Below are 67,169 nucleotides of genomic sequence, written 5' to 3'. Positions count from 1 at the left end.
GGGCAATTTAGATTAACCAGTTAACCTATTAGTGCATGTGTTTGGATGGCACAAGGAACAAATGATTACATTTTGGTGGTGATCGGGGGGGGGGAGCACTGATCTGCCTTGGTGGAGGTCTGCGTTCTCCGAGTGCTTTTCTAGTTCATTATAGTTTAGTTTAATTTAGTTTTGACTTTTTTTTTCTGTAATTCAGTTAGTTTTAATTCATTTTTAGAGCAGGTTTGCTAGTTTTTATTAGTTTTTGTTTATTTTCCAAATCCTTAGTTTTAGTTTAGTTTTAGTTTTTTCATATCTTTTATCTTCTTCGCCGTCAAATTCAAATAAATCCCAGACAGGACTCTGCTGCTTTCTCCCACCTTCAGTCTCCATGTTTCCAGGTAGAGTGGGGACCAGAAGACAACTCTAAACCACTAGTGACGAGAAGTGACGGACCGTTAAATATCATATGGTGCCAGCAGCTAAAATTGCTTGAAGGAAATAAATCAATTTAATATCAATCCGACATTGACCAAGACGAAAACTAAGGGAATTTTATCCATAATTTTTATATGTTTTAGTTAGTTTTGTAAACACACAATACAGTTTCAGGTAGTTATAGTTTTTTTTTTTTTAATTATAGTTTTTATTTATTTCAGTTAACGAAAATGTTTTTTCAATTCTAGTTTTCATCATTTTGTTAGTTTTCGTTAACGATAACCTTGGTGCAAGTGCAAGGGCCAAGGGGGAGGGGGAGGGGGAGGGGGAGGGGCCAAGGTGTGAATTTGGATTAGGCCAGAGTGTGTTTCTTTTCTGGTTCTTTCACTACTGTTGTAACCGACTCAGTATAGTTTCCACAATTTCATTATGACCTTCAGACGGTTCATTACACTGTAGTTAGAAGTTACTTAGAATCAGCTTCACTATTAGACATACTCATTTCTACTTACATTAATTACATCTCAGACACATATCAGTACAAATTATTACAAATAATGTGAAGACTATATTAAAACATGTACATATCTTGATGCTTTTGTTCCACTGTTTCCAAAACAACAGTAATACTGGTCCGGTTAAAGCCATTCTGACCGTATTTTAAATCAGTGAATAGACACATAAATTAATATATAAAACCTCTCAACAAAGCATAAAAGATTGGAACATTAAGTCCTATGGCCCTCACTTGTCCGTCTTGGGACTCTGAGCCAAACTCCGAATGCATCATTAATTGCCACCTAAAGCTTTTTCATTTTTGCTTTGCTGTAACTGCACCACATGCAGGCTGCATAAAGTGGAGTCCAGTAGAGACGCCAGAAATTTATGTACGAGCAGATTTTGCTTATGCACACATTTTGCAACAGTGGCGCTACTCATTGAATGAATGAATGAAATGTTTATCTCAAACATGTAGCACAATGCAAATAAAGACATAACTTTATTGAACTTCCAAAACGTTAAAAATGGAGTAAACTGAAGTAAAAACTTATACATTCCCACCTCAAAGTCAACTCATTACCAGCACACAAACGTATTTATATTAACACGCATATATGTGGATTACTGCTGTCAAACAATTAATATTTTGATTCAGATTAATCACAGGGTGGTTGCGGATTAATTTCAAGTAATCACAATTCAATGTCATTCATTTTTAATCTATATTAATCGCGTTTCATTTTGCATGATTAAACAGACTCAAGAAAGAAGAGAATATTTATGCACTTAATGTGTTTGTCCAAGCTAGGGGGTGTGTTAGCTGAAGTGCTAGCAGAATCCCAGACTGATGCATGCTTTGCATTAATATGGTATTTAATACAGTGGCCCTGAAGGGCAAACCACAACAACAAATTGCAAAGCACACAAGAAAAAGAAAGGCACATGAGAAAAAAAACACACACTAGAAAAAGAAAATCATGCATACAAGAAAGGAAGGTACAGTAACTGCTGGGACCAGGATCTGGATGCTGACTGGACTGTGTTTCTGACGGGTGGGAAAACCGGTCACAGTCCAGTCCTGGTCACGGCAGGTACCTACCTTTTGTTGTTGTGGTTTGTCCTTCAGGGCCACCGTAATTTTAAACTGGAAGTGCTTCGGTGAAAAGAAAACTCCTTCCTGCAGAATGTGTATAATACGTTGTATCAGTCAGCTGTTTCTATCTTGGTTTTTCTGTCCTCATATTTCCATCCAGAGGGCCAGCGTCCTGTTTAATGTCTTCCATCTTTGTGGGTTGGTTCTGCTCCCTGTCATTATCGGATCAGCTGACCATGTGTTCATGCGCGACACAAACTCTACTTGGACAAACTGACCCAAATGCAGTAGCAGAGATGTTCACAGTCATTCTGCAGATGGGTTAATTGCGTTAAAATTTTTAATCAGATTAATCAAGATGATGAATTAATCCACATTAACGCATTAATTTTGACAGCCCTAATGTTTATTTCAATCAATATAATAATTATCCTATATATAATTCTACGTAATAATCGTCCACATATGTGCGAAGTATAAACCAATATAAAGACAATATACAATCTGCTATAATTTATATACATGCTTTTTAAAAATAATTTGTACTATATATGACTATCTCAGTTATGGTTTTTATAGAATCCACTACATTTTAGCTGTAATACAAGTTTTTTTTTTTTATAGTTTACATTATACCTTAATTATGTTTTTTTTTTTTTAATAGAGTCCATATTTTAGCTATAATTCAAGCTTTTAAAAAAAAAAATTTGATACTATATTTGACTATCTTGATGTTTTTTATAGAATCCACTACATTTTAGCTCTAATATAAGGTTTTTTATATATAATGCATGCATGACTATCTTAATCATGTTTTTCATAGAATCCACTACATTTTAGTTATAATACAAGCTTTTTTTTTTTTTTAATTATATTATATCTTAATTTAGTTTTTTTTTTTTTAATAGAATCCACATTTTAGCTATAATACAAACTTTACAAAAAAAATTAAAAAAAATTATATCCTTTTTTTTAATAGAATCTGCATTTTAGCTATAATTCAAGCTTTAAAAAAATCATTCATACCATGACAATCTTGATGTTTTGTATAGAATCCACTACATTTTAGCTCTAATATAAGGTTTTTTTTTATATATATATAATGCATACATGACTATCTCAATCATATTTTTTATAGAATCCACTACATTTTAGCTATAATACAAGCTTCTTTTTTTTTTTTTTAAATTATATTATATCTTAATTTTGTTTTTTCTTTTAATAGAATCCACATTTTAGCTATAATACAAGCTTTGAAAAAAAAAATTATCTTATTTTTTTTTAATAGAACCCACATTTTAGCTATAATTCAAGCTTTAAAAAAATCATTCATACCATGACAATATTGATACTTTTTGAGAGAATCCACAACATTTTAGCTATAACACAGGCTTTTTTAAAAATGATTCATACATGACTATCTCAATCATATTTTTATAGAATCCACTACATTTTAGCTATAATACAAGCTTTTTTTTTTTTTTTTTTTAATTATATTATATCTTAATTTTGTTGTTGTTTTTTTTAATAGAATCCACTACATTTTAGCTATAATACAAGCTTTAAAAAAAAAAAAAAAAAATTATATCTTAATTTTTTTTTAATGGAATCCACATTTTAGCTATAATTCAAGCTTTTAAAAAAATCATTCATACCATGACAATCTTGATGTTTTTTATAGAATCCACAACATTTTAGCTATAACACAGGCTTTTTTAAATAATTCATACATGACTATCTCAATCATGTTCTTATAGAATCCACTACATTTTAGCTATAATACAAGCTTTTTTTTTTTTTTTTAAATTATATTATATCTTAATTTTGTTTTTTTTAATAGAATCCACTACATTTTAGCTATAATACAAGCTTTAAAAAAAAAAAAAAAAAAAATTATATCTTAATTTTGTTTTTAATGGAATCCACATTTTAGCTATAATTCAAGCTTTTAAAAAAAATCATTCATACCATGACAATCTTGATGTTTTTTTATAGAATCCACAACATTTAAGCTATAACATAGGCTTTTTTAAATAATTCATACATGACTATCTCAATCATGTTTTTTATAGAATCCACTACATTTTAACTATAACATCTATACTACATTACATTGTTGTTCTCACCATGATTATTTCTGACAATGTGACCCAAATATTTGACTTTGGAGCTCTTGACCTGCTTTATAAAATGAGGTTAAGTTGATCTTCTTCTGTCTGTGATGTTAGTAATCATGACAACACTCCTTTTAGAGTTATTGACAGAGAGCTGAAGTCGAAAAGACACTGGAGACAAATGAACAGATCAGTTATTGACAGCGGGAGCTCAGACAACAGTAACGGCTCAATTCAGGAGATACAACTGTAGATGTGAAGGCACTTGTTATTACCCAGAGCTTCAGGACAGACAGGAGCGAAAACACTCCTCTGAGGTGGAGTGGATGTCGCAAACCGTCCACAACTGTTCGGATTGTGCTAAGAAAAACCAGGACAAGGTCACAACAACAACTGGGCAATGATCTCCTGTTCTCACTATAACAATGCAATATTTATTCAATATTTATCTAAACTTAAATGCATTATTTTATATAGACTTGTGTTCATAGATATACACACTGTTTTCATACAGTAAATGAACTGTTTTCATACATATACACACTGTTTTCATAAATATACTGTTTTCATAGATATACATACTGTTTTCATAAATATACTGTTTTCATAGATATACATACTGTTTTCATAAATATACTGTTTTCATAGATATACATACTGTTTTCATAAATATACTGTTTTCATAGATATACATACTGTTTTCATAAATATACTGTTTTCATGTATATACATACTGTTTTCATAGATATACATACTGTTTTCATAGATATACATACTGTTTTCATAAATATACATACTGTTTTCATAGATATACTGTTTTCATACTGTTTCCATAAATATACTGTTTTCATACAGTTTTCATGGATATAAATACGATTTCATAGATATACATACTGTTTTCATAGATGTACGAACTGTTTTCTTAGATGTACATGCTGTTTTTATAGATATACATACTGTTGATATTGTTGATGTTGTGTCTATTCTATTCTATTCTATTCTGTTCAGCCACAGACACCACTTGGTAAGGATAACAGTTTGCTGAATTATCTACATGTTGTCCTGACCCTGACTTGTCCTACAGCCTCATATCTAAAGTTTTTAATATCTTCCTGCACATCATATCATAATACGCGCGGCAGAAAGTCATCAGCGGCATCAGATGGATAATAAGACAGTCCTCCACTAAGTACCCATCCTGACAGTCTTTCACCTGAGATTTTTATTTGAGCTTTTAATGTCTTTATTATAGTTGAAGTATAGAGAGATAGGAAATAGAAAGGAGAGAGTGTGGGGATGACATGTAACAAATGGCCTCGGGGTAGAATTGAACCCGGGCTGATGCGATACGATCTGAGCCTATGTTTCTCTACAAGGTGGAAACCCCCCAAAAAATCCATTAACATTTTAGAAAAACTATCCATCAACAAACTGAAGAGGACAGGTGACAGGATTCCAGCTCATCAGACCCCGTTGGTCATGAGGTGGAGATGTGCTCCTGTTTTTAGGATTCAGTTGTTGTTGTTTTTTTAACTTTTGCCCTTTCCACACTTCGGCACATATTTTTCCTTGTGTTTGAGTATTTCAGCCTCACATTAAAGCCAAACTAGACAATATTTTTACCTTGAATGGAAGCCCTCTGTCCTGGGGTGCTATAAGGGGGGTAAAAATGACAAATTCATATTTAATCATTCATTTATTTTTATTTTGTTGTTTTTAATTGTGTGGCTTTTTGTTTTTTTTTTAAATCTATTCTTGTATTTTATTCTTTTATTTGGGTTTTATTTATTCTTCTGTATAGCACTGTTTTCTTTTTTGTATAGTTTCTATGTCTGTTTTGTATTTTATTCTTCTGTTTTGGTTTTAGTTATTCTTCTGTACAGCACTTTGGTCCGCTGCGGTTGTTTTAAAGTGCTTTACAAATGAAGTTGGATTGGACTGGATTGGATTGGAATTCATGGGGTCCAATGTTTGCGGGGGGCCCATAGAGCAGTGCAGGGGGCCCAGTGGATGTACAAGTTGTTAACCTGTTTAACCCTGACCATATTTTCAGGGGAAAAACACCTAAACAGACATACCCAAAGTAAATGAAGAATTACTTCACGATAATAAGGTTCATATGGATGTTCTTGGTGTCTATGGACATTTACAGACCTCACAGAATCTGTTCCCATTGTCTAAAATATTGTATCTATTACTATGCCTCAGTAAACTGGAACAAACTAAAAGAGAAATTGGAATTTTTTATCCTCGCTTGTTTTTTTTCAGCTGGATTGACGATGACATGCATAAATTAATTGTTCGTGTTGGAGATTTTTAATAGCGTATATTTCACCCCACAAAGATTAAAAATCATGTTTGAACATTAAAGTTTGCACTAAAATACACTTTTGATGTACTTTTATTAACATTAGGGTCTAAACTTTGAGCAAAAGTTGAAAAAAACAGTCATTGTCCTGATTTATTATATTTTTATAGTAGATGAATATTAATATAATTTTTTCGGCCCGTGGGCAGGCTGATAGGGCTAAAGGGGTTAAAATTTTGTGTAAGACCCGCTGTAGAAGAGAGGTGTAGAAGTTGGGAGGCGAACGGTGAAAGGATGTTAAGTTTCAGTTTCGTTGTCACACCAGCGTAAGTGCTGTTATTCATGGACAGCACCCCCATGTACATACCCCCCCTAGCACCCCTAGGGCCAAATATGCCACTTGTAACCTCTCAGTGCCGTCCATGGAACCTAGATCTCGTCTCGGTGGTCAAAGTTCGCTGCTCTTTAGCTCTGGGGCTAACGTTAGCCCCAGAGCTAAAGAGCAGCGTGAAGTGAAAACAAATGCCCGAAACTTCAATGTCCAGCTAAAGTTTCCCATTACGCTCCACTCCGGTAGTGTATTTCCAGTAGCATGTTTCCACATCCACTACGGAGCCTCTGAACGTCCAAGTGGGTCATATCTGATGACCATGAAAAGATGACAAACTGCATTTAACACCAATTATTTACATGTATTGATAGGATTAGTGGATCGACAGGTATTAAACAGTTTAGATCAGTAGAGGACTTTGGACTCCGGTGGATGTTTGGGTCTTTATGGGTTAATTTAATGATCTGAAATCCAGAAGAAAATAATAACAAATACTAAATTTAGAGTCTACAGGAGTGTTTTTGTCTTGTTATGGCTTCTGACACCTTTTACTAATAATCTAACACATTAATAACCACCATGTTTCTTCAACTTTTCCTCAAAATCCAGCTTCAAATGTCACCATTGGACATTCATTGTGATAATTATTGACAACTTTGATCATGATAACATTTTTAGCCATATCACCCACTTCTTTTTGCAAACCTCCAACTCTTCCTTCTCTCGCGTCAATAAAAGGTCTGAATTTTTCTTCCCCTGCTGCAACACCCTTGGGTTACTAAAGCCTCCAAATCCACAGCACAAGAAGAAGTCAAAACATACTGAGGACATGACCTCAGTTTCAATGCAGCCCTGAGTGCACATATTAAAATACAAAGACAACCTACAGCATGACCGTGAGCAAACACTGATACATATATATATATATATATATATATATATATATATATATATATGTGTGTATATATATATATATATATATATATATATATATATGTGTATATATATATATATATGTATATATATATATGTGTATATATATATATATATATATATATATATATATGTGTATATATATATATATATATATATATATATATATGTGTATATATATATATATATATATATATATATATATATGTGTATATATATATATATATATGTGTATATACACATATATATATATATATATATATATATATATATATATATACACATATATATATATATATATATATATATATATATATATATATGTGTATATATATATATATATATATATATATATATATATATATATACACACATATATATATATATGTATATGTGTATATATATATATATATATATATATATACACATATATATATATGTGTATATATATATATATATATATATATATATATATATGTGGGATGGCAGTGATGCAACGACACATCCTGCAACGACTTGGTCAAAAATATGGGTCATTTTTTTCTATTCATCAATAATAGTCATTTTTATAGCATGGGAAAAGTATCATAGCATCTTAAAAATGTTTCCCATTTACTGTTTTTATAGAAAATATAAGCAAATACTAGACTATTCATGAAGTACTACACATTATTTCTGCAGAATAATGTAGGAGACAAAGTGAAAAATACAATTAGGCACCACAGACATGCTAGTCTGCACAAGAGGGATATTTTTAGAGTATTGCAGTGATTTTTCATCACGGATTGAGTGGCACCTCTGCCTACCAATTTGCCATGAACTTTCAAGTGGTTATGCACCTAAAATATTTTATTTATTTACTTATTTACCTCTAAATTGCTTTTTTTCAAAAAACTGCATGATGGCAGTACGCTCCAAAAGTGGGCCCCTCACTCCGTGCCTGTGTCAGGTTGAAAAAGGAAATCATTAATATAGCATTAGAAGCCGGCTGTGAACTCATAACTGCCCTGGGCACACATCAGCATACATGCAGCACTGTTCTCTGCCGCTACACCTTCCCCGAGGTTGAAATGTCATCCTTCAATGTCATTACATTTCTGCCCCCATTAACTATTGATTATCTCCACTTCAGCATTTCAGGCCCTGCTGTGGAAATGGCCCACATGGCTCACTACCCATACGTTACAGATCAGGCAGAAGTGGCCGCCTTCTGCTTTTCACTCTGAAGTCAGACTCACAGAAGGGGCAGGGGTAAAAAGGGACAGGGCTGCGGGGACAAAAAAGCAACAAAAAAATGACTACGCCGTCCCCTTACCTGCCCATTAGCTGCACGCCTGAGCGGGCAACTGGAGGTTAACTTGTACTTTTTGGGTGCCCGTGAGATTTTTTTTGCCCGGTATGTGTTGAATATTTACTGTGAGGTTAGTTCGAGTTTGCTTCTGTTTTTCTGTAGAGTGCAGGTGGAAAGTTTGTTTGGGCAGGAGCTTTATGCCCTTTGCCATCGACAAACTGCATCCGTAATGCCGAGCACCGGGCTGTGCTCAGCTGCCGAAGCCTCTGTTTGTCTGGATGCTGAGGAGCGTTAATAGTGGGTGTTACTGTCGTCTATATTCCACTATCACAGCTGTTTAATGTTTCATATAAGCCGACTGGGAGGGTATTTGGAGATGCAGAGGGTCTAAGGTGTGTCCATACAGATTAGACCAGAATAGAGGAACACACAGACTTAAAATGCCTTAAAAACAATCATAAATCTAAAATCAATTCCATTTGTTTCCATGTGATAAAGCTAAATAATGATCAATGAGATGCTTTAGGTCACAGGTGTCAAACATGCGGCCCGGGGCCCGCCAAAGGGTCCAGTCTAGCCCTTCGGATGAATTTGTGAAATGCAAAAATTACACTAAGATATTAACAATCCTTTTAGTTCAGGTTCCACATTCAGACTAATTCAATCTGAAGTGGGCAGGACCAGTAAAATACGATCATAATAACATAGAAATAATGACAACTCCAAATTTTTCTCTTTGTAAATGTAAATATTTTCATGTATTTACACTAAAACAAAGTGTAATTTCGCAAAAAAATGTGAATAATCTGAACAAATTTGAACAGTAAGTACAATTTTAACAAGATTCTGTCTGTTATTACATGTTTTGTATGTTTGTAGATCCACTGTGACCTGTAAGTTATAATGTACATGTGGAAATGATAAACTGAGGCAGAATATTGTTAAAATTACACTTATTTTTGTCAGTTTGTTCATGTTATTCACATCTTTTGAAAGGATAATTTGTAGATGTAAACCTTCTCATAATGTAAATTTACTTTTTTCGCTCGAAAACATAGAGAAAAGTTTGGAGTTGACATTATTTATATATTATTATGTTATTATTTTACTGGTCCGGCCCACTGCAGATCAAATTTAGCTGAATGTGGAACTGAACTAAAAAGGGTCTGACAGCCCAGCTTTAGTTCTAAGAATAATTTCCCCTTTAATTAAGTATTTGGATTCTTCAACGACGCATCTTTTCATCGGTCCATGAGGCCGTTAAGATCAGCTCAGTGAGTTAGGAAATCAGTCAACTACAAAATCAATCAATCAATTTATTACAAAATTTTTACAAACAGTCAAAATTGACAATTCATTTACAAGATACATTTTGTAATAGGACATCCCATAAGCAGTCCTCAGCTTATAAATGGGGGTCCTTAAACATGTGATAAGAGACACAATTTCCATTATAATCTTTAATAAATTAAATCAGGGGTGTCAAACTCATTTTAGTTCAGGGGCCACATTAAGCCAAATTTGATCTGAAGTGGGCTGAACCAGTGAAATAACAACATAATAAAATATAAATAATGTCAATTCCAAACTTTCTTGTATGTTTTAGAGCGAATAAAGTAAAATTATGCAATGACAATGTTTGCATCTACAAACTATCCTTTAAAACAATGTGAATAACATGAACAAACTAAAATTCTTAAGAAAACTAAGCGCAATTTCAACAATATTATGTCTCAGTTTATCATTTACACATGAAAATTACAACTTACAGATTACAGTGGATCAACAAACACACAAAACATTTAATAAAGAGGCAGAATATTGGTAAACTTACACTTCAGATATTTCAAATTTTTCATATTTGTTCAGGTTACTTGTGTTTTTTTTTGTGAAATGATTGTTTGTTTTAGTGTAAATACAGTAAAATTACATAAAAATGTTTACATTTAGAAGAGAAACATTTGGAGTTGTGAGTATTTATAGGTTATTATGATAGTATTTTACTGATGTGACCCACTTGAGATTAAATTGGTCTGTATGTGGAACCTGAACTAAAATGATTAACCCTTTCATGTACACTGGTCACTACAGTGGACAGCTATTCTACAGCTGTTCTCCTGTATATTCATGTAGTTCTTTTTTTTTTTTTTTACACATATCTTTATTAAAGTTTTAAGACACTACATATCTTTTCTGACATGAATTGGTAACATTATGTAGATCTCTCCTGAGCATAAACCCCCAGAATCACAAGCCCTCTCCATAGTTTTCACACAATTTATCAGTAAATACATGTTTCTGTGCGTCAAAAATTAAATGTGTGATGTCCAGCTGAGTGGACATTTTTGCAACTTCATGAAAAATAGGTACTTTTTTATTTTTATATATTTTTTATTTTTATTTTTTAAATTCTTTTTATTTAATTATTATTATTTATTTATTTTTTCTCAGAAGAAAATTTTCAATCGCATTGTTTTTTTCATGCCTGAAGAGGAATAAAAACACTTGGGAAGAAATTTTGATTAAGGTTCTCATAATTTGTGCATGAAAGGGTTAATATCTTCTGTGCAATTTTTACATTTCACAAATTAATCCCACGGGCCGGACTGGACCCTTTGGCGGGCCGGATTTGGCCCCCGGGCCACATGTTTGACACCTGTGAATTAAAACGTTCTAAATAACTTCAAACATATTTTAAACTATAAAATATTTACCTGTCTATCCTTAGACGTGATGAAAAAGACAATTTACATTATAATCTTTAATAAAGTCAGATGTTCTAAATAACTACTAACATATTTTAGAATATTAACCCATTTATCTAACGATGTTCCATTTCATTTCCTTTCCTGAGTCCTATTGTAGTCAGCATATTCCAATATTCTCAGATAATTTAACAGACATGGGGCTTTATCCACATAAATAAAGAGTTTCCATGATTTGTATATCAGCCATGTGGGTGAGTATAACAGCCGACCAAAACCAGAAAAAGTGTCAGCCTGTCTTTGAAAGAGGATGGAAAGAAGAATCTAAACTTTTTTGTAGAATTCAACTGATACTCAGTAGAAAATACTGATTAATCCAATGTATTCGGATTCTGATTTAGGGCAGGGATGTCGAGCTCATTTTAGTTCATCAATAAAAGGTCTGAGTTTTTGGATGACGGCGTTTCCATGGTAACTACAAAGCCTCTGAACATCCAAATGGGTCGTATCTGATGGCCGTGAAAAGACGACAAACTGTATTTTACACCAATTATTTACATGTATTGATTGAATTAGTGGATCAATAGGTATAAAACAGTTTAGATCAGGAGATGCTTTTTGTTGCCAATGGCTGTTTGGGTCTTTAAGGGTTAATTTTCCTCCTCACATTCTAATATAAGCACTTTCTCATTGTTTTGTCTTCAACACAGGCTCGTTCCTTTGTTTTCCTACATTTGAGGAGGATGGTGATGGTGAAACTATATTGATTTTACCGCCTCAATAGGTAGGTTCGTGAAGGTCTTCATCCTTATATGAGCTCAAGTGCAAGGAAATAGGGAGCATCCGAAAAGTAAAACAAAAAAACCCATTTTTATCTGACCTTGGTGGAAAACATCCTGTAGTTAAGGAAATATAGTTAAGAAGAGAATTCATAAGGATATAGGAAAAGTCTCTGATGTCAAACTCATTTCTTCCAGGGGGTGCATTCAGCCCAGGTGGATCTCAAGTGGCTCAGACCAGTAAAATAATAACATCATAACCTATAAATAATGACATACTGACTTTTTCTCTTTGTTTTAGTGCAATAAAAAAACATTAACCCTTTCATGTATGAATTATTAGAACCTTAATCAAGATTTTTTTTTTTTTCCTGTGCTTTTATTCCTCTTTAGGCATGAAAAAAAACAATAAGATTGAATTTTTTTTTTTTTATGAACCTCTTTTTCATGGAGTTACAAAAATGTACACTCAGCTGGACACCATGTGTTTAATTTTTGAAGCAAAGAAACATGTATTTACTGTTATACTGTGTGAAAACTATGAAATAAATGTTTTTTAAATGTTGCTAATCTCACGTTTTCTCACATTTTAACATACTATAATAGTAGTTATTACTCACTCAAATAATACGCAAAAAACAACAAAACACAACAACTTAAAAAAAACAACTGTTAATTACAGTCTAATAACAATTAGCAATTGAGTTACACTCAAATATGTTGCTGCAGATCAGGTTTATCAAGAACAGGAATGTTACAGTAAGCAGTGTATTATGGGATGGTGCATAAGTGTCCACTGTGTTGGTTGATATGCAAGTAAAACAAAATCCATGAATATACAGGGTGACACAAAAAAACGGGAACTTTTTAACAATCCAATAAAACCAAGAGTGATGGAAGAAAAATATTTTATTCATAGTAGTTGAAACCTTAAAACATGCCATTTAAGAAACAATGATGGAATTTTCTTTTTTTTTTTTAAATTACAGGGTGACCCAAAAAAACGGGAATTTTTGAAGTGTGTATTGGCAGACATGAGCAGTGGCAGCACTGCGAGACAGTGACCTTGAGCAAGTAAACACCCCCCCATTTTAGTAACCATTGGCGGCTGTGCGAGAATTGTTCGGTAACCGTGTGATCTCAAGATTCGGTAACGTTCCCTGGCCCCCTAGATCGCCAGATTTGTCAGTTTGTGATTTTTTCTTGTGGGGCTAACTCAAGAGTAAAGTGTACACGACTTGACCAAGAACTCTGGATGAGTTAAAACAGAGAATTCAGGATGAAATTCACAGTATCCCAGCTGAGATGTTGCAGCGGTCAGTGAGGAATCTCAACAGCAGATTTCAAGAATGCATTCGTACAGGAGGACGCCATCTACAGGAAGGAATTTTTAAAAAATGAAAATTCCATCATTGTTTCTTAAATGACATGGTTTAAGGTTTCAATTACTATGAATAAAGTATTTTTCTTCCATCACTCTTGGTTTTATTGGAATGTTAAAAAGTTCCTGTTTTTTTGTGTCACCCTGTACAAGAGAACAGCTGTAGAATAACTGTCCACTGCAGTGACCAGTATGCATGAAAGGGTTAAATTATGAAAATATTTACATTTACAAACTATCCTTCAACAAAAAACATGTGAATAACCTGAAAAAAATGAAATTTGTGCAATACCATACCAACTTTATTTATAAAGCACTTGAAGAACTTTACAGCTGGCCAAAGTGCCGTACACGAATCATAAAACAAGGAAATAACTAAGTAAATAAGTCAGTAAGAACAGTGATAACACAGGGTGCAGAGTGGGCCAAGAACAACAAAATACAACCATCATAAAAACAAAGGCAAATTAAAATCTGATAAAAACAACATAAGAAAAAGAAAACTTGTAAGAAAAATAAGTGTAGTTTTAACAATATTATGCCTCGACTTATCATTTATCCATGTGCATTACACACAATGTTACACAAACATTTCGTAACAAGCATAATATTGTAAAAAATTTAGAGTTTGGAACTAAAATAAGAACAGTTTCTCATTCGGTTTCTCATTTGCCCAGCTCATTGTTCTTTTTAGTACACTGCAGAAATCAAAATCTTACCAACACAAGGCAGGCAGGTTTATTTATACAGAACATTTCACGTACAAGACAATTCAAAGTGCTTTGCATAAAACAGTAAAAGCATTACAGCAGGGAAGTAATAAAAAGTATAGGCATGAGGAAAAAAGAAAGAAAAAAAAACAGATGAACAGACAAAACAGATAAAAACTTTCAGCTTTAAAGAAACAGTGCAGATCTGACCTTCTGAATAAAAACTCTATTCAAATGCAGCTGAGAACAGGTGGATCTTTAACCTGGATTTAAATACCAAGTATATTTTTTTCATTTCAAGTCAAAATATCTCATCACACTTAAAATCATTAGGTGACAGAATCACCTAAAGAGTAACTTTTCAGTGAGATATAAGAACTGATTTTTAGACAATAGATCTGGAAAATCTTATTTCAAGAAATCTTACCAAGATAATTTTCACTTGTTCCATTGGCAGATTTTTTTTTTTTTTTTTTTTTTTGCTTGAATTAAGCAAAAAAAAAAAAAATCTTGAATTAAGCAAAAGAAAATCCACTGTCATTGATCCAACTCCATGGGTTTTACTGGTCAGTCAGTGTTGTAAAAGATGATGGTGTTTCCACGGTAACTACAGAGCCTCTGAGCGTCCAAATGGGTCATATCTGATGACCATGAAAAGATGATAAACTGTATTTTACACCAATTATTTACATGGATTGATAGGAAAGACCCAGTGTGACTTTGGGGAAAGTTCCCAAATGACTTTTTGTCCATATTTAACATTTCTTAAGTGATTTATCACCATGTATCATAATCTTATCTTCTATATTTTGCGTTTTTTCCACTGAAAACCAGGTATTTTCCTATATTCAGTTTAACTGATCATATAGATTAATCATCGTGATGAGATTACATTTGAGGGTTATTTTATGAAAAACAGGGAAAACCTAAGAAAAAAATGTACTTTTTCAGCACATGTATCATTAATTGAACATAAAACAAGTGTGTCCATCCACTGTCACTGATCCAGCTCCATGGGTTTTACTGGTGAATCAATGTTGTAGAAGATGATGGTGTTTCCACGGTAACAACAGTGCCTCTGAAAGTCCAAATGGGTCATATCTGACGACCATGAAAAGATGACAAACTGTATTTTACACCAATTCTTTACAGGATTAGTGGATCAACAGGTATTAAACATTACACTGGGTTACAAAAAAATGTTTTTTGCAAGTTGTCTAGGTTTTTTCAACTGAATTAGGACCATTTTGCACCGCTAAATCCAAAAATGACATCTGTTTTTCTCAATCAGGTCAGGTTTTTTTTTTTTTTCATTTGATTTTGAAAAATTTGATCTTCTCACAAAATCGATTAAATTTTTGTGACTTTATCATTTGATTTTTTTTATACAGTTCTCACCCAAAATAGGTTTATGAAACATTATGAAACTTGTGACTTGATTCCTGTTAGGTACAATGGTGTATTCACCGCAGATGTAGCAGAATACGTCAGACTTAGTTTTGCAAGATCTTATAGTCGAAGCCATTTCATTCACCTGTAATATTAAAAAAAAACATTAATCATAAATTGGCAAAAGCAAAATCTTCAGAACTCGTTTATGGCAAGAAATATGAAAGAATTTTGTATCATATGATGTGAAAATGCCCATAAATGTAAGCAAAAATGTTAAAAAGCCAATATGTAGCATAGTTCAGAAAGTTGACCTGATTGAGCAAAATGAATGTGATTTTTGGATTCAGCACACCAAAATGATCCTAAATCAGCTCAAAAAACTTAAACAATAAATTTGTTGTTGACCAGTGTTACGGATCAGTAGATGATTTTGGTCAACGGTGGCTGTTTGGGTCTTTAAGGGTTAATAATGTGAATTCTGAATCCATACAGTTACATCAAAAGACCAAATCTATACAAAGAAAAAATCAATAAATTCCATCTATACATCTGCATCCCACATGTGCTCATTCTTAAGCTGTAGTTGTTGAATTAAACATCATCTGCCTACAACTATAACAACATTTGAACCCACCTCCTCCAGCCTGATTCACTGCATTTTCTTTTTCTCTGAAAGTCTACTTCACAGTTCAGTGTTTACAGTTGAGTTTTATGAAGGCGTCAGTCAGTGACTGAACGAGCTGAAAATTAATGAAAGACAGAACTGTAGACTGTGGAGAAATAACTCATGTAAACTAAGTTCCGGTTCTGCTGCATTAACTTTACATTTTATACCAACAAGTGTTTAAAATATAAAACATATTATATTATAGGATATTACACAGCTGTGGCAGAGGATGGTGAGCATTTGGTGGGTTGGCTGCAGGGAATTGTGGGTAATCATCCTGTCATTTCCTTCAGTCCAGTGTATCCTCTGCACTAAAGGAAGCACTGAAGCGCCTTTCCTTTGCATTTAGACAATTTGGACACTTATCATGGCGGAAACTCACATATTTCAGGTTATTTCACTCAGTTAACCCATAAAAACCCAGGACTACTTTTGTGTCAGTTCCTAAATGAATTTTTCTTTATATTTAACTTTTCCTTAAGTGATTTTTCACCATTTATTATAATATTATCCTTTGTATTTTTGCACTTTTTCAGTAAAAAATCAGGTGTTTTCCAGTAATTACTTGACAGATCATGTACTTTAATCATCATTCTGATATTACATGTGAGGGTTATTATATCAAAAACAGAGAGAACTTCAGAAAAGTGAGTTTTCCAGTAAAATATGTCATTAACTGAACGTAAAAACAAGCATCTCCAACAACTGTCATTTATTGAAGTACATAGGTTTTACTGGTGAATCAATGTTGTAGAAGATGACGGCGTTTCCATGGTAACGACGGAGCCTCTGAACGTCCAAATGGGTCATATCTGATGACCATGAAAGGATGATAAACTGTATTTTACACCAGTTATTTATATGTATTGATAGGATTACTGGATCAATAGGTATTATATAAATTCTGTATCAGATGGTTTGAGTCACCAGTGGTTGTTTGGGTCTTTATGGGTCAAAAACCTTCCCCAGCGAGACGGACTATTCTGGTGCATTATGGGTCTTTGTTTCTTTCTTGACATAGTGAGTTAGATGTTTAAATTGTTAAAATAAAATAAATGTTGATATTTGTTTGCTGATCTTTTAAACCTGTGTACGTACCTGTGTTTTTTGCCTGTGTGTTTTATTTCAGATTTTATTATAAAGCACTTTGTGAAATGTTTTTGCAAAAAGTGCTATGTAAATAAACTTTTTTTCTTTTACTTATTCATGTTATTTTTATCATATATCGATTCGTTTTCATTTTGGTAATTATAAGTTACAGCTAATGAAAACCCAAAATTCAATGTCTCATTAGAATTCAGTTAGAGTTCAATACTGGAGACTCGTGGTGTCGCACCGTAATCAGATAATTAACTCCAAACACTTGCAAAGGTTTCCTGGGCCTTTAAACGGCCTGTCAGTCTGGATCAGTAGGACACGCAATCATGGGGAAGACTGCAGACCTGACAGATGTCCACGAGACGTTCACTGACACCCTGCACATGGAGGGGAAGACACTAAAGGTCATTACTAATGAAGCTAGAAAGAAATAAACACCTGAACTATATCAGTCTGTGTCTGATGAAGTTATATAGAAAGATGTGGTTCACTTTTGGAATTGAATTACTGAAAACAATCTACTTTCTGATGATATTTTAATTAATTGAAATGCAACCGTATATGCCTTTAAACCATGGGCCATTTGTTTCTAGGGGGAATCTTTTCAACGTAACACAAAACAATGGATGAGCTGATAGCGCTGGGTTACAAAAAAATGTTTTTTGCAAGTTGTCTAGGTTTTTTTCAACTGAATTAGGACCATTTTGCACCGCTAAATCCAAAAATGACATCTGTTTTTCTCAATCAGGTCAGGTTTTTTTTGCTCATTTGATTTTGAAAAATTTGATCTTCTCACAAAATATAATAATTAATACCAAAATAAGATTGGTAAGCACACTTTATGAAACTTGTGACTTGATTCCTGTTAGGTACAATGGTGTATTCACCGCAGATGTAGCAGAATACGTCAGGCTTATTTTTGCAAGATCTTCTAGTCGAAGCCATTTCATTCACCTGTAATATTAAAAAAAACATTAATCATAAATTGGCAAAAGTCAAATCTTCAGAACTCGTTTATTGCAAGAAATATGAAAGAATTTTGTATCATATGATGTGAAAATGCCCATAAATGTAAGCAAAAATGTTAAAAAGCCAATATGTGGCATAGTTCAGAAAGTTGACCTGATTGAGCAAAATGAATGTGATTTTGGATTCAGCACACCAAAATTATCCTAAATCAGCTCAAAAAACTGAAACAATAAATTTGTTGTTGACCAGTGTAGTAGAAGTTTCATTCATTTAAACCAAGTTATGATCAGAAAACAGCAAAAAGGTAAGACAAAATTCATGATTGTGTTTATAATGAGACCTTTATTTTCGCTCTTCTTTGTCTTGTTCAGTGACTTTTATCAGTACTGAAGTCATAATTGTGCTGTTGGTTCGGTTTAGTGTTGGCTTAGTGCTGCAAAGTCAGCCTCATTGGTCTGTTTTTATTAGATTATTCATGACATGCTGATCTCAGACTGGTTTTAGACATTTATTCATTTAAGGACTTGTTTGGATTGTGTTATTTTATCTGACAGTTGGTTTTGTTAAGGTTTTAGCTGATGTTCTTCTAGTCCTGTAGATATATAGAATGTATATATAGCTACAAGTGTTGATTTTATTGAAACCCTGGACAATTTTAGCCTGGCTTTAATTTTTATTTTTATTTATTTATTTTTTTTCTGCTTTTCTCTTTTTTTTTTATGGGCTCAGCTGGCTGACAGGCAGCTGTCTGTACCGATAAGGCAGCAGCCGACACCAACTGTACTCCCAGTCATCATCGCCCATTTTTCTAACACCTTTGCTTGTGTATCCTCTTTTATTTGGACGTTTTACCAGGGAGTATCTCACACTACTTTTTTTTTTTTTTTCCTACTTGTCTTGTCCAGCGTCCTAACAGCAGAATGGTAGTCTGGCTCCTTCTGGTGCTGAACAAATTTGCTTTGCCAAGGGTAACTTCATAAAGTATATGAAGCACCCTTTGATATTCTACGGTGTTTATTATGAGTTATGAGTTTTGTTGAACCACATTTCGATGCCGGACCTGACATGGGGGGGGGGGGGGGGGAGTAGAAGAAGGGGAGAGAAAGGAAGAGAAGAAGGTGACGAAGACCCTCACAAGAAATTATCAACAATACAAACAGTAACAACCATGGAGACAATTATAATGGTGACAATAACGACAACCAGAACTGAGTAAACTGGGCAGAAGAGAGAGAAAAAAAACAAAAACAAACGAAACTACAAAAAACAACAACAACAACAACAACAATGAAATACATAAGACCTATGAAATGATGAATATAGGAAAAGAAAGCATGGCTTTAACCCTTTCATGCACTAATCATGAGAACCTTAGTTAAGATTTTTCTCGAGTGTTTTTATTCCTCCATAGGCATGAAAAAAACAGTGTGATCAAGTTGGTTTTTTTTTCATGAAGTTACAAAAATGTCCATGCATTTAATTTTTGAAGTAAAGAAACGTGTTTAAAACCCAATATCAGAAATTGATATTAAAACAATGAAATAAAATCTGACATCTCACATTTTAATCTCACATTTTAACATATTCTAATGCTAATTATTACTCTTTTCATGGAGATAATCTGCAAAAAAAAAAAAAAACAGCTTTTTTTACCCTAACAAATAACAGTTGATTTACACTGAAACACGTTACTGCAGATCAGGTTTATCAAGAACAGCAAAGTTACAGTAATGGTCTGAATTACAGTGTATGGGATGATACATAAGTGTCCACTGTGTTGGCTGATACGGAACTAAAACAACAAAACCCATGAATATACAAGAGAACAGCTGGAGAATAACTGTCCACTGAAGTGACCATTATGCATGAAAGGGTTAAAAGCAAGCCTGGCTTTAATTAAACTTTCTCTTTATTACTGCACCCCCCCCCCCCCAAAGAGGAAGCAAGGGGTGTTGTTTTTGGTTCAGTTTGTTTCTTTGTTAATGCTCTAGCAGCAAAACTATTGGTTGAATTCATAGCAAATTTGGTTTATATATTGCCAGTGATTCAGAATAGAAGTCATTAAGTTTTGGGAAAAATAGGTCAAAGTTAAAAAAAATTTTTGAATTTTTAAAATCTTTTTTTCTTCTCCCATTTACTTATAATGGACAAAATTTCAAATGTCTGTAACAGCAAAACTGTTGGTTGAATTCACACCAAACTGAGTGACCCAGAATAGATGTGATTACATTTTGGGAAAAGTAGGTCAAAGTTCAATTTTTTTATGAATTTTTTAAATCTTTTTTTTTTTTCCATTTACTTATAATGGACAACATTTCAAATGTCTATAAAAACATCCATTTTGTTTCAATTTACTTCAAACTTGGCACATATATAGAGGCAACTGATATGCTGACATCAGCTGGATCGATGCCAAAATAAACTACAGTACGTGAGAGGGGCTGGGTTTGTTGTACCTGGAACTACTTGATTATTTTGCAGTTGTTAAAATACTTCTTTTAATCTGTTTTCTAGCTGGCATATTCTTCTATGTTCACTTGTTCCATTGGCAGATTTTTTTTGCTTGAATTAACCCTTTCATGCACAGCGGTCACTACATTGGACAGCTGTTCAAAGCTGTTCTCTTGTATATTCATGGATTTTGTTGTTTTAGTTCCATATCAGCCAACACAGTGGATACTTATACATCATCCCTTACACTGACATTCATACAATTACTGTAACTTTGCTGTTCTAGATAAACCTGATCTGCAGTAACATGTTTGAGAGTAAAAAAAATTGCAAAGTGTTAAACAAAAAGTTTTTTTGTTTTTTTTTGCATATTATATCCATGCAGGTATGTTAAAATGTGAGAAAACATCAGATTATCAGCATTTATTTCATCGTTTTCTCACAATATATCAGCCCAATCACTATAGTATATCACTCCATGAGAAATAGGATCATAAAAATCAATCGCATAGTTTTTTTTTGTTTGTTTGTTTTGTTTGTTTTTGTTTTTTGTCATGCTTAAATGTCTCGAATAAAATCTTGGTTAAGGTTCTCATAATTCATGCATGAAAGGGTTAAGCAAAAAAATCTTGAATTAAACAAAAAATATCTGCCAATGGGACAAATGAAAATGATCTTGATAAGATTTCTTGAAATAAGAAATTCAAGCTCTATTGTCTAAAAATCAGTTCTTATATCTCACTGAAAAGTTACTCTTTAGGTGATTTTATCTTATTTTAAGTGTGATGAGATATTTGGACTAGACATGAGAAAAATATACTTGGTAAGATTTGGATTTTTGCAGTGTTTCTAGATTATACTATTATTTTACTGGTCCGACCCACTTAAGATCATATTGAACCACTACTTTCATGACTTCTGCGTAGGTAAAGAACATGTTTCCACCTTGTTTTTGCCACCTCTGTGTTCAGCAGTAGAAGAAAATGGACACGTTTCAGACCATGGCTTTCCTCATTATTTCTGTGACATTTGTGGGTGTGATTCTTATCGAACAATAATCACAAGCCGTCCCTTTTCAGCCAATCACACAAGACAAATGAAAAGTCATAATGAGAAGTTATGGATCGTAAACTCTATCATATTCTATTCTTGGCACCGCATAGACAGGCAGCCATAGCCACAAGCATCTGTCAACACCTCATGTCGTATAATATATATACACAATACACAGTACATCCACTCATAATCATACTAGAAAGGCGGATGCATCAATAAAAATAGATTGTGTTAAAAGGGTGAAGGAAGCCAAATGTTGAGGAGGTATGACTGACGGAAATCTGAACTGCAAAATATATATTTACATATAAGAGAAAACAGCCAAAGCCATTAATGAGTGAATGAATGTTTTAATTTGGACATATAAAAAAACATAATACAACCACCAACAAAGCATATTATCACTGGAAAACAAGTGAGTAAGTCAATGTTATTTGTATATAGGGCTGTAAGAAAATATCAGTTTTGCAATATATTGTGATATTTAATTTCACAATACTGTATCGATATTAACCCTTTCATGCATAGTGGTCACTCCAGTGGACAGCTACTCTACAGCTTTACTCTTGTATATTCATGGGTTTTGTTGTTTTAGTTCCATATCAGCCAACACAGTGGACACTTAAGCATCATCTCATAAACTGCAATTCATACCATTATTGTAACTTTGCTGTTCTTGATTGGTTCTTGAGTGGAAATCAATTGTTAATATTTATTTTTTGCATATTATCTCCATGAAGTGAGTAATAACTAGTATTAGAATATGTTAAAATGTGAGAAAACATCAGATTAGCTGCATTAAACATGGTTTCATTTCACTGTTTTCATATCACTTTATGATATTGGGTTTTAAATACATGTTTCTTTGCTTCAAGAATAAAATTCATGGTGTAGCTGAGTGGACATTTTTGTAACTCCATGAAAAACAGGTTGATTAAAAAAAAAAAAAAAAAAAAAAAAAATCAATCACATTGTTTTTTTTCATGCCTAAAGAGGAATAAAAACACTCAGGAAAAAAAATCTTGATTAAGGTTCTCATAATTCATGCATGAAAGGGTTAAAAAGTACTGTATCGATATTTTTAGGCATTTATTCAAATGCAGATATTGTGGAGGTTCCTTTTTCTTTTTTGTTTATATTTTATTTATTATTTAACACTCTTTTATTAAATAATGTTTCCTTTTATTAAATAATGTTCCTTTTTTGGGATTTGTTAGTTATGAACTAATAGAATAAGAACATTTGAGCAGGATCTTAAACTGTAATGTCTGTAAAACATAATTTAAGTTTGAACACAGGAGAATTTTGTGATATAGCATTAGATCCTGTTCTGATCAAATAAAAATGTGTTTAGTATTTGTGCATATTTTGGTGTAATTCAATTCTTCAACGAAATAATGATTTTTAAAAAAGAAACAAACAAAAAATTGCCTTTTTAACAGTATCATGATATATCGTGGTATATCATATCGTGATCCTAATATTGTGATTTGTATCGCCGGATTCTTGCCGATACACAGCCCTATCTGTATAACACTTTCACAGATAAAACCACAAAGTGTTTTACAGTTGAGAATAAACTGTCATACATACAGCAAGATAAAAACAAAACAACAGCACAGAGAAACAGACAATAACACAAGCCCAAAAAGAAAAGACATCAACACCTGCCTGAAAATATACGTTTTAAGCTCCTTCTTAAAAAGTCAACAACCAAACCAAAAAAAAAGAAATATAACCTATTATCAGAACCAGCTTTAATGGCCCAGTATGTGAACACACACAAGGAATTAGGCTTCGGTTTTTCTGAGCTCACGACGCATAATTTCAACATAAACACAAACATACTTAACCCTATAACGCCAAATGTATCATGATTGATACATGAGTTTTGAAGCCCTCTACATCATAGGTGTCAAACATGCGGCTCGGGGGCCAAAACCGGCCCGCCAAAGGTTCCATTCCAGCCCGCAGGATGAAAGTGCAAAAATGAACCTGAACAGTCCAGGTTGTCCAAATCCTTTTGGTTCAGGTTCAACATACAGACCAATGTGATCTGCAGTAAAAATAACAACACTATAACCCATAAATGATGACAACGATAAATTTTGCATGTGAAAAATTATGTGGAAAAATTTTAAGTGAAAAAAAAAAAATTACACTCTGAAAATATTTACATTTACAAAACTATTCTTTCACAATAAAATGAAAAATAAATACATAAATAAAAACAAAGACAAACAACCTGAAATGTGCAGTTTTAACAATATTCTGCCTGTTATTAAATGTTTTGTGCATTTATGGATCCACTGTGATCTGGAGTTATGTTAATAATAAGAGATGGAATATTGTAGAAATTGTTCAAATTTTAGTTCCAAACTCCAAAATTTTAACAATATTCTTCCTGTTACCAAATGTTTATGTAACATTGTGTGTAATGTACATCTACAAATAATAAGTGGAGGCATAATATTGTTCAAATTGCACTAATTTTTCAAATGAAATTTCTGTTTTTTCAAGTTATTCACATCTTTTTTGTAAAATGTAAATATTTTCATAATTTAATTGGGACTTTTTTGTACTAAAACAAAAAGAAAAACTTGGATTTGTCATTATTTATAGGTTATTAAGTCATTATTTTACTGGTCTGGCCCAATTGAGATAAAATTGGGCTAAACATGGCCCCTGAACCAAAATGACTTTGACAGCCCTGCTCTACATGATCAGTGCAGTATTTTTTTCTTGAAAACCCGATGTATACAATTAGAGACATGCAATACACTTTGCAAATTCGTCCCTTGGGCCAGACTGGAGCCTTTGCTGGGCCAGTTATGGTCTGTGAGCCACATGTTTGACACCTGTGGTTTAAACTCTGCTGAAGGGATGGACAGCGTTCTACCAGATATTCAGTCATCTGGCGTTTTGTTGTTGGATTGCAGTTCAGTGTCCAACATGTCGGTACAAACTCTCCCCCCCGGTGTGTAAATGGGTTGAGATGTGGCGACTGTGAAGGCCATGACATATGATTCACACTATTTACAGTCCCATCAAACTGTTCGCTGACCCTCACACCCTATGGATGGAGCACTGGAATGTCCCGACAGGACTCAAACGTCTCATCAGAGTGTAGAGGTGATCAGTCAGAGCAGCTTTGTATGGATCTGCAGTGACCCTGGTCTCTGAGGGGCAAGTGGGTCCAAACCTGAATATGGCATGGTGGCCTAGATAGGGCTGTAAGAAAATATCAGTTCTGCTATGTATTGTGATATTTCATTTCACAATAGTGTATCGATATTAAAAAGTACTGTATGGATATTAAAAAGTACTGGAACAATATATTTAGGCATTTACTCAAATGCAGACATGGTGGAGGTCCATCTTTGTTTTCTGGTTTTCTTTTTTGTTTATCAAGCTCTTTTATTTCTATATTCACATGGGTATTTTACTCTTTTTTTCACATGGGTGTTTTAATCTTTTATTTATATATTCACATGATCTTAAACTGTAATGTCTGGAAAACATAATTTTATTTGTTTATTCTTCTGTGTGTGTTTTTGTACTGGTAAAGCCACATGTTATAACTTTATTTATCCAAATCTTGCACTTTAAGTTTTTACACAGGACAGTTTTATGATACAGCATTAGATCCTCTTCTAAAAATTAGTTTAGTATTTGTATATATTTCTGGTGTAATTAAATTTTTCCAGGAAATAATCTTTTAAAAAAGAAAAAAAAAATACCGCCTTGTTAACAGTATCATGATATATTGCGATATATTGTATTGTGATCCTAGTATTGTGATTTGTATCATATTGCCTGATTCTTGCCAATAACGATAGAGGATCTGTTAACTGTGAGTAGGGATGTAACGATTACAGGTATAATGATAAACCACGGTAAAATTGCAGACGGTTAGTATTACCGTTTAAATTCTAATTATCATGATAACTGTGTTTGATTACCACAGTTTTAGGGGAAAAAACCTTGCATAAAGCTATGCTTTTATGTCAAATATTTGACCAGTTTAGTTTTAATTTATCACAATTTTGATTTTATATACTTAATATTTGGAACCAGTATTCACTTTCAAAGTCTTTGAAAAAGTTCGTTAAGCATCTGTGTGTTATTTATGCAGTAAATTATGTACATTTTTCAAATCGGATTTTATAATATTTTTTGTGTTTTTTGTCCTTTTATGTTTTTATAATAGGTTAAAGTGAAAAAAATAATAGGCGGATGAAATAGATGAAGTTGTGCTAAAAAAAAAAAAAAAAAAAAAAAGAGCCCAAACATGGGTATCGTAAACTGGCTTGTCTTTATCTCCGAGGCTGTATTGGGCAAACTACCCCCATGTCTTTGTCGCCTCCTGTCTCCATTTTCCAGTGGATACAACTCCTGCTCATCACATCGGCTCCTCCTTAGACCCCCAGAGTTCACTCTGAACTTGGTAAAACAGCTTTTTCCTATGATGGACCTTGCTCATGGAACAATTTGCAAAACTCACTTCAGCTTCAGCATTTCATTACCTTGAGTGAATTCAAATCTCTTCTATCAAACTGTTTAACAGAAGTGTGTAACTGCTATTCTTAAACTGTTTTTTAGCTTTTATGTTTCTAGTCATTTTATGTTGTCTTAATTGTATGTAGTTTTATACTCTGTTACTTCATTTGTATTGTACTGATGTGCCTCTTGGTCAGGTCTCCCTCGAAAAAGAGATTTCATCTCAAGGGACTTCCTGGTTAAATAAAGGTTAAATAAATAAACATTTGTTTATATAGTATTAGCGATGCACCGAGGCTCTGATACTCAGTGTGTGTACTCGTCCTCATAAAAGATACCCGATGCAAATGCACTGATATCACTTACAGCCGTGTGACATTCACAGTTCAGTGCAGCAGGTGGAATGTGTGTGGAGTTTGAAGAGTGTGGAGATTTTTCAAAATAAATGACTGTGATAAAAGTAACGCTGACTGCAAGTAACGTTACAGACACAGACAGATACAGACGCAGCGTTCTGTCCGTCCTCTGCGTACATTCCATCCGTTTTCCAGGTGCTGGCGGATGCATACCCAGAATGAGAATACCAGTGGGAGTACGGAGCAGTGCGGACCGCCGCCAGCGGAAGTGAAAACCAAACTTATCGCTCATTTCTCTTTTCCTGCTGAAGCTAAGCTTTTAAACCTTTCCAGTGAAAACGCTGCAATGTTAGTATCACATTAGTGTTTCCTCTGTCGTCTCCATGTTTGTTATTACTGACTTTCTTCTTCTCAAAAAACTTTCCTCTTCTTCGTGGTATTTGTCCAGTATGGTTAATTCAGTGCGGCGCCCCCTGGTGGATTAATTGACAAACGCTCATTCCAACACATTAAATGTCAGTAGCAGCACTTTGTTCCAGTCAGACTAATGACAACGACAATAAAGCACATTTACAAAAGGAACTAACAACTGGAATGGGATTATTAAGTACTCGTATCGGTACTCTGTATCGGCAAATACTCGAATGTAAGTACTCGTACTCGGTCTAGAAAAAAGTGGTATCAGTGCATCCCTATACAGGGTGGGGAAGCAAAATGTACAATGAACATTTAGTTGTTTTTTCTCAGCAGGCACTACGTCAGTTGTTTTGAAACCAAACATATACTGATGTCATAATCATACCTAACACTATTATCCATACCTTTTCAGAAACTTTTGACCATATGAGTAATCAGGAAAGCAAACGTCAAAGAGTGTGTGATTTGCTGAATGCACTCGTCACACCAAAGGAGATTTCAAAAATAGTTGGAGTGTCCATAAAGACTGTTTATAATGGAAAGAAGAGAATGACTATGAGCAAAACTATTAGGAGAAAGTCTGGAAGATACTATTAAAGAAGAATGGGAGAAGTTGTCACCCCAATATTTGAGGAACACTTGCACAAGTTTCAGGAAGCGTGTGAAGGCAGTTATGGAGAAAGAAGGAGGACACATAGAATAAAAACATTTTCTATTATGTACATTTTCTTGTGGCAAATAAATTCTCATGACTTTCAATAAACTAATTGGTCATACACTGTCTTTCAATCCCTGCCTCAAAATATTGTAAATTTTGCTTCCCCACCCTGTATAGTATATAAAGGCAAAATCAAAAGGACTGAAAAACGGACAAAATAGGCTCAGACCACTAAGAGTTAATACTTGAATGTTTCTGCAACAGAAGGTACATTGTGCCTATTGTTATTATTATTATTATTATTTTTTTTTTTTTTTTTTTTTAAATACAACTTGGTTCAATTTTTTCAGTGTGTGTGTCAGTACTTTTTGATCATTTTGAGCACAATTTCAACAATACCGCGATAATAATGATAACCGTGATAATTTTGATCACAATTACCGTGATATAAAATTTTCAAATTGTTACATCGCTAACTGTGAGGGTCAAACACCAACAGACCTGTCACCGTTCTCTACATGTGGCTCAGTCTGTGCAGTCTGATGGTTTTTACACCGCTGAACTCTCAAATGTGCATTAATCTTAGTAATGAGAGGTTTATGTTCTGCAACCCTACTATAATATCCCTGTGTATGAAATTGCAGACGGTCTGTTCCCTCTGACAGTCTGGTCACGTCCTGTGTTGACATTCGCAGTCACATGCATTTCCTCACATCACTCGTACATCTTTATACACGCAGCTTTTGGATGTTAATTTCTCAGTCGGTGGGATGCATAGAAATAAATACAGGTAAGAGCTGAATTTAGTTATGATGTAAATAGATTATCAGAACACAGCACAATCTTATAGGGATTAGGCTGTTGAAGGTATTTTCCCATAAGCCCCTGATTTAAAACATATCTTCACCATAGCAGGCTATGTTTACATGTGCTGAATTTTCAAGTTTTTACCCTTTTTTTCTGAAAAAGACGAAATTCCCAATAAGCTGCTTACGTAGCTAACGAAAATGACTATTCCACTAATATTGTTGTTTACATGCAGCCGAGCAAACCCCGATTAAGACAAGAACACTTCTGTCCTCGAGGGGGGGCTTATGTTTTTATGCTTATTTGGTTTTATGTTTTTATGTGATAGGTAGAAAACACATTTTATCTTTTAATTCTACTTTCTTTTTATCCTTAGCTACTTATACCCTGCATTTATTTATTTATTTATTTATTTATTAATTATGAATGTGGGTGACTGTTTTTGTGGAACAGTGACCATATTTTGTGTTTTGAATTTCCTCTTGGGGATTAATAAAGTAAATCTATCTATCTATCTATCTATCTATCTATCTATCTATCTATCTGTCTGTCTGTCTGTCTGTCTGTCTGTCTGTCTGTCTGTCTGTCTGTCCGTCCGTCCGTCCGTCCGTCCGTCCGTCCGTCCGTCACACAATAAAAGTACTAGTAGAAGGCCCAGTTTATCTGTTAGCTCTGTTAGCTTAGCTCTGCTTTAGACTGAAAACAGCCACAGTAAAACCACAAATCACTTCAGTTTTCTGTTCGGTTTGTGTTGCCAGTAGCTGAACTAAAGATCTGTTTGGAATCCAACAAACAAGATCACACTAAAACTCATAGATTGTTATTTTGACGGTCGCTCTTATAATCTGTGTGTTTTATAATCGTCACGTGCTGCATCAGATGATAGTTTGTTTTTGTATTTGATGATTTATAATGCGGATTACATTTTTATTGTTTTCACTTTATTTTATTATTTCAGTTATATTGTATTTTTTAATTCTTTTTTTTGGGGGGGGGGGGGGTATTCATATAAGCCTTCTTTTTGGCTTCTAACCTCTCTTGCACAATTTTGTTACTTGTTTGAATGTTGTTGTTTTTTCTATTGCTTTTTTTTGTGCAAATAAATTAAATTAAAATTAAATTAAATAGTTTACATTATAGATTACATTAGATTACATTAGAATAGATTAGACAGAACTGTCTTGATCCTTTGAGCACAGCCCTCAGGAAATTGAGGTTCCAAAAGCAGCACAACACCAAATATACACACAAGAAATTCTACAAGAAAAAAAACAATAAAAAAGCAATCTAATAACTATTTTTAAAAAAATACAGGAGTGAAAAGTTGCAATTGCACATTGGAAATCACTAGTAGAAACAAGTGGCAAAGTATTGTTGTTATTATTATTATTATTGTTGTTGTTGTTGTTGTTGTTATTATTAATAATAATAATAATAATAGCTTATATTAGAAAATATTATAGTATGCACAATATCTATCTATCTATCTATCTATCTATCTATCTATCTATCTATCTATCTATCTATCTATCTATCTATCTATCTATCTATCTATCTATCTATCTATCTATCTATCTATCTATCTATCTATCTATCTATCTATCACATTTAAGGAAAAAGAAATGGTGAGGTCAAAAAACACAAAGTATGAATGTGTGTAAAGGAATCATGTGCTCAGCAAGGATATGCATGGAAAACCAGGAGAGAAAAAAGTACAAAAAAAATTAAAGTTAAGAATTAAAAAAAACAAAAAACAAAAAAAGAACAAAACAGAAACAAGCCTGAGGCAGTCTGACACACAAATAAAAGTCCTTTAGTACCTGTGGAGATGACCGGTTTCAACAACACAGTCTTCTTTGTGGTCAATTTTAAAAGCCCAGTGCATCATGGGATTTGGTTCATGTGACAACTCCTTTTAAGTATGACTCAAGTGGCAAAGAAGAAAGAGACATTTACAATACACAATACTGCACAAAAGTCTTATTCTACTTTTATCTTTGTTTTTCAGGGTTGGAAAGATCAAACATGTTTATTTCTCATCCTCTTTTCTTCACATACAACAAGAAATATGTGCAGAGCCTTAAAAGACACACAAAAAACTCTACTAAATGGGCTGTAAAGGTTTTAGTGTGACCTCTGACCCCATGACAAGAAACAGCACAAACAATTAGAAACATCTGAAAGAAAAACCGATTCTGGATTCTGGTTAAAATTTGAACATATCATGTATTGTGATTGTCTCTCTCAACTCACCATATATTTCATATTAGTAAGTTTTTTTTTTTTTTGGTTTTTTTTTTTATCAATTACTAGAAATTTCAGGCGACCCCATTTAAATTCCAGGTGACCCCACGTGGGGTCCCGACCCCAAGTTTCAATATAATCATTGCTAACTATACAACAGAAGAGAATACATATTTAATTTAATTCAGGTAAATCATGTCCTTTTCTCAACTGCCAATATTCATCCTAGTCTTTTAAACAAGTATTTTCTTTAGTCAATCCTGAGCGCTATATGTTTAAAATAATAGTGAATATGTACATCTTTTTAACCTGTTTAACCCTGACCATATTTTCAGGGGAAAAACACCTAAACAGACATACCCAAAGTAAATGAAGAATTACTTCACAATAATAAGGTTCATATGGATGTTCTTGGTGTCTATGGACATTTACAGACCTCACAGAATCTATTCCCATTGTCTAACATATTGTATCTATTACTCTGCCTGAGTAAACTGGAACAAACTACAAGAGAAATTAGAATTTTTTATCCTCGCCTGTTTTTTTTTTTCGGCTGGATTGACGATGACATGCATAAATTAATTGTTCATGTTGGAGATTTTTAATAGCGTATATTTCACCCCACAAAGATTAAAAATCATGTTTGAACATTAAAGTTTGCACTAAAATACACTTTTGATGTACTTTTATTAACATTAGGGTCTAAACTTTGAGCAAAAGTTGAAAAAAACATCCATTGTCCTGATTTATTATATTTTTTATGGTAGATGAATATTAATATAATTTTTTAGCCCTAATATAATTTTTTAGCGGGTGGGCTGATAGGGCTAAAGGGGTTTTAAAAGTTTTAATTGTTTTAGACTGTTTTAATCGATCTTCCAGGCCATTCATTCCAGGCCAAAATTAACCCCTCTAACGGAAATACATCTACTTTTTAGCTTACCGTCCAACAGGCTGTAAGCTATTGTCATCCGGCGTCCGTCATCTGTTACAAAAACTTCAATCGTCTTCTTCTCCGAAACTACAATTCCAATTGACTTCAAACTTGGTATACAGCTTCTTTATGATGATGTCAACAAAAGATCGTGAAATTATTTGGATCCGGATCTGATTCTGGATTTGGTGCGACTTTGAAAAATGTCCCCATTATAAGAGATAGGAAGTGGATCCATGCAGTAACTCAGTAAATATAAATGATATCAAGGTGAAATTTCTACAGTCCAGTTCTGATGGGGAGATGACCAAAACATAAAGTCCACATGCTGATCAGGATCTTCTTCTGGATCTGGGAACTTATGGAAAATTTAACATGGGCTCTTTTGGGGAAAAAAATTCTATCATCTTTTTCTCTGAAACTCCAGTTCTGATTGACTTCAAACTTGGTATACAGCTTCTGTATGATGATGTCAACACAAGGTATTGAAATTATTTTGATCTGGACCTGATTCTGGATTTGGTGTGACTTTGACAAATTTTCCCATTATAACAGATAGGAAGTGGATTGATCCAATAAATCAGTATCAATGATATCAAGTTGGAATTTGAATTTTTTACAGATCTGATTGGAATATGACCAAAACATGGGCTATTTCTGTAATAGAATAAATACACAGAACTGGGTGATAATAAATGGCATCTGGATACATTTCCCAAAGCTTTTAATTTGGCCGGTAAACTACAGGGCCATTGGTCCGATTTTTTTATTTGTTCTTACTGCACAAAGTGACAATTTTATTTTCCTTGGTTAGGATCTGTACAGTCAGTCCAGTTTGGATTTCCAAGGCTGACAATTAATACTGAACAAACAAGAACTCAAACTATGAATTATAAAAGAGCTGCAGCATCTGAAACCGACCACAATGAACATTTGACAGATAAACAGAACCACAGTGCTGCAGTTTCAGACTCACAGTTTGTTGTGGATTGTGATTGTCTCTCTCAACTCACCATATATTTTTTATTAGTAAGTTTTTTTTTTTTGTTGTTGTTGTTTTTTTTTATCAATTACTAGAAATTCCAGGCGACCCCAAGGTTGTAAAACACCGGCCTGGAGGTTGTAGAACATGATCATGCAGAATAATTACTAATGAAGAGTCACTATTGATAATAATTTTACTTTTTTTATTTTTATTTTACCTTTATTTAACCAGGAAAACCTCATTGAGATTAAAAATCTCTTTTTCAAGAGTGTCCTGGCCAAGACGGGCAGCAGTACATTAAATAGTTACAGACACAGACTTCCACACATAAAACGAATACATAAAAAGCACATAGACAAGTTAATATATTGACGCTGATAAGCAACAAGTTAATAGTGAATGTGTGAAGGTTAATATAAAGTGCTATTGAGTTTATAATGAGATCAATGATTTGTTTATTTATATTATGTGAACTTGAGGTCTTGGTGTAAATTAACGCGCGATCAAATGGCGTTGAATAGCACGCCAAAGAACTGGCATCACATACGTCATTTATTGAGATCAGTCTGCAGCTGAGCATCAATAGTACTGGTGTGTCTCAACCTGAAGTAAAACATGCAAATGCGTTGTTTATATGCACAAAGAAACCTCATAAAATTGTAATAATACCGTCTGATTCCTCATGTTTTAACAGGAAAATGCTCCATCCAGAATAATTAAACAGAAAACACTCTTTCCATGACACCTGTCACGTTCAGAGTGCCGTCATATTAGCGTTCGTGTAAGTGTACTCGTCTGCATGTTAGATTTAATGGTACATCCACGTTATTGTTATTCAGGTTTGATATTTTCACCCTTTTCATGCTGTGGGAAAACACAGAAAATAAAAGCAGCCTTTTCTGGTGCCGTTTTTAAGAGGATTATTTGCAGGAGAACAAAAATGTGCTTCTGCTGTGGAAGTGCAAATTCAGTCTTATTTTCATTATTCTGCTGTGGAAAATGTCAAGGAAATAACACATCTTCAATCTTTTTGCAGACTTAAAACATCATGCTGCTTTTGTGTTTTCGTGTATTCACAGTTTATATCAGTGCTGAAAGTGTTGTCTGGGTTCAGTCCACTTCCTTTCACTGTACAGCTTGGCTATAATAATTCATTAGTCTTTGCTCACATGTTGTCAGTTCTCTCTAATCCGACGTGTGGTGTTTTTCTCTGCACTTTTTCTTCCAGTAAACAACACTACATTAGAGCAATCTGGAGAAATGAAAAATATTTTTTCTACAGCAACAAAATCATGACACAGAAACCAATCTGTATTCATAAAAAGCCCCATTTATTTCAAAGTCATTTCATCAACAAATAGTACAAATCTGCATTGTTTGGGGGTAGACCCACACCAGAAACACATGAATAAAACATTTATTACAATAATTGCTCAGCGTCCGTTTCACACACACTGAAAGTCATACCGTTCGACTCATTTAGCTGGAGAACAAATAAGGAACGTCTAGCGTACATAAACAATAAATGAGTTAGTTAGACCAGTCCCGCTCTACAGGATTACTGTGTAGAGTTAAATCCAATGTGGCTTTAGGATAATCCCATCAGAACTGCAACAGTGCAATGCTACTACAGAACACCCAAGCCTGTTAGCACTGATGAGAGCCTAGTGAAGGAGAGGAGGAAATATGACAGAAGAGTGGAGCAAAAAAAAAAAAAAAAGAAAAAAATACTTAACACACTGACTCCTATTGTACAAGACGAACACTTTAACAGCCTGCTGCCAATAAAGCTCTATGTCTTGTGATACTAGTTTGCATTTTCTAACAACAACTGGTTGTAAACTAGAAACACAGAGAATAAAAAAAGGTAACACTTTACTTGAAGGTCTAGTTTATAATGCATTAAGTACACATTCATAAGACATTATAATGCATTTATAACGCATTATAAAAGTCATTTTAACAGTTTATGATCATGTACAACAACTTATACCAAGGTTAATAATGTATTATAGAGGGCATGCACGTGATGTCACCACAAGTGGAAGTCACCGCGGTTACGTCCGCTGAGTGGCAGAAAGAGGGAGATGAGTAGCAGCTTTGGCTTGAACACTGCGAAAACTTTAAAACAATCTAAAAAATGGGGAAGAGCTGTTGTGCCATTGATCGCACAAATAGGTTTAAAAAGCACTGGGAGCTATCGTTTAAGCAGCGACCTAAAGCCAAAGACAGAAGAAGCAGATGGATCGCTGCAATTCAGAGGAATAACTGAAATCCAGGCAACGAAACCTGGATTTGTGTGAGGTAACGTTAATTTATGCTGTATTCTTGTGTAAAATCATACCTTAAATTACATATAGTTTTGGCAAACGTTCCTTCTTAGTAAAGCTCTTAATGTTAGCATCTGTCATTTAGTTCTAGATTTCAGAACTGAAACGTTTTTGTCTTCAGTTGTGTGATTGTGAACCTTGTGCTCTACATGATTTGTAAACTAGCTTAAACTGAGGCTAACCTAGTTTTCCAAATCAGGGGCTACTCTAGCACACAGCTGTTGTAGCTGTGTTGGATCCAGTATTTGATGTGAACTCTCCTTAAATCTCCACAGTACCAGTAGATCATCCACTCACTTGGGTCAGTACGAAGGGTTCAACTCCAGTAAATCAGTAGTGAACTGTGAGCACTACTGCTGGGCCTTTACCGCCCAAATCACCGCCAAGAAAATCAGTCTGCACTGACACAAAACCTCCAAAACAATAGTATGTTGAATTAAAGCACTCACCAGCTGGAATCCTCTAATTAACCAGGACCAGGATGGACACAACTCTGTGTCTGTTGGATGCTTTCAGCCTTTGCATTGGGGATTTTCCCGGTGTTGAAATCAGGTTCATATAAATGTCAGGATAGGTGATTTCTGCCACAGATCAATGTTCGTAGACCACTTGTTGTTTGGTAGCTTGTATGGATCCATGTCCAGTCCAATTGTCTTTAATTTAAAACACATTTTTCCCAGGCTCACTGTAGTTACTGCTATACTCCGCCATGTTGAGCCGGTTTGTTTTTGCCACTCAGTCTGACTTAGAGGGGCGTGGCCCAGGGGGGAAGTGAGTATGTGCATTCCCTCTTTAAGTGTAGGCATAATGTTTTATAAATTCAGCTTTCATAATGTGTTATACATCCACACCAAAGTGACAACAGTGTTTGAAGGAAGAATCTCCAGTTTATAACCATCATAAATTTAGCCAGTTATAAAGACACAGAGAACTGCTGCGACATGTAGTTTCTGAAACCGATTAATGCCTTATAAACATCAATAATAAGTTACAGGAGGACTTTAAGAGCTTTTAGTAAAGTGTTTTAGGTTATTAGTAATTGTATGATATTATAACACAAGTATGATGACTTACGAGCAGTATCTGCTGGCTCTAAGTAAAGTGTAAGTCCAAAATTATACATCCAAGTGTTCTGAATAACGCTTTATTTTGCAAAAACAAAACATTAAAAGAACAGAAACAGTAAATAGAAGTGTTACATGTTTCTTTATACATAAATAAAAATAATGAGGCCACTCTGAATCTTTGTTAATTCAAACACATACTTTTGAGATCCCTAAAATAGATGGGTATAGGGACCAGTGACGAAACCTAACAAAAGTTCCCCACCTAAAAACAGAAATTCCTTCCCACTGCTTTGGTATGGTCGTATAAAACACTGTGAAAGCTGAATTTATAATACATTATGCCTACACTTATAATACTTTATTAACCTTGGTATAAGTTGTTGTACATGATCATGAACTGTTGTAATGACTTTTATAATGCATTATAAATGCATTATAATGTCTTATGAATGTGCGCTTAATGCATTATAAACTAGACCTTCAAGTAAAGTGTTACCTAAAAGATTAAAATATAAAAACACTAAGTCATTTTTGCATTGTGGAAAATACTTTACCTGGAGTTCATTGTCATATAAAGCTTTGAATCCATTGGAAAAATATCTCTCTAAGAAACTAATACAAGCCTGAGTTACTCACAGTAATTGTTATGCATGTCTGTAAGATAATACTTCGTTAATATGCACCTCAGCAGCCGCTTTTAATTAGTGAAGACATGTTTTGATAACTTCCATTCGCACAGATAGCTTCTAATATTCTCCTGATTCATGGAAAAACAAGTGCTGACAAAATAAACCCCCCCAATTAGGCCTAAGGTACGTCCAAAATGAAATGATCCTCGCTTATTAATGCCTCATCCAGTCAGATGCACCGACTAGATTTGGAAAGCAGACATCAATAAGGAGCAAACTTCTGCCGCTCAGACTTTTTGACGCCGGAGGTTGGCATTTTTGCGGTGTAAGGGGATAAACCCTGTGTTAGGCTGGAAGCGGCTGCAGGGTGGACAGCCAGGACGGGGAGGGTTTTCATGCCAAGCAGGCTGGAAACGGGGACAGCGTAGTGTGGGTTTTGGATGGTTGGTAAGGTGGAGGGAGAGTGGACGTTAATGGTGGTGGGGGCTGGGGAGGTGGCCGCCAGGACGGCCATAGAGGTAGCAGCGGTGGAGGCGGTGGGGGCAGACTGAGAGAAGCTCATGTTGAGATCAACGGGGGTCGCAGAGGAAGCGGCCTGCATGGTGTATTTAGCCATCTCTAAGCTGCAGGTGGGGGGGTTTGGAAGGTGGCGGAGGGAGGGGGGTCGAGGGAAGGGGGAGGGGGGTGAAATGGTGATGGGGTTAGAGAGAGGACAAGAACAGAGAGGGGGAGATGGGTGAGAGAAAGGAGAAAACATAAGAATCAAAGAAGGAATGTGTTAAAAAGCAGACAATAAGGATTTTAATGCAGTCAAGAGAACGGAGCAGTGAGCTGGAACAAATCCAGCCTCACCGTCAGCACAATAACTGGTCCCTCATACAATAGTTCTGTGTTTGGCTGTCTTATCAACAGGCTGTGATGTGAAGTCCTGCTAGACGTGGCTGCGCTGCGTAATGTCTTACCTGGCATTGATGAGGTACTGGGCCACGCTGATACTGGCTGGCGAGCCCGTGATCGTGACTTGGCGCATGGCTGAACCATCAGTGGCACTGGCAATTTTGATGTGAGCTCCGGAGACCTGGCGAATCTCATTGATCTTGCTGCCTTGTCTTCCAATTATGCAGCCAATAAACTAGGAGGGGGAAAGTGGAAATATGTAAATAACAAAACAGCTGCATGTTTTGGTGTTTTTTGTTTTTTTTTCCCACTTTTCAGGAATGACATTTCCAAAGCAGCACTCAGGAGCGAATGTCATTATGAGAGCAGCAAAACAGATTCTCAGTGGTTTTGTTGCTCATTATTGTCAGGAAACCTCTGTATGATGCATTGTACCCATTTTAAGAAACACACAGGGGGGGGATCTTTTTATAATTACAAGACTGCAAAACATGGCGCATGGCAGTTCTATGAATCCCATCTTAAGAGCATTATGCTCTATTATGTATCTTACATGAAGACAAAGCTTAGGTGTAATGCTACTTCATTATAACATACGTGTTCTGTAACGCTCTCTTCTGCCTCTTTCAATGCATGTATTCACACATTATTCAGAGTCAATGAAAAGATGGAGAAGCGTATCTAATGCATTTATTATGCTATTTATATTACGGAGCATCAAAATTGCTCCTACATGTTTTTTTGGTAAGAGATACACCATAATTGTATTATAAAACCACTGTAACAGGGGTGTCAAACATGTGGCCCGGGGGCCAAATGTGACCCGTCAACGGTTCCAATCCAGTCCATGAATTTGCAAAGTGCAAAAAAATTCCATAGTCAAGTTCAGGTTCCACATACAGACCCACATGATTTCATCCTACAGCTTATATCGTCTATTTTCTCTGCTCAGGAAGGACGTTAAAAAAAAACAACTGCAAATGTAACCTAGAAAAGCACTCAGAGAGCGCAGACCTCCGCCAAGGCAGATCAGCCCCCCCACCAGTCACCACCAAAATTTAATCATTTGTTCCTTGTGCCAGTATCAACATTTCCTGAAAATTTCATAAAAATCTGTCCATAACTTTTTGAGTTATCTTACTAACAGACAAACAAACAAACAGACTATCCTCAATGAAAACATAACCTCCTTGGCGGAGGTAATAACCTACAAAGTTAATAACTCCATATTTTCTTCTCTGCTTGATGTGAAAAAAATAATATTACATTATGCCTATAAATAATGACAAATTCAAGTTTGTCTTTGTTTTAGTGCAAAAAATAGCATTAAATTATGAAAATATTGACATTTACAAACTGTCCTATAACAAAAAAATGTGAATAACCTGAATAAATATGAACAACCTGAAATGTCTAAAGAAAACTAAGCACAATTTTAACCATTTTCTGCCTGTTATTAAGTGTTTAGCGTTGTTGTAGATCTGATCCAGAATGCACATGTAGAAATGATAAGTTGCAGCAGAATTTTGTTAAAATTGCATTTATTATTCTTAAGAATGTTATTTTTTTCAGATTTGGATAGTTAATAAAAGTAAGTATTTTCATAATTTCTTCCTTCAAAAAGGGGCTAAAAACATTCCTGTTTAGACAGGCTTTTTATGGCCCACCATGACGCTTTGTTTTATTCACTTAGTCTTTTATTCCTGATACAGTATTTAATTTTGGACTGTTTTCTCTCTGTAGCACTTTGAGATTCTGCTGAATGAAAAGTGCTTTATAAATGCAATTTACTATTAATATTATTATTATTACCTCCGCCAGGAGGTATTATGATCACTTTGCTTTGTGCGTTTGTTTGCGTGTTTGTTTGTTTGCAACTTTACAGGAAAACTATTCCAACCATCTTTACCAAACTGTACCCACAGATAGGCCTAGGCCCTGGGACCAACCCATTCAATTTTGGGCCAAGTAGGCCAAAGTTCAAGGTCACAGTAAGGTCACAAAATCTACAATTTTCCTATCTGTCATCATTGAGCAATTTTCGAAAATTCATAAAAAATTCAAAACGACTCCAATTAGCCTCTAATTTAATCCACCCGTAGCTTAGAACAGTATCTTGTATCTGGTACAAAATTGTCCACATCCACTGTGGAATGTGGACTCTGTGGACATTTACATTTAACATTGAAAATCCCATTTACCACACATTTTTCATTATAACTCGACAAAAATTGACTGGAATTTAATATAATTTGACATACACATGACTGGTACCAAGCTTCAAGATAATACGAAATATCGTTCCGCTCCATTTCTCTTCCTTTACACTCTGTTGACTTTTGTCATTTTTTTATGCACCATTTTCAAAAAAATCACAAAAAAATGCAATTCGTGAAATATCATTCTGAAATTTGTTTTGCACATCCATAGTTTAAAAAGAAATAGTTGATCCACACATGCACACCATTCAGGGTGCATGTTGTTGTTATTATTATTATTGTTATTATTATTATTATTATTATTATTATTATTATTATTATTAATAATAATAATAATAATAATAATAATAATAATAATTTAATGGGTTTTGGGCACTAAAACAAAGTCATTATTTATAGCTTATTATGCTATTATTTTTCTGGTCCGGCCCACTTGAGATCAAATCAGGTTAAATATGACCCCTGAAAGAAAATAAGTTGAAGACCCCTGCACTATAATAAAACGTGAGCTAAAGATGTGAGCTGGAGCGGAGCACTTGTATTTCACATGGGTCTAAAAGGTCCTTGTTAGAGCTGTCTTCTCGAAAGGATTATGAGTGAGACTTTTAATGCTGGGAGAGAGAAAAAAAAAACCAACAACAACAAAGTGACACTTACATCATTAGGTATTGCCAGTTCTTGTGAACTTGTGGGGGCAGATGCATCCAATCCTGCAAAGTAGGACAAGAAACGCTAACAACAGTATGGCGCTAATGGCTTCCACTTTCATGGCATGACAAGCTGCCCTACTTTGTCTACTTTATCACTGTTACACTGCTAAATGAGGAGCATGAAAATGGCAAAATCATTCTAGACACACTCAGAAATACTGTACATACATCAGCACACATTCACATCTCTAAGATAATAAACGCTATTTTTTTTTTTTTTAGCAACAAAAACACTGTGTTTCATGAACATCAGTCCTAATGTCATCATAATGTTTGTAATGTTTTGTCCTCGGTTAGTTGTGGCAGAGTGTATGAGTACTCGGGGGGGAGGGGGGGGGTGTTGAGTTCAGGGATGGTTTGGCCAAGACGGTGTTAGATTTGGAGGAGAAATGTCGCAGAGGTGAAGGATGGGGTCGAGATTAGGATTTGATTTTGGAGAGGGAAATGGGGCAAAATAGAGCTGAAATTTGAGAGGGCATGAGAAATTGTGAGAAATGCTTAAATATTTACTAAAGTGTAAATATTTCTTTCATTTTTCACATTTCCCTCTCTGCTGTTTTTATCTTTCTGGTGCTTTAAATATGTCATTTTACTGCTGCGGCTCATGAATATTTTAGTGGCTAACGTTCACTGCTGTTCAGAATAAACAAGTCTGGTGGCTTAACTTTAAACTCTTCATGCTACTTTTTGGATCAAACATGGGAATAGGAATGTAAAAACCATAACAGGTCGCTGCTTGTAGCGTGCAGCTCAGTGAAGCCACCTTTCCAAAAGCCTGTGAGTCTGTAAAGTCGGTGAAAATGGAGAGATCTTTGACTCTCTCTGAAGTGACAGGGGGGTGTTTTTTGATGGTGTGATTCATGGAGGAGTGAAGACAGAGGGATAGATGGACTTCCCCGGGGAGCCGTGGGTACGTACCAGGGAAGGTAGGGTTGCTCTGCCCAAGGGAAGGGAGGGGGATATGCTGCATAGCCAACTGGTGAAGCTTGGTCAACTGCAGGGTAGGAAGGAAGTTAGAGCTAACCAATCAAACTGGATTATTTCAAGAGGAGCTGACAACTACAATACACAGCCAATCTGAAGTTCACAAACATCACAGATGGTGTCAGTGTGAAGAGATTCATTTCCTGCAGAAAGCATGCTGGCTTCTGGCGGCAGTCATCTGAAAATACAGTCACATCTCTTGTCTACAAAGCTACAACTGATCACAGAAGGACTAGGCTTTAAGATTTTCATGTTCATTTCAGTCAATGCATGCTGCTACTGTTCATTAGTGTTAGTAATGTCAACAGATCAGGGTTACTGAAGATCCATATTTTTGCAGAGTAGAGGGTACACACGGGGCGTAGTGGTGGCTTGGAAGGAGTGGGCAGGAGGAGGTCAGAAAAGGTGAGTGTCAGTCACTCAAAGAACACACTTACATCTTGATGTGCAAAAGCATACTGCCCTGGAATCGCAAAGGCCTGAAAGGAATAAGAAATGAGGATGTATTACTAAGAGGAGACACAGACATGTTCTAGCTTGAATTTCTGTTTTTTATTAGGGACTGAGCCCAAAGATAAGGCCCTCTCACTCACAGTGAGAGGGCCTGACCTTGAAAGCAAGGCCCTATTGTTTTTCATTCGTTTTTTATTACACTGGTCAACAACAAATTTATTGTTTAAGTTTTTTGAGCTGATTTAGGATCATTTTGTTGTGCTGAATCCAAAAATCACATTAATTTTGCTCAGTCAGGTCAACTTTCTGAACTATGCTACATATTGGCTTTTTAACATTTTTGCTTACATTTATGGGCATTTTCACATCATATGAAAGTTTGTAACACTTAACAAATACATCCTGTTAGAAAATGATTTTTTTTTTCTTAAAACCTTTTTTGGGTGAGAACTATATAAAAAAAAATCAACTGATAAAGTCACAAAAATGTAATAAATTTTGTGAGAAGATCAAATTTTTCAAAATCAAATTAGCAAAAAAAACCTGACCTGATTGAGAAAAACAGATGTCATTTTTGGATTTAGCGGTGCAAAATGGTCCTAATTCAGTTGAAAAAACCTAGACAACTTGCAAAAAACATTTTTTTGTAACCCAGTGTTATTATTTTTCCAACGTCACTTTAAACTGGATTTTGACCCCCTAAACATGCTCAAAAACTCACCAAAATTGGCACGTACTGTATGTCAGGCCTGGCAAAAAATTTGATAAAATGTAAAATATAACCCCATAAGTGCCAAAATGTGCTCTCTAGCACCACCTATATACAACAAAGCCCTAGTGGCCAGTAGGAATGTCATACAGACATGAAACCAACGACAAAATGTTTGTTGGATGATGCACTACAAATGACACACTGACACCCATGACCTAACTCCAACAGGAAGTTCGCAATATGCCTTTCAAAATAAAATTTCTAAAACTAATTCGTCTGACACGGTTTGTCGTATTGACTTCTAAATAAACAATAACTTCTCCATTTTTATACCAAACACTCAACTGTTTCTGCGGTTTTAGTTCATTAAAAATTATTCTCTCACAGACACGCACACACAATAGTTTTCCAAAATAAAAGCCTTAAATGTGATAAATCATGATGTTTATGCTCAACTGTTTGTATAATTTCAATTCATTCAGACTAATTCTGTCTCTCTAACACACACACATACACACAGTACATTTTTTCCAAAATAAAAGCCTCATTAAAAAGTGATGGTTTCAACAGAGGGGATGTATGGAGAATGGACACAAAGGGTGGGAGCTGGTATCGTGACGGAGAGGTGTGAGTGAAGCTGAGGTGTCGACAGTGACTGGAGCCAGAACGCACGGTGCTAGGTCCCGCCCAATGCTACTTGCAGCTTTTTTTTTCTGCTATCGGCCTGATCACAATCAAGGTGAACAAGTATATTTGCATCAGTTATTAATCAGTATTGCAAAAAGATACCCCCAAAACCATTCCCAAAATGTTTCTTTGGCCATCTTATTACTAGATCTTGCAGTCCTCCAAATTTGAAGAACATTGGATAAAAACTGATAAAATGGTGACCCAATGAGTGATGAAATGTGTTTAGTAGTTGTGTATATTTCTGGTGTAATTACATTTTTCCAGGAAGTAATCTTTTAAAAATAGAAACAAAACAAAGTAAAAAACACCGCTTTTTTAACAGTATCATGATATATTGTGATATATTGTATTGTGATTCTAGTAGAGCTGAAACGATTAATCGACTCAAAGTGATCCAAAAAAAAATCATTCAACCACGATTCTTCTGAATCAAAGCTTTGTTTCCTTCATTTCTCTGCTGTTAAACATTGGTTCCATTGTTGTGTTTCACATGGACGCTTATTGTGAAGCTTCAATTCAGGAAAACCGCAATCGAATATTCCCTTCAATCAATTCGAGTCGATTAATGGAATCGTGAATTTTTGCATTCGCTTCAAGCACCTAATCGACTAATTGGTTGCAGCCCTAGATCCTAGTATTGTGATTTGTATCGTATTGACAGATTCTTGCCAATATCACCGTTAACTGTAGAGCACAGGTGTCAAACATGTGGCCCGGGGGCCAAATCCGGCCCACCAAAGGGTCCAGTCTGGCCCCTAGGATGAATTTGTGCGTTAATAGTGGGTGTTACTGTCGTCTATATTCCACTATCACAGCTGTTTAATGTTTCATATAAGCCGACTGGGAGGGTATTTGGAGATGCAGAGGGTCTAAGGTGTGTCCATACAGATTAGACCAGAGTAGAGGAACACACAGACTTAAAATGCCTTAAAAACAATCATAAATCTAAAATCAATTCCATTTGTTTTCATGTGATAAAGCTAAATAATGATCAGTGAGATGCTTTAGTTCACAGGTGTCAAACATGCGGCCCGGGGGCCAAATCCAGCCCGCCAATGGGTCCAGTCCGGCCCCTTGGATGAATTTGTGAAAAGCAAAAATACACTAAGATATTAACAATCCTTTTAGTTCAGGTTCCACATTCAGACCAATTCAATCTCAAGTGGGTCAGACCAGTCAAATACTATCATAATAACATAGAAATAATGACAACTCCAAATTTTTCTCTTTCAAAATGTAAATATTTCCATGTATTTACTCGAAAACAAAGTATAATTTTGCAAAAAAAAATGTGAATAACCTGAACAAATATGAACAACCTGAAATGTCTTAAGAGAAGTAAGTACAATTTTAACAATTTTCTGTATGTTATTAAATGTTTTGTGTATTTGTAAGTTCTAATGCACATGTGTAAATGATAAACTGAGGCCGAATGCTGTTAAAATTACACTTATTTTTTCAGTTTGTTCATGTTATTCACATTGTTTGAAAGGATCATTTGTAGACGTAAACTTTTTCATAAAGTAAATTTACTTTTTTTGCTCTGAAACATAGAGAAAAGTTTGGAGTTGACATTATTTATATATTATTATGTTTATGTGTTATATTCTTTCACTGGTTCGTCCCACTTCAGATCAAATTTAGCTGAATGTGGCCCCTGAACTGAAATGAGTTTGACAGCCCTGCTGTAGAGGATGTGTTAACTGTGAGGGTCAAACACCAACAGACCTGTCCCCGTTCTCTGCATGTGGTTCAATCTGTGCAGTCTGATGGTTTTTGCACCACTGAACACTCAAATGTGCATTAATCTTAGTAATGAGAGGTTTATGTATATCAGACAAATAAAATGGCCTGTCTGATTTTTTGATAGAACATTATTATATTTGATCTATCTGTGCACCCTTTCAGTACCCTCGATTGCTATCAGGCCGTATATAAAAAGAGCAGCCTGCTTCACCAGTGCACATCTGAAAATCTGTTCCGCTCCTCTTTTGCATACTGTATCTCTAATGTGTATAGATTTCATGGAATTTCATCTAAATGTCATCGGCTGTTTTTTCCCCCTCTTTGAACATGGCCAGAAATCCAATAAACACAAACAGATGTCTGATAGGTCAGAGCGCTGTGTGTCAAATTCAGGACAGCGGCTAGACATGTGGTGGAAAATATGAGCCGCAGTCACGACATCATTCAGCTTTCGCACCGCAGGGAACGGCTGTTATTCACATCCCCGACACATTAAAGCTGGGATGAACACTTTTTTAATATGATCATTACCTCATCTTAAGGCTTACTGCGTGACAAAATGAACCGCCTATTGCTGCATAATTACACAGACGAGTCCCTCTAGTGGCGACAATACTCTTAATGATCAGCCCGACAGCGAGAGCCCGGGAAATGACGAGCGCTTCGATCCTATTCGACTGTTATGTTTTATGAAACAGCTCGGTGGTCTCCCGCACGGGTACTTACTTGTGCAGAGTGCTGTTGTGCTAATACTGCATGGGCTCCAGCAGGTATGGCTTTGGGACGGTAGGGAATAGTCGCTCCTTTTGGCGGAGACTAGCGACACAGTCATGCAAAACAAAAGAGAAAGAAAGACTCACACAGTGCTTCGTACAAAGGAAGACATTTTCACTGTCGCTAATGCATTTTAAATCACTCGCTCTTTCTTTTTATATCACTGTTCATCAGATGAGAGAATCCTATTAACCCTCCGGTATCCGGGTGTACCTTTTAGGCACACTTTACACTTCGTTTTAAAAAACTTCATATTATTTTTCACAATTTTAATAAGGTTAGAATTCAAAAGTTGTTCATTTTTGCATGATCTTTAAAATTCTGGCCACCAACTAAAATGTGCACATTGTAAACAAAAGAAAATTACAAGACTAGCATCTGTCTGCCAAGTGTGCCTAAAACGCACTATTTCTTCCATTTCATATGTATGATTAGGACTGACCTCAATTTACAAAAATAAAATCAAATTAGAACAGAAAAATAAATCAATATATAATATTTAATAGTTTGATTTATAGGTGTGCATTTCATGCACACTTGGTGACAGATGCTAGTATTTTTGAACATTTGACCTAGCACAAAAAATAATAATGCAAATTAACCATTGTTGGGGTTAATCATTGACATATGCCAGGCTGCAAAAATCAAATAATATGTGATTCACTTTTTAAGCAATATATTGAATTTTTTTTTTTTTTTTTTTTTTTTTTTGCATCCAAAAAAATGGTTTGTTTACATTACAAACATGGCATTTAAAGGGTTAAAAAATGTGACAATTATTGAGAATCTGGTATTTTTATTTACAGCTCAAGTTGATGAAATAGAAAAAAAAGTGTAAAAGAATTATAAACAAACTTTATGAAATTTTTTATGACATTATTCCACAAGTGTGTGAAAAAGGCACGCTTGGTGCTTAGTAAGGGCCTTGCTGGACGGGATACCAGAGGGTTAATTGTTGGAACAAAAAAATGTGTAATACAAGGGTTGCCAAAGTGGGGTACGCGTACCCCCAATGGCTACTTGAAATTTATTTGGAAAAATACATTAAAAATATAAAATAAATAATGAGAATTAATGAGGATGAGAATATAAATACATTCATATAATCGTTTTATTGTCAATCATCATTTCTAAGCTTTGGTAACATTTTTAAGTACATTTCTATTTGTTATTATTTTTTCTTATTCAAAATGAGTTTATTTGAGTAGATAATTGTTTTCTTTTTGTTGATGAAAGGTTAATTCATTAATTAATGACCAATTTATTTATTTTTCTTATCAATGAAAGAGGGCCCTTTTCAGTTTATATTTTGCAAAAATTTTACTTAAAAAAAAGTGTGTTTTTTTTATATATATACATATATTACAGTTAAATATATGTTAAAGGAACAAATTTTGCCTTTTTTTTTTCAATCAAAAATGGTGAAGCGAGAGTTGGGGTACTTGGATAAAAAAGGTATATTTCAGGGGGTACTCCACTGTAAAAGTTTGAGAACCACTGAGTTATAGCATTGATTGAGATGTTAAATCGTTATTTCTTAAAGGATGATTTTTGATTAAACAAAAAAATGCCGAACAAAACATATAACTAATAGCAAATGAAAGAATAAAAAAAGAAAAATGACATAAAGAGAAAAAATAAAAACAAAAACAACATAAATGCAACAAAATGGGGGGGGTGGTTGGCTAAAAATGTATATTTCAGGGGGTCTTCCACTGTAAAAAGTCTATGAGTGACAAAAAATCCATAACAATGAAACAAAAAAATGCCAGACAAAACATATAACTGAAATGAAAGAAATAACAAAAGAAAAATTGCACAACCAGGAAAAATTAAAACATAAAGTGCAACAAAATATACATAAAAGATATATTAGGACAAAAAAGATGTAAGATATAGCAAGATTAAAATGATGAAAAAGATGAAACGAAACAAAAAATATGGAAAAGATATCACAAAAATCACAAAAATAAGGATAAAGAGAAAAAATAAGAACAAAAACAACATAAAATGCAACAAAATAGGGGAGGGGGGGTACTTGGCTAAAAACGTGTATTTCAGGTTGTAATATGTAAGAGATATCACAAAAATCAGAAAAAAAGGATAAATACAAAAAATAAAAACAAAAACAACATAAAATGGGGGTACTTGGCTAAAAAAAAGTCTATTTCAGGTTGTACCCCACTGTAAAAAGTCTGACAACCACTGGTGTTACACAAATGAGAATCGACTCAAAAAGGGACTAAAGTTGGGATGTTTCACTTGAGTATTTAACCGTGGTTTTACGCTCGTATAAATCACCATAAAAACCAATTATAATGTGCATAGCAAATAGCCACATTATTGTTGTTGCACATCTCACGAGGATCACCAGCCCGGATACAAACAACAAACAACGTGCCTCTGAGACTGAAAATATCCCAATTCGCTGCTGAAACATTCTCCCACATCCTAAACAAATGTGACATAGCGGATGCCTAAATAGAGCTGTTAAAAGTGAAGATCATCTGCTGTCTGACAGTGCTTACCTCCAGCATGACAGAGCAGATGTGTCTCACACACTGAGTGATGGCCTGTGGAGTGCCGGAGATTGTGACAGCCCTCTCTGTCGAGTCCGGCAGCATGTCTCCTGCCACCTGAACCTGGGCGCCTGTGGTCTTAACATCAGCAGACACCAGAGATACAAAGGCTATTTATTGCTGAAAAGAGCACACCATCAACCAAATTGAAATGCTGTTTCAAGCACCCGCAAATTACCCTGAACACATTTTGACATGCAGGGAGCAGCTGCAAGCCAAATAGCAATGTGTACTCCAATATTTGAAGAGTGGTACACAAATATTGTCCATTCAGAATGAGTATTCAGCCGCCGCTGATCTTTACAGGCATAATCAGCCGGATTTTCAGTTTCAGCAAACCAAAAAAAAAAAAGAAAAGAATTAACTGCACATTTTAAAGCATAGAAAGACAAGAAAGTTTGACTGGAGGGTTTGATATTTAACCCTTAAAGACCCAAACAGCCACTGGCAACAAAAACCATCGACTAATGTTAACCCTTTCATGCGTACTGGTCACTACAGTGGACTGCTATTCTACAGCTGTTCTCTTGTCTATTCATGGATTTTGTTGTTCTTTTCGTTGTTTTTTTTTTGTTTTGGTTTTTTTTACACATATCTTTATTAAAGTTTTAAGACACTACATATCTTTTCTGACATGAATTGGTAACATTATATAGATCTCTCCTGAGCATAAACCCCCAGAATCATAAGCCCTCCCCATAGTTTTCACACAATTTATCAGTAAATACATGTTTCTGTGCGTCAAAAATTAAACATATGGTGTCCAGCTGAGTGGATATTTTTGCAACTTCATGAAAAATAGGCTCATAAGATTTTTTTTTCCATTGATTTATTTATTTATTTTTTTATGTATTTTTATTTATTTATTTTTTTAAATGATTATATTATTTTATTTTATTTTATTTATTTATTTATTTTTCAGAAGAAAATTTTCAATCACGTTTTTTTCATGCCTAAAAAGGAATAAAAACACTCAGGAAAAAAATTTGATTAAGGTTCTCATAATTCATGTATGAAAGGGTTAAACATTTAAAGGTGCTGGAGACTTTCGTGACCAATTTTTCATCAAATCTGTCAAAGCTCAGTCATATTCTCAGTATCATGAATCTGTCAGTCTGTCTGTCATTACTCACCTGAATCTTTTGCATTGCGGTGAACAGTTTCTTAGTGCCATCCACCATCAACTGTGGCTACAGATGTAGTTTACCACCACCAGAGGGAGAATGTGAGAGTGAATGAATAACGGATCAATAATGTAAAGCGCTTTGGGTGTCTAGAAAAGTGCTATATAAAATCCAATCCATTATTATCATTATTATTATAAACAAACCGTGTGTTTACAAACTGACCTGGGACGTCACTCGGGCATCTTTGGAATTTTGTCGTGACATGCATTGTGGGAAACGGAGGTTCGCGCAGCCACCTGACAGCAACAGTGGAACCATATGGTATTATATGGATGAAACAAACGCGGAAACAGCAGGAGGAGTATGCATAGAAGGAAGGGAGTTCCTGCCGTTTCCGATCGTGTCTGTTCTTCGCTTCCCACAATGCACGTCGCGACAAAATTCCAAAGATGCCCGGGTTACCTCCCGGCTCTGTTTGTAAACACATGGACTGTTTCTGGTGGATGGCACTAAGAAATTGTTCATTGTAATGCAAGAGATTCAGGTGAGTAATGTGTAACAGTCGAATCTATGGAATGTACCTGTAACACGGTGTATACTTTGTCGCCTAGCAGTGACATCATAGGGCAGCGCTTTTTTGTTTTTGCTAGAGTGACGATATGGACACCATGCTGGTCGGACACCTACTTCACTCCTATTTTTCTTTGCTTCTGAGAACAACAGTGATGGTTAAGTAGTGGCACTATTTTGTTCATGTATGAAATATAGTCGCCGTACAACCGGGCTTGGTAAGGTTGGAGTGTTTAATAAACAACGAGCATTTTGAAATCCCAGCATTTGTGTGGACGCGAGTTTCTGCCTGCCGTTTTCCTCCACTCTCCACGGTCTCAAACGAGCTGCCCGGACCCAAAACCATTACAAATGACAGACAGACTGACAGATTCATGATACTGAGGATATGACTGAGGTTTGACAGATTAGATGAAAAATTAGTCACGAAAGTCTCCCGCACCTTTAACACCTGTTGATCTGTTAATCTTATCTTCACATGTAGATGGGTGCGTCTATGAAACTGGTCCCTAAAAACAGGACATGGGGTCTGAAAATTCCAACCAGATGTAGACGAATGTTCTGAATGTTATAAATAGTGTAAATAGAGTATTGATTCTTTGTTTTTTGTGTTAACAGCAAGGTTATTATCGTTAACGAAAGCTAACGAAATGACGAAAACTAGAATTGTAAAAACATTTTCGTTAACTGAAATAAATAAAAACGATAAATAAAAGAAAAAAACGATAATTAACTGAAACTGTATTGTGTGTTTGCAAAACTAACCAAAACATATAAAAATTATGGATGAAATTCCCATCGTTTTCGTCTTTGTCAATGTTTGATTGAAATTGAAATTGAAATTGATTGATATGAAATCGATTTATTTCCCTCAAGCAATTGTAGCTGCTGACACCATATGATATTTAACGGTCCGTCACTTCTCATCAGTTGTGGTTTAGAATCGTCTTCTGGTCCCCACTCTACCTGGAAACATGGAGACTAAAGTTGGGAGAAAGCAGCAGAGTCCTGTACGCGATTTATATGAATACGACGGAGAAGAAGAGAAAAGATATGAAAAAAAACTAAAACTAAGCATTTAGAAAATAACAACTAATAAAAACTATCAAACCTGCTCTAAAAACTAATTAAAACTAACTGAATTAGAGTAGAGAAAAAAAAGTCAAAACTAAATAAAACTAAACTATAATGAAAAATCCAAAACTATTATAACTTTGGCTAACAGTCAACATTTCTGTAGGGGAGGGAAGCCATTTTGTTTTCACAGTTTCCTCCTGTTTTGGTTTGGACGATTAGAAATTGTTGTTCTTTTGTTTATTAGATAAGGAAGTTTTCTTTTTCAGAACCTTTTTGCTTGTTGTTTTGGCCCTGCCCTCCTTGACGCCTTTTGTTGTTCTGTTAAATAATTAAACGTACTGGACTGTATAGTGATTGCACGGCCTTTTTTATTGGAAGCTTGAAGAAGGAGGGGAGCCATTTTTTGTTATGCTCTGGTTCCTACAGCCTGGGGCGTAACAGCACTGAAGAAAACTGAAAGAAAAAGTGAATTTTTCAGGTAAATCCAACCCCTTTAGCCTTATCAGCCTGCCTGCGGGCCGAAAAAATTATGTTAATATTCATCTACTATAAAAATATAATAAATCAGGACAATGGATGTTTTTTTCAACTTTTGCTCAAAGTTTAGACCCTAATGTTAATAAAAGTACATCAAAAGTGTATTTTAGTGCAAACTTTAATGTTCAAACATGATTTTTAATCTTTGTGGGGTGAAATATACGCTATTAAAAATCTCCGACACGAACAGTTAATTTATGCATGTCATCGTCAATCCAGCCGAAAAAAAATAAGCGAGGATAAAAATTCTAATTTCTCTTTTAGTTTGTTACAGTTTACTCAGACATAGTAATAGATGCAATATTTTAGACAATGGGAATAGATTCTGTGAGGTCTGTAAATGTCTATAGACACCAAGAACATCCATATGAACTGTATTATTGTGAAGTAATTCTTCATTTACTTTGGGTATGTCTGTTTAGGCGTTTTTCCCCTGAAAATATGGTCAGGGTTAAACAGGTTAACTGAACACAAACCCAGTGTGTCCATCCACTGTCACTGATCCAACTCCATGGGTTTTACTGGTGAATCAATGTTGTAGAAGATGACGGTGCTACCATGGTAACTACGGAGCCTCTGAACGTCCAAATGGGTCATATCTGATGACCATGAAAAGATGATAAACTGTATTTTTCACCAATTATTGACATGTATTGATAGGATTAGTGGACTAACAGGTATTAAACAGTTTAGATCAATAGATGGTTGTAGTCGGTGATGGATGTTTGGGTCTTTCCGGGTTAAAATGTTGTCATAAAAACACGTAACACCGTCATCTTCTACAACATTGATTCACCAGTAAAACCCATGGAGTTGGATCAATGACAGTGGATGGAGACGCTTGGTTTATGTTCAGTTAATGATACCTTTGCTTAAAAAGTCCCTTTTTCTTCAGTTTTTTCTGTTTCTGATATAAATACCCTCAACTTTACTCTGAGTTTTTATGAACATCTACATTATCAGTGAATTAAATTTAGGAAAATACATGATTTGTACTGGAAAAATGTAAAATACAGAGGATAACATTCTAATAAATGGTGATAAATCACTTAAAGGTTAAATATAGTGAAAAAATCCACTCAGGAATTGTACAAAAGTAGCTCTGGGTCTTTATGGGTTAAAAACTCTCACTCTTCTAAGTCAACCCTCAAACTCCTAAGAAGCCTAATAACTCCTGATCCACTTATCCTATCAATACATTGAAATATTTCAGGTAAAATACAGTTATTCATCTTTTCATGCTCATCAGATATGACCCATCTGGACAATCAGAGGCTCCGTAGTTACCATGGAAACACCGTCATCTTCTACAACATTGACACAAATAGTTGTAGACACTTGTGCTGATGTTCATTTAAGGATAAATTTTGCTGAAAATGTTCTTCAATTTTCTGTTTCTGACATAAAAACCTTTCAATTTACTCTGAGCTTTTATAAACATTATGTGATCAGTGAATTAAATATAGGAAAATATATGATTTGCACCGAAAAAAAATGCAAAATACAGAGGATAATATTCTAATACATGGTGATAAATCACTTAAAATTAAATATAGTGAAAAAAATCCATTTAGTAACTGTACAAAAGTAGCTCTGGGTCTTCATGGGTTAATGGTCGAGGAGGTAATTGTCCTCTTTTTGATGCATAAAAAAAACTCCCTGATGGAAAATAATAAAGGACAGTAGTAGTAGTACCTCTCTGATCTCCTTGATTTTGGATCCTCCTTTTCCAATCAGTGAACCACATTGGCTTCCTGGGAAAACCAGGCGAAGTGTCACAGGTGGCTTACTCGTCACGTTGCTGTTTGTCATAGCGGCGGTAATATCCTACGGGAGAATTCAACAATATGTTGTTGTTGTTGTTTTCACACCACATCAACCTCTATGGATAAGGAAAAGGTTTTCACCTGAAGTGGTCCTGATGCAATTTTTTGTTTCATGTGTTTTTCACTCAAAGCTACATTTTTGGGCTCATAATGGACAAAAAACATACACAGAAACATCACACAGAATATATAAAGAGAAAAGTGTCTAAATGTGAGGCAGGTTTGAACAAAGGAAAGGGCTTTTTACATGTTGCTCCACTTCCTATTTTGTTCTTTTCACTTTATCTTCCATATTTTATTGATTGTAAAGTGTGCGGGCCAACATGTGCAGGACTGGTAGTACACTTTTATACTTGGAGCAATAAGATTTAGAAATAAAAATTATGTTTATGTGGCTTTTAATATCATATGCATAGCAAGAAATACCTGGACAAAAGTTTAGTTACACTTTATACTATTAAAATGCAGATATTAACCATTATTATACATTTCTTATTATTTATTTGCTTATTAATGTACATATTAGTATTACAATGACTTTTTATCAGTCATCCTAAAGCATTAATGAAAATATGACTGTCTTCTAAAGCTACCAGATCAGTAACTAACACTTTTAAACCAATAATCTCTTTATTATTTGCCAGTGTTTTGCTCAGTGTGGACCTTAAATACAGTCTACTCTCGTTATACCGCCAACTTCCGTTCATGGCCAAATTGGCGGTATAGCGAAAATGCCGTCACAACGGGTTGCGTCCATAATGTGCATGTCTTTACCATATGATGTCTATGCTGCCTCCGTTAACCCGTTCTAATTGCGTTTCTAAATAAATCTTGATTCTGTTATGTTGTAAGGGATCATTTAAAGTGGGGAAACATTTTAAGCATTATTATACCGTGTCGGGAAATGACACCCCATCATCTTGAGGCTTTGGCTTAATCCCACGTCCTCTTCCCGACATCCTGACCTACTGAGTGTTCTGCGATAAATGAACGGTGGCCGTTCCGTAGACCTACTCGTAGCTTGTCGCGATCAGCGTCTGGCACATTTGTTTCAGTGCATTGTTAAAATGTATGTGTACTCGATGGCAATCATGCTGGCGGTATAACGGTCGGGAAATCAATGGTATAAGTGTTGTTTGTGCATGGAACTGGGCTGGCGGATGGCGATAGGCGGAAATGGCGGTAGCTAATGGAATAATGCATAGGGGATTTTTGTGCAATGGTTTTGGTTGGCGGTGAGCGAAAATGGCGGTATAACGGTGGGTGGTTTAACGAGAGTAGACTGTATTAGTTTTATCACATGATCATTATTGATGAGCAATAATGTCCCCATTTATTATCAATAAGGAAATAAGGAAAACTGTTAATTAAAATTCTAGAGGTGGTAGAACATGATCATGCAGAATAATTATTAATGGAGTCAATAATGATAATAATATTGATGCTGATAAGCAGCCAGTTAATGGTGAGTATGTGGAGTTTAATCTAAAGTGTTGTTGAAAAGGTTTATATGAAGCTCAAATGTTTATTTAACATGAAGTTTACTTTAATGTAGATGTGTATTTGAGTATATGAAGTGGAAAAATGTGGAAACTCTGGACAAAGCATTATTCTAAATATAAAAATAATAACAATAGTGGGAGTATAATAAACTAACAGAATAAATGTATGAAAGAGAGAGAGAGGACAGAAAGAAGGAAGGAAGGAAGAAAAGAAAGGAGGAAAGAAAAGAAAGAAGAAAGAACAGAAGAAAAGAAAGGAAGGAAGGAGAGAAAGAAAGACAGAAAGAAGGAAGGAAGGAAAGAAAGACCGAAAGAAGGAAGGAAAGAAAGGAGGAAAGAAAGAAGGAAGGAAGAAAAAGAAAGAAAGAAAGAAAGAAAGAAAGAAAGAAAGAAAGGAAGAAAGGAAGAAAGGAGGAAAGAAAGAAGGAAGGAAGGAAAGAAAGGAGGAAAGAAAGAAGCGAGGAAGGAAGAAAAGAAAGGAAGGAAGGAAAGAAAGACCGAAAGAAAGAAGGAAAGAAAGGAGGAAAGAAAGAAGGAAGAAAAAGAAAACCGGAAAGAAAGAAAGAAAGAAAGAAAGAAAGAAAGCTGCTCTGTCTGTCTATTGTAACTTCCAGAGGAGCAGCTCATATGTCATTTCTTCTTCTTCTTCTTCTTCTTCTTCTTCTTCTTCTTCTTCTCCGTCAGAAACCGTTCATTATTTACTTTGTAAACCTTTTTCTGGACTTTCTCCTCCACAGTATTTCCTTTCCTTTACCTCCTCAAACTTCTACAGTTTTTGGACAGTCTCCATCCTTTACCTCCTCAAACTTCTACAGTTTTTGGACAGTCTCCATCCTTTACCTCCTCAAACTTCTACAGTTTTTGGACAGTCTCCATCCTTTACCTCCTCAAACTTCTACAGTTTTTGGACAGTCTCCATCCTTTACCTCCTCAAACTTCTACAGTTTTTGGACAGTCTCCATCCTTTACCTCCTCAAACTTCTACAGTTTTTGGACAGTCTCCATCCTTTACCTCCTCAAACTTCTACAGTTTTTGGACAGTCTCCATCCTTTACCTCCTCAAACTTCTACAGTTTTTGGACAGTCTCCATCCTTTACCTCCTCAAACTTCTACAGTTTTTGGACAGTCTCCATCCTTTACCTCCTCAAACTTCTACAGTTTTTGGACAGTCTCTATCCTTTACCTCCTCAAACTTGTGTGCGATCATGGAGAAGGCTCTGAAGATGCCCTCTGTGGGGCCTGTGATGGTCACTATCCTCTCAGGAGACGATCCTTCTGAGATGTTGATGCGAGCGCCGCTCTGAAAACACACAAACTCAGTGTTCTTCATGTTGGTTGGAGTTGATTTGGCGAAACACATTCATTTCCATTCTAGATGTAATTTATTTATAGGGGTTGCGGTTGTCAAAGCAGATGCTCACCTCTTCTCTCATTTTCTTTACAGTTTCCCCTTTCTGTAATAATGAAAAATATAAAAGAGAATGCAGGATTAGTTTGGTAAGAAGGAGAAAAGAAGACGATAGTGCACTCAATAAATGCTGATGGACTGTAAAATTAATCTACCTTCCCAATTATGCTGCCGACTTCCTGTGAATAAAAACATAGACACATTTGGAGAGAGAAGCAACACCCGATGTACAGTAAAATATATTTTCCTCAATGCCTTTAAAGTGCAAAGCGATGTGTTGCCATTACCGGCGACCAAAATAAACAGAGTTAATTCAGCTTTTTGCAGCGCTGTCTCTTACCTTTCCATGCATCAGCAGCCTCAGCGTTAGCGTCACATTCAGACTCCCATCTGAGGCCATTTCTTCCTTGTCAGACATTCTCTCTGCTTACTGAGCTTCAAAGTAAAACTCTGAAAAAGAGATTCAGATAGTTCCAATCTGTAAGTATTTATATGATTCAGCTGATTATCTCCAAAGTTTAACTGCAGTGCCTTCATTGAAGTCTGATAAAGTAGTGCAATGGGTTTGTGCAGAAATGAATATGATGTATGGGCTTTCTGTAGGTGAGAGTCATTTCTTTGTGTCTGTGCCAAGGTTATAATTTCTGCTCATAATAAACACAGTCTCATTCTTCTGTTTATTACGTGCTACAGCTGCAGGAAACCAACAAATGCACCATTTCCTGTGCTCAACAAGGTTTTCTTGGGAATGAGCTGCCGCTAACAGTCTGCATTGGACAGAAAATGTGAAAAGCTTTTGTAAAAGCAGGTGCATCATCGTTGTTAAAGTCGGTAGGAGACCAAAAGTTACGGATCATTACTTTAAAAATGATCATTATTTTAAAAATGACAAAAATATATGAATCTGTAAAAACAGTGGAGGTGGATTCTCTGGTAATGTTTCAGTAGACTGATGCTTTCTGATGAACAGCCTATAGAGCAGTGGTTCCAAACCCCATTTTACATCACGGATTTCTGGTGACCCCAGACTTTCAAAACATGGACTTTTTTTTTTTTTTTTGCTAAAAATTTATTTGTTTTTGATCATGTAATAGTTTCCTCTACTATGCTGCAAATAAACATTAATTTTAGACGACATTTAGTCTATATAACGTATTTTATTATGAACGGAGGCAGAAAAGCCTGGTGTAGATTACAGCACAAAGTGAGAATTTTATTTTCCTTGGTCAGGATATGTACAGTCAGTCCAGCTTGGATTTGCAATCAATCAATCAATCAATCAATCAGTTTATTACAAAATTATTACAAATGGTCAAAATCGACATTTCATTTATAAAATACATTTTGTAATAGGACACCCCAGAAGCAGTCCTCAGCTTTTAAATAGGGGCCCTTAGACATGTAATAAGAGACACAATTTACATTATAATCTTTAATAAATTAAAATGTTCTAAATAACTACAAACCTATTTTAAAATATTTACCAATCTATCTAGCAATGTTTCATTTCAAGGCTGACAATTGATACTGAACAAACAAGAACTCAAACTATGAATTATGAAAGAGCTGCAGCATCTGAAACTGACCACAATGAACATCTGACAGATAAACAGAACCACAGTGCTGCAGTTTCAGACTCACAGTTTGTCATGTCTGTTATGGATGGGGATTGTCTCTGTCAACTCAATATATATATACATATATATATATATATATATATATATATATATATATATATATATATATATATATATTTTTTTTTTTTTTTTTTTTTTTTTTTTTTTTATCAATTACTACAAATATCAGGTGACACCATTTGAATTCCAGGCGACCCCAAGGTTGAAGAACACTGGCCTAGAGGTTGTAGAACATGATCATGTGGAATAATTATTAATAAAAAGTCAATAATGAGAATAATATTGATGCTGATAAGTAATTAGTTAATGGTGAGTATGTGAAAGGGTTTGACTATTGAAAGGGTTTATATTAAGATCAATGATTTATTTAACATTAACCCATAAAGACCCAAACTTCCACCAGTGACTAAAAACATCTACTGATCTAAACTGTTTAATACCTGTTGATCCACTAATCTTATCAATACATGTGAAGTATTGGCGTAAAATACAGTTTGTCATCTTTTCATGGTCATCAAATATGACTCATTTGGACGTTCAGAGGCTCCGTAGTTACCATGGAAACACCGTCATCTACTACAACATTGATTCACCAGTAAAACCCATGCTGTTGGATCAATGACAGTGGATGGACACACTTGATTTATGTTCAGTTAATGATATTTTTGCTGCAAAACTCCCTTTTTCTTACATTTTTTTTTCTGTTTTGACATAATCTTTGAATTAACTCTGAGTTTTCATGAATATGTAAATCATACATAGGAAATTAAATATAGGAAAATACATTTTTTTACTGTGAAAAATGCAAAATATAGAGATAGTATTATAATAAAGGATGATAAATTACTTCAGAAATGTTAAATGGAGAGAATAATTCATCTGGGAACTGTCACAAAAGTACCACTGGGTCTTTATGGATTAAGTTTACTTTAATGTAGATGAGTATTTGAGTAAAAATAATATGAAAAGCTTTTGTAAATGCCAGGTACATCATCATTAAAGTCAGTAGGAGATGAAAAGTTACAGATCATGACTTTACTTCACGACTGCAGCTGATCCAGAATGCTGCTGCTCAAGTCCTCACTAAGACCAAGAGAGTGGACCACATCAGTCCAGTTCTGAGGTCTCTACACTGGCTCCCTGTCTCTCAGAGAATAGACTTCAAAATTCTCTTGCTAGCATATAAAGCACTGAATGGTTTAGGCCCAAAATACATCAGAGACCTTCTAGTCCAGTATGAACCATCCAGACCACTCAGGTCATCTGGTGCAGGTCTGCTCTGTGTTCCCAAAGTCAGAACTAAACATGGAGAATCAGCGTTCAGTTTCTATGCTCCGTATATCTGGAACAAACTACCAGAAAATATCAGGTCTGCTGAGAGTCTGAGTTCTTTTAAGTCCAGGTTAAAGACTCACCTGTTCACTGCTGCCGCTGACTACAAGACTTTTGACTTTTTAAATTTTAGATTCTCTTTTGAAACTCTGCACTGCAACTCTTACTTTAATATGTGTGTGTTTTTATTTTTATTTTATTTATTTATTTATTTATTTATTTATTTATTTATATTTTATGTGTTGTTTTCTTACTTGCTGTTTTTAATCACCTTTTACATGTTTCTTTTATAATGTTTTAAATGTGTCTCTTTTTCCCTGTCGTTGTATTTCAATGTCCTGTGTGAAGCACCTTGAATTGCCTTGTTGCTGAAATGTGCTATACAAATAAACTTGCCTCGCCTTGCCTTGCCTTTAAAAATGAAAATTTCTGAATATATAAACCGAGTGGAGGTGGATTCGGTGCTAAATGCTTCAGTAGACGGATGCTTTCTGATGAATTACGGCCTATTGTTGTTTCTCGTCTGATCCCGTAGATGTGACTGAGCAAAGATAAGCCTATCACTAAGTATAATCGTCATGTGTCTTTAGTTCGGGCTAAATACAACTTTTGTGACTGGGGCGGAAGAGATAAGACACAAAGGAAGCCACTTTGGCCTGAGAATCAAGTGATGTGTGTGTGACTATCTCTTAATATCACACTGACAGCACACAATGTCCGCTCTGTTCAGGCCGCATATCCAATCCGTTGTATATTTCCAGAACAAATAAAGAATGTCTCAGTGCACCGAGGGGAGAGCAGCTTATTGCAGCAGACATGAAAGTCTATAAAGCTCTAAGGTCACTTTGTTTATTACACTGTCCTTCTAACATTTGATTTTTCATGCTGAGTTTGATAAAAGCTGCATTTAACCCTATAACACCAAACGTATCACAAGTCGCTTTTCCACTGACCCTCAAACTGCGTGAATAAAACTTACGCATTAAAATTTGCCAAATGGAAAAACAATTTTGCCAAAATTTTCAGTTTTTTGCACTGGTAAGTGGTGGTTTTTGGCCGTGCAAAATTGGTATATCACACAAAACTACAATAGAAAAACCTTTTTGCACAACTAGAGTTACATGAACAAAAAACCCTGGATGTTGATGGATGAACAAGTGAAGAAGAAGAGTTTTAAAACAAACATGGTGCGGTATGTGTGGACACATGAAGAAACCCAATCATTTTTTAATTTAGTACAGGACAGAGAGGTAATATATAATAATAATGTATGTATATACGTCCTCCACTCTCACCTACCTTCTTTTGTGTGTTTTTCTTTTGTCAGTATTTGTCTCTGTATTTGTTCTTCGATTACCATTTAGTATTAACTTCGTATCTGTTTACCCATTTGATGTATGTTTGTCCCTTGGTTGTTTATTGTAAAGCATCTTTGAGTACTTAGAAAAGCACTATATAAAACCAATGTATTATTATTATTATTATTATTATTATTATTATTATTATTATTATTATTATTATTATTATTATTATTATTATTATATATGTAAATCAACACAATATTTAAATTTTTTGCCATGTTTGTGGAATGACTTCTCATTTCATTGCGCAGTAAAAAATGAACAAATCATCGCATTTGTGATTTAATGGAAAAACCAACATTACGCACTTCTGTTTTTTGGACATTTAGTAAATATCAGTAAAGTTTTGTGTAGATGTCCAATGGAAAAATGACAGTTTCGCCAAAATTCTCATTTTTCGATGAAAAGTTTTTGTACTTGCAAGAGGTGGTTTTTTGGGTGTAGCAAAACTGGTATATCGCGCAAAACTTCAATGGAAAGACCGTTTTACACAACTAGAGTCATGTGAACAAAAAACCCCCGGATGTTGATGGATGTTAGAACAAGTGAAGAAGAAGTTTTAAAAGAAACATGGTGCGGTATGTGTGGACACATGAGGAAACCCAATAATTTTTTAGTTTAGTATGGGATAGAGGGGTACGCTGCAAAAAACTTAAATCTTATCAAGTGTTTTTTTCTCATTTCTAGTCAAAATATCTCATCACACTTAAAACAAGACATAATCACCTAAAGAGTAACTTTTCAGTGAGATATAAGAACTTATTTTTAGACAATAGATCTGGAAAATCTTATTTCAAGAAATCTTATCAAGATAATTTTCACTTGTTCCATTGGTAGGTTGTTTTGCTTAATTTAAGATTTTTTATTTATTTTTTTTGGCTTAGTTCAAGCAAAAATCTTGTCTAGACGCTGTAATATTTTGCCTAAGATTACACAATCTGAGTTCAGTGAAAGTTTAACAGAATGTTGTGTAATGGGCATTCGAGATTCAAAACAACAGATATTTATGTTCATGTTTATGAATGACTTCTCCTGACATCTCACCACAATAAATAAACAAATCATCGCATTTGTGATTTAATGGAAAAACTCATATTACGCACTTCTGTTTTTTCAACATTTAGTAAATATTAGTAAAGTTTTGCGCATGTATCCAACGGAAAAGCTACTATTTTTGATACATGAGTTTTGAAGCCCGCTACGTGGTCAGTGTGATTTTTTTTTTTTTCTTGAAAAATTTGATGTATACAATTAGATACATGCAATACACAGATAACCCACCAGGGGGAAGAATTCATTCCCCAGAGGCCTTTCTAGTGACAGTACAAGACTGTCATTAATCCATAAAGACCCAGTGTGACTTTTGTGGTAGTTTCCAAATGATTTTTTCTCTCTTTTTAACCTTTCTTAAGTGATTCATCACCATTTACTGTAATATTATTCTCTGTATTTTGCAAACTGTCTATGAAAATGATGTGTTTTTCTTTTATTTAATTTACTGATCATGTAGATGTTTGTAAAAGCTCAGATTAAAGTTAAAGTTTATTATATCTGAAATTGAGAAAACTGAAGAAAAATGTACTTTTTTCAGCATGATTTCAGTAAAACCAAGTGTGTCCATCCACTGTCATTGACCAAGTCCGTGGGTTTTACTGGTGAATCAATGTTGTAAAAGATGATGGTGTCTCCACGGTAACTATGGAGCTTCTGAACGTCCAAATGGGTCATATCTGATGACCATGAAAAGATGACAAACTGCAGTTTACACCAAATATTTACATGTATTGATAGAATTAGTGGGTATTAGTAGGAATTAAACAGTTTAGATCAGTAGATACTTTTGGTCAACAGTGGATGTTTGGGTCTTTATGGGTTAATGAGGAAGGAGGCAGAACTTTGCCAATTTTTGAAAAGGAGTTACCAATTTTTTAGACATGTTTGTGTTATATTATGTTTTTGTATAGTCAAAAATAACAATATTTGAGCATTGAGACCCCATGTATCAAATATGATACAAAGTAGAAACTCATATATGGAAATCTGGTTGTTCAGAAGGACCAATAAAGGCTCCAGTTTCAAAGAACTGGAATTTTCTGTCAATGATTTAATGGTTCAGGCTTTACAGATACATAAAATACCTACATGTAACTTAAAACAGATAATATCTTTTTTAAAAATAGACAATTAAGTCCAAAGAGTGACCACTGGAAGAATCCTGGCCCAGTCCTCGAGGTGCAGTCACATGCTAAACGCTGCTAGCGCTAGATTTAGCTGTTGAGACTTGTCGATGATGTAAAAAGAAAAAAAAATGGGGGGAGGGAACATGGCGGCGTGCTGTTGGTCAATGTGCCTGAAGTATTCACAGTTAATCCACAGTTAATTCAGTGGCAGGGTTTTGCATTGCTTTGCATAAAGGACCTAAAAAAGACTCTATGTTTTTGCATAAACTGCAGTTTACACCAAATATTTATATGTATTGATAGAATTAGTGGGTATTAGTAGGTATTAAACAGTTTAGATCAGTAGATGCTTTTGGTCGACAGTGGATGTTTGGGTCTTTATGGGTTACTGAGGAAGGAGGCAGAACTTTGCCAATTTGTGAAAAGGAATTACCAATTTGTTAGACATGTTTGTGTTATATTATGTTTTTGTATGTTCAAAAATAACAATATTTGAGCACTGAGACCCGATGTATCAAATATGATACAAAATAGAAACTCATACATGGAAATCTGGTTGTTCAGAAGGACCAATACAGGCTCCAGTTTCAAAGAACTGGAATTTTCTGTCAATGATTTAATGGTTCAGGCTTTACAGGCACATAAAATACCTACATGTGACTTCAAACAGAAAATATCTTTTAAAAAATCGACAATTTAGTCCAAAGAGTGACCACTGGAAGAAGCCTGGCCCAGTCCTCGAGGTGCAGTCACATGCTAAACGCTGCTAGCGCTAGATTTAGCTGTTGAGACTTGTCGATGATGTAAAAAAAAAAAAAAAAAATTGGGGGGAGGGGGGTAGGGAACATGGCGGCGTGCTGTTGGTCAATGTGCCTGAAGTATTCACAGTTAATCCACAGTTAATTCAGTGGCAGGGTTTTGCATTGCTTTGCATAAAGGACCTAAAAAAGATTCTATTCTTTTGCATAAACTGCATTTATAATACATGATCTCTGACCCACCCACCCACAGACCCTGGCTTAGATACTCACACAATCCAGTAAATAACGAGCTCCACGCCATTCCACACCTAAAACAGGGCCAGAGAATGCGTTTGACTCAAGCTGCTCTAATTATCAGTGTTTACCGAACAAAGCACAGCAAAATCAGCGGGATCATGGAGGGAGAAACACGTATTTCCTTGTGGCTCATTCAGGTTCATAATACAACACTTAAGACATAATCCATCTGATACCATGAATAAAGACTGGCTCTTATTACTGACAGCAGAAACAAGCTATTCTTCCTTCTATGCATCAATCTAAGATACAGTGAATACATCAAATAAACAGCAACATCTCTGTCTAATCCTATAGGCTGGGATTTGTTTAGTTAATGCTAAGACCCTTTTGACCTATTTCTGTCACCTCTCACATGTCAGCACCCACTCAAGACTTCCGAACAAAACACTTCTGCACAACAGCACCCAGAGTATACATGATAAAATAGATAATCTACAGAAGTCAGCTCCCACAGCAGTGACAGGCAGAAATGTGCTTCTGACAGTAAACAGGGTATTAATCCTTCAGGGAAATGGAGAACAATGTCTAAGTGGATTACTTGCAGGGTTTCATTTGAAAATGTATTCAATTCTGCGGACTGAAGAAAGAAAATGCTAATGTATAAAGACTGTATTGGGTTGATTATTATATTTTACAAATAGTGGTACTCCAGTTAAAATAAGTAAGGCTTTAAAACATAAAATGATATGAAGGCCAATCCTTATAATGTTTAAAAAAAAAAAAAAAAAAAAACCCTATTATTAATCTAATCACTTATTAAATGTCTAATATACTATTTTCATTTTCATTTTCCTATAGGGCTTTTATAGAGTGGCATGATTGGAGGTTTTTTTAGCAGTAGGAGCCTAAACTATCTTGAAAGATTGAAACGTTTCAGACCGAGCAAAGAGAAAAACAACTAAATTAACTTATGTTCACCTAATGGAAGTCAGGAGTGGGACATTAAAACAGAGACGCATTCTTCTACTCCCACTTATCGCACGGACGTTGAATTAAAAAGTCGGTGTAAATTTCATCTTCGTCCACGACATTGTCATCAATAAAAACTGAGCCGTGAACTGTTTGAGACTTCCAGATCCGTCAAAGAGGCCTGAGTATAAAAAAACGAACGATGAGTTTTGAAGTACTGACCTTATTTATAAAATACTGGCTCCTCTTCTTTTTTTCTGGTATCTTTTGAAATGAACAGTCTATCAGTTCATAGTCCGTGATGAATGTTTGCCCCCTTTGTTGTCAGTTATCCACAGACTGGACAGATGGTTCCCTGTGCCCTCAGACCGGCTGGAGCGGAGGCTGGCTTTGCTATTAGTCCCTTCAGCTTAGCCCAAGATAAGCCCCTACGCAGGGCAAGTGAACCCGCATCTCCTGCCTAATTCCCCCCCTGTCACAACCACCGAAGAGGCGTTCCTCTGCACGGAGATCCACGAAGCTGCAGAGGCCTGAGGGCAGGGCAACGAGGCTGTGGGCCTGGATACTGTCCAGCACAGATACAACCAGCTACAGTTACACACACCAAAAAAAAAAAAAAAAACACAGGAGCTTTTAGCCTTTTGCAGTCATCAGAATCACACAGGGACACTGAGGAGAAGCTTTGTTAACCGATGTTGCTCAGTGACTAACAACTCTGCATGACTGCTGTGTTCTTCATTAGATTTTCAGAGAGCTTCCTGTCTGCACAAGGCCGGATTTTCTCTAAAAATAAATCTCCCTGTATGAAATCGGTGCTTTGTACAAGGAACCTGACTAATTGAGGGCTGGGAAGGACAATGTGGCATTGGAGGTATTTAGTGAAGTTAAGCACAATGTCTTGGTGGGGTGCTTCTCCCCCCCCTCACCCCCTCTGCTTCTGCCCTCCCCCCAACGCCAAGCCCTTCTGCCCTTGTAATGAGGCCATACTGGATACAATACAGCCCTTTTGCGCAGAAAAATGTATTCAGCTGAGCTCCAAAATTGTGAAGGAAATGAATCAGTGAAGCATAAGTGGCATATTCAATTATTATTCACTGCATTGCACGGAGACAATGATGGCTGCTGTGAGCCTCAAGGCCGTCTATCAGACATCTGAACAGACCACGCTGCATTTACTCTAGCGGGATTTTTAATGCAAGTGCAAAGTTTTATTTCTATGATTAAAAGGATTGGATATCCTCATGGGAAAATCAAATGTAGATAATACGTTTTAAAAGTGTGGTACCATTCATCATTGAAGGTACTTCTGCAGAGTTGGATTTAGATTACTTTAGGATTAGAGTTTAAGGACTAAAAGTCACAACACAAGCTATTAAAAGTGTTTTTAAAAAAAAAGTAACACAAAGTCTTGCTTGTTTCTTGTTTCCAAAGTGTAAAAAAAAAAAAAAAAAAGGCTGTGAAGGGCACGGCAGCTGACACAGTATGCGTCAGTGATTTCCCTCTTCAGACCATGAGACGATCGGGCATTTCACACCAATCAGTTGTGACTAATTTGTTCTCCTTGCATGTCAGTGAGATTCAATAGTGGAATGGTAATGGGATTACTGCAACATGATGGAGTAATCAAGTACATATACAGAAGTCTTAGGGTTTCATAGAAGGTGATCATTCGACAAAATGAGGAGGTACGTGGTTATCAAGGTTATAATAGTTTAGTTTTATTTAGTTTTGACTTTTTTTTCTCTAATTCAGTT

At 35.1% G+C, this 67,169-nt stretch overlaps 1 protein-coding gene and 1 long non-coding RNA gene across 4 annotated transcripts; one reads left to right on the top strand and one right to left on the bottom strand.

Annotated features, from left to right (window-relative positions):
* The first annotated feature begins 34,398 nt into the window (after positions 1-34,398).
* Positions 34,399-37,311, top strand: LOC115433870 (uncharacterized). The gene is made up of 2 exons (XR_003937437.1): positions 34,399-34,964; positions 36,998-37,311. It is a non-coding gene; the product is annotated as an uncharacterized LOC115433870 (long non-coding RNA).
* On the bottom strand, positions 37,171-65,996 carry LOC115433869 (poly(rC)-binding protein 3). Of its 3 annotated transcripts, XM_030155427.1 has the most exons (14): positions 65,638-65,996; positions 64,477-64,514; positions 57,276-57,385; positions 57,091-57,114; positions 56,949-56,981; positions 56,711-56,827; positions 53,894-54,025; positions 48,837-48,965; positions 46,261-46,350; positions 42,371-42,412; positions 41,868-41,943; positions 40,897-40,949; positions 38,086-38,255; positions 37,171-37,746 (listed from the first exon to the last, which is right to left on the bottom strand). In XM_030155427.1, exons 3-14 carry the CDS (start codon positions 57,351-57,353, stop codon positions 37,386-37,388), a joined length of 1,305 nt encoding a protein of 434 aa, XP_030011287.1. In that variant the 5' UTR covers positions 57,354-57,385; positions 64,477-64,514; positions 65,638-65,996; the 3' UTR covers positions 37,171-37,385. The 3 variants fall into 3 exon arrangements, with proteins under 3 accessions (XP_030011287.1, XP_030011286.1, XP_030011288.1); XM_030155426.1 differs by lacking the exon at positions 64,477-64,514 and having other exon boundaries at positions 65,638-65,990; XM_030155428.1 differs by lacking the exons at positions 37,171-37,746; positions 41,868-41,943; positions 64,477-64,514 and having other exon boundaries at positions 38,111-38,255; positions 65,638-65,971.
* Positions 65,997-67,169: the final 1,173 nt, after the last annotated feature.

Source organism: Sphaeramia orbicularis, chromosome 15 (assembly GCF_902148855.1).
Source record: "Sphaeramia orbicularis chromosome 15, fSphaOr1.1, whole genome shotgun sequence".
NCBI lineage: Eukaryota > Metazoa > Chordata > Actinopteri > Kurtiformes > Apogonidae > Sphaeramia > Sphaeramia orbicularis.
This window is presented reverse-complemented; position numbering and strand designations above follow the sequence as displayed.

Excerpts from the sequence above, each read along its gene's own strand:
- LOC115433869 (XM_030155427.1), bottom strand. The coding sequence starts at position 57,353 with ATGTCTGACAAGGAAGAAATGGCCTCAGATGGGAGTCTGAATGTGACG. Across the intron at positions 57,115-57,275 it reads GGCTGCTGATGCATGGAAAG|GAAGTCGGCAGCATAATTGG; the intron begins GTAAGAGACAGC and ends TTTTATTCACAG. Across the intron at positions 56,982-57,090 it reads TCGGCAGCATAATTGGGAAG|AAAGGGGAAACTGTAAAGAA; the intron begins GTAGATTAATTT and ends TCATTATTACAG.